Source organism: Lytechinus variegatus, chromosome 1, assembly GCF_018143015.1.
Source record: "Lytechinus variegatus isolate NC3 chromosome 1, Lvar_3.0, whole genome shotgun sequence".
Classification (NCBI taxonomy): domain Eukaryota; kingdom Metazoa; phylum Echinodermata; class Echinoidea; order Temnopleuroida; family Toxopneustidae; genus Lytechinus; species Lytechinus variegatus.
The window spans coordinates 48,545,653-48,610,833 of record NC_054740.1 but is presented as its reverse complement, the minus strand read 5'-3'; the positions used below and the strand labels follow the sequence as shown (position 1 = coordinate 48,610,833).

At 36.1% G+C, this 65,181-nt stretch overlaps 1 protein-coding gene across 1 annotated transcript; it reads left to right on the top strand.

Moving 5' to 3' along the window:
* Positions 1-19,662: 19,662 nt before the first annotated feature.
* On the top strand, positions 19,663-51,243 carry LOC121415490. Its single transcript, XM_041608693.1, has 3 exons — positions 19,663-19,765; positions 45,673-48,065; positions 49,936-51,243. The coding sequence occupies exons 1-3, from the start codon at positions 19,669-19,671 to the stop codon at positions 50,185-50,187; spliced, it is 2,742 nt and encodes a 913-aa protein (XP_041464627.1). The 5' UTR covers positions 19,663-19,668; the 3' UTR covers positions 50,188-51,243.
* Positions 51,244-65,181: the final 13,938 nt, after the last annotated feature.

Sequence of the window (65,181 nt, the reverse complement as noted above, 5' to 3'; positions counted from 1 at the left end):
CTTTTCTGTGTTTGTAAAATGTTGATTAAATCTCATTTTGTGTCATTTATTGAGAAGCTGAAAATATATTATTTTATGAAAACAAGAACATTTTGATCATGACAGAGTAAATTGCCTGCACTTAGTCAACTTTCCCTTGAATCTCATCTGTTCAATACAGGAAGATCATCCATTGAATATTATTTGGCCAATCTTGGCTTGGTAACACCGTCCAGTGTACATGTACTTCCATCACGCAAGCTATAGATGTCTGCTTTAAGTTAACCTATGTGCTGGATGTTGACTACCACACCCAGTGTTTTCCTGCATGGCAAATGCTCCAGCAATTGGTGTATGAATTGCCTCCCGGTGCTTTGAGTGGTGTTGTCCTGCTCAGCTTTTGAACTTTGCTGGGCAACATCAAGAAGGAATTTTAGTCTGAATAGGCAGCATTCAGTACTAAGGAAGCAAGTAACAGAAGTTTTGTATTAAATAGGCGATTTCTCTTGGTTCTCCTTGTTAATGATAAAAGACTTAGACCGTAACGAAAACTGAAATGGACAAATCATATACCATTTGAAAGCTTATAAGCTACTTAACACAGAAGATCAAGTTTTGTTTCACAAAATGAGCATTTGGGGGTGCGGAACACAAATGCTCATAATTTAAAAGCCAGGTGTCATTACTCTGTTTTGCTTCACAAAATGAGCACTCCCAAATTATGGGGGGGATCAGGTTCTGCAGATACATTTAATTATCTGTTCCCATAATAATTTGTCACTTGCTTCCTTTTGACAAAACAGTATTTCATAATTCAAAAGTCAAGAAATATTACTTTTGTTGCTCACATGTCAAGTACGTCTCGTAAAGTAAAAAAAAAATATTAAAAAAGGTTTTGAGAAAGCTGTCACTTCCTTTTTTCAAACCATGACAGAGTATGAATGTGAAAATGACAAAAATTCATCTGGATGGATATCTGGACTAAATTGCAACATATGTGTTGACACACATACAAACAACCTGGTATTGTTTATTTATGTTTTTGCAAATGTTTACATTGTTTATGGATGAAAGTTAAATGGAATATGATAGCTAAATGTGAGAGTTATTGGTTATGTCACATCTGGATCAATGAAGGACTTTGAGATGGGGACTGCCTTTTTACTTTCCAGCTCTTGTTATATTTTTGACTTATATGAAATTTTCTCATGCAAATTGCCAGTGATCCTCTTCAAGTTGTTACAGTCATGAAGCTTTTGATTTATCACTTCTCCCATTAAATTTGGCTGTTTTCAATGAAAAGAGAATACAGCAAAATTTAAGCGTTATGAACAAGGAAAAACGTATCAACGGGGCCTTAATTCATAATTGATAAGGTAAACATATATATATTTAACATAGTTTGAGATCAGTCGAAACTGGTTTATATTACTGCAGATGTTTCACTGAAATATTGTTGCCAAGTTGTCTATGTAGTCAAATATCTATTGAAAATTCATTCAACAATGCAGAGAAGTCAATCATTGTATAGATATTACTATAAAACGGATTAAGTAGCTGAAAAATTGTTTCACTTTTGTAGCCAACTTCAAATGTCATCAAAATTGTTAATACATAGCCTGGGCTATTAGGGTTAACCCTAAATAGACTGGGCTATTTCGACACCTAAGAAGACTGGGGGGGGGGGGCTGTTTCAGCCCCCCCCCCTTATGATCTCGGCCGTCGATCGCGTAATCGCGACGAAAATTGGCACACGCATTACCCATGGCATTACATACAAAACTATAACATCAAATTCTGCAAAAAATCTCATGTCTCATTAATTATGCAAATTTATGCGTAAAATCATAAGTATGCTCTAATTATTAAAATAATGCCCCTGAAATGCTAGTTCTTGTTTCACATACTCTAGATAGGCATCTGATCAAATTTATTTTTAAAAAATTCAACATCACATTTATTTTCTTATGTATTCTATTCTTTTCTAAATTTCTTATGTATTTCCCTGTTTTTTCGACTTTTTGTTTTTTATTGTTTTTTTTCAATGGAAATTGTCAGGGACATTATTTTGACTGTAAAAAAGATAAAATTAATTGATTTTAAGCAGTAAAAGGAAAATAATGATACATTAATGAATTTGGGATAAAATAACCATTTGCATTGGATTTGTACACAAATTCACGTTTTTGAGTAAATTTGGGTCTGCATGCACTTACGAAATGTTGCGTAATTTCGAAACTGCGTACCTGGGGGTCACAATTTTGGTCTCAAAAGTTGCGTAAGACTTGAAAGTAAAAAGTCAGCAAACGACGCGGTCAAAAAATTTTGCACGGCGGATTTATCGCGAAAAATTTCGAGGGGAGGGGCTGATTCAGCACCCCCAGTCTTTTTAGGGTTAATACTTAGATTAGCATTCTTCATCTCATATTTTTGCTCCATGATGTTAAATGTCTTCATGCCATTTTGGGATTTAAAAAAAAATCAGTGATTAATAGTGGATATTTACTTATTATAATGCTAGGCTTGGTGATCAGGAATTGGTTTTCTTCTTGTTTTTATTTTCTATATAAAATGAGAGAAATTATTTGGGGAAAAAATAAAACCATGATATGAGCCCTCTTTCATATAAAATTATATAGACTGATGTTATTTTTTTCAGTATATGAATTGCCTAAGAAAATAAAAATTGATCGTTCAGCAATTGTAACAGTATAGAGCCCTGTATAGTCTAGAAGCAAAATATAGAAAACTTAAGCACGCTGTCAAATTCGTTTTAAGAACATGCAAGTATATTCAGTAGTATATAAAATTGACCAGTAGCACAGGCTGACTGGATTTGTTGAATTAATAGGGCAAAAATAGTTTATATGCAAATACTTTCAGGAAACAGGATCAGAAAGTGTCAATTATTTTATTTAGGGAAAGGAGTGTTGCAGTTTTATTTACTTGTACGGTATTCATTCTACTGACATGTATATTCAGTGTGAAATTGCTAAATATTCCTTTAAAAATTCTGAAAGTACATGTTTGTATACTTTAAAACCATTGAAATTGGTTAAATTGATTTTATTTACGGTTTGATGTATTGCATGAAAATGTATTTTTGATGCATTTGGAAGAACGTATGGAATCGATTTATGAATGGAAATAAATACTGTACATCATAACACACAATTCTTTATGTCTGTATGTATAAATGTATGTGTCAAAGAGTGGCCTGTCTAACACAATTGGTTGTGTAAAATGAAATTTCAACAACTCATGTGTAACTTTTAAGCAACTACTGTGAAAAACACCTACACAACCTGGCTGTGTAAAATTATGGTTACACAATTCATGTGTAGAAAATTTACACAACCTGGCTGTGTAAAATTATGGTTACATAATTCACGTGTAGAAAATTTACACAACTGCTACTTAAAAATGTACACAACCCGGGTTGTGTACAGTTTTACACAACCGTTGCTGGGTTCATATATGACTCAGCGGTTGTGTAAGAATTTACACAGGTTGTGTAAGATTTAACACAGCCAGATTATAGGGAAACCGGCTGAAATATTCTGTTAATACATCGCTGGTGTTTTAATGAATCCAATGGACCCATATTATGTGAACAAATCAAGGAGAATAATAAAGAGAGGAAAAAGAAGAAGGATAGTAGAAGAAAAGGGACGGGGGGAGGATATTATAATGTGTATTATATACTACAAATAATATATTTTCTAAAACTGAATGTAAAAACCAATTGATAACAATATCCGACATGAATCTTATCATATGAAAGCGGTTGCAAAATTGTGAGTACTAAACCAAACATATTAAATAATGATATTGACAATAAAACACTTACAAATACTTGGAATAAGATATTACAAAATGTCCGCTGTTGGGTGATTATCCTAATTTAATCTCGACTATATATTCCTTTCTTGAAACTGTTATTTAACTGTGTCTGTGTCGCTTGAATATTAACTTTATGGCAGAGGTTAAAAAAAAGGCACCGGCCTATACGTAATCATTAACAGATAAATACGCATTTTGCATATTCAGTTTTGTTTGTCATTCTAAAAGTATCTAATTTGATTTTCTGGTTTTCTTCTTTTAATTTCATTGGCTAGTCTATGGATCTGAGTTTGATTATTCAGTTTTGTTTAATAACAAGAATTCTAAGGATGAACAAAATTATTATATCATGTTATATGCCATGGGGCCACGGAACGCGACTTTGAAATTGATGGGTAGTACATAAAATCACAATCATTTATTATATGTAATGTTCATTTTCACTTCAGGGAGGGGTCCGGTTGCGCCCCTTTCTTATCAGTATGTTACAGTGAATTTGCTTGGATGCTTATGTCATTTTAATTACACTCACACCCCCTAAAAAGTGAATAAAAATAACTTAAAGTGAAGGGAATTAAAAAGCAAAAAGTTGGAACAATAAAAAGTCATTCTCGACATTTTTTCAGTGCCATATAGGCCTGCAGGTTTTGGAATTTATTATTTTCCTATGAGAAAAGTTCAACACGTACACCCGATATTAAGTTTTAACATTGATGGTGTAACGGGAGGCTCACCAAGAACAATAATGAGATGCCCTTTATTCTACTTGCCAATAAACTTATAATACCGCATATAGTAATCAAAGATCAAAACACTATAACTTATACAAATTATTGTACATTGAAAATTATATAGTTCATAAAAATCAAAGTAAGTTACATAAGTAGGCCTACATTAACATTACAAAATCGTATCTAACATAAACAAATTGGTCAAGAGATCATGGAATCAAAGGAAGTGAATGAAAGAAATGTGGGAAAAGGACGGTGCAGTTAGAGGTAGGGAAATCTAGAGAAGATGGGATAATTCACTGTCTTTTGAATTAATTGTCAAACTGTCTATTAATGTACGTCGTATGTTTTATTTGTATCTACAGTGGCGTAACGTGGGGTCACGGCATTGGGGGGCACCAGCAAAAAATTCGAGTCATTTAGGGAGCGCGCGAAGTGCGCTTAGTTGCCAGGTATACTGACCTAATAGAGACATTTTAAGGACATGCAGTGCCATTAAACGAATATGAATCTCACTGATTAAATAATGCGAGCGCGAAGCGCGAGCTGAAATTTTTTTATATTCAGACCTAAAAAGGGACATTACAAACAATGCGAGCGCGAAGCGCGAGCTGAAAGTTTTGTATATATTGACCCCAAACAGGGAATATATTTTAGGAATCCGTTAAGAGTATACATATCTCAGCATATTCATGTAATGTTAGTACTATGCACCCTTTGCTGATTTTGCTAGAATTGCATCTAAACACATTTAGCACTTTTTGTAGACATGGTAATCATGATTATCATATGCATCTCAAGTTTCAAGTTTCAAGTTTTCAAGTTTCAAGTTTATTTATTCAAAACCAAAAACATCACATCATAATCAAAATAGATGTACATACAACGTAAATGACTGCATGAATATACATCAATCAGACTATAGCATATAGGAATTGGTTTTAGGACCCCTTTAAAAGCAAAGCTTGTGAGTAGGGCCCTGGAATACTTATGATTATTAACATAAAACATAGGATATACTAATCTACAAGATACAGAGAGAGAGAAAAAAAAATGTATAATAAGGTTAAGATGCTAAAAATAGAATGGAAAAAAAAAATATAACAAACACACATATATACACAAACCCACACACACACACAACCACATCCACCCACAAATATACATGTTAAACATAGATTCTGAGTAGGTCATCAACTTAAATGCAAATACATTAACTTAAACACATATTGAAGGAAAATAATCACAATCTGTCAAGAAAATAAGTTTTGGATAATCTTTTGAACATGAAAAGAGTTTTACTATTTTTTATATCAACAGGTAAATTGTTCCACTCTTTAATACATGATATATGAAAGGAGGTCAGAGTGACATTTGTTCTTGCAAATGGCTGACGAATCAGATCCTTTTGACGTGTATTATAATTATGTATTTTTGAATTCTGAAGAAATAATTTTTTTAAGGTACATTCTTGGGGCATTGATTGTAGTTTGAACATGAACAATGCACAATTAAACGACACAAGTTTACTAAGTGGTAGCATTTTCAGACGAAGAAATAATGGAGTACTTGGATGTCTATAATTAGAATTTGTTATCAGTCGTATTGCCCTTTTCTGCAATATTCTCAATTTATCAAGATAAGACTTGAAAGTGTTTCCCCAGGCGACATTACAATATGTCAAATAAGGTAGAACAATACTATTGTATATTGTTATGAGTATCATTTCAGGTAAAATTGATTTTAACCTATAAATAACGCCTACACTGCGAGACACCTTTGTGCAGACAGCATCTAGATGATTTTTCCAGGATAGGTGCTCATCGATGTATAACCCAAGAAACAAAATATTTGCACTTGGTTCAACATCATGACCACCTATATGAAGACAAGTTATACGCCCTGGTAGCTTTTTACCCTTAGAGCGGAAAATTATGCATTTGGTTTTTTGAATATTCAACAATAGCTTATTACAACAAAACCATGAATATAGCTTCTTGATTTCTTGATTTGCAACCAGTAACAAATTTTCTATTGACTTATCAGAAAGCATCAGACTGGTATCATCGGCAAACAGGGAGTATGAGAATAATGTTGATGAATGTATTATGTCATTTATATATATCAGAAACAACAGGGGACCAAGAACAGAACCCTGAGGTACACCATAGTTAATCGTAGCATGTTTGGATCTAGATCTATCTATCATAACAAATTGTGTTCTATCACACAGATAGCTTCGGAACCATGACAATGCTACACCACGAATTCCATAGTGTTCAAGTTTCTTGAGAAGGATATCATGGTCAATGGTATCAAATGCCTTTGACAGATCTAAAAATATCCCCAGACAATATTTGTTTTCATCAATAGCCTTTATGATATTACTCAATAAGTTAAAAACACCCATTTGTGTGGAGAAGTTTCTACGAAAACCGCACTGCTGAGGAATCAAGATGTTCTTTTTAGATAAAAAGTCATTTAAACGTTTATAAATTATTTTCTCTAGAATCTTTGAAAATATTGGTAACAATGCTATCGGCCTATAATTTACGACATTCTTACGATCAGATTTTTTATACACCGGCACAACTTTAGCTACCTTTAATTTATCTGGAACGACCCCCTGAGATAATGACATATTGATGATTTTACATAAAGGTTCAACAAAAATGTGAATACTCTCCTTTATAATCCGAGGTGAAATATCATCAGAACCACTCGATTTAGAAGGTTTTAAAGATGATACAATATTAATTATCTCAGCTTTTGTAGCAGGGTTTAAAAACAGAGACGCATTATCTTTACATTGTTTCATATAATCACGATGAGATTGTGGTACTTGAGGAATTTCTGTAGATATTTTCTGGGGCAATCCAATGAAATATTTGTTAAAGCTTTCAGCCTTATCCTTGGCCGATGATAAAAGTATACCATTAAAATTCATCTCTTGTGGAATAGAATGCCTATTTGAGCGTCCAAGCAATTCATTAATGTGAGTCCAAGTCTTTCTGATATCACCTTTAACATCATTGAACAAATCATTGTAATAATCTTTCTTGGCTGAGCGAAGAACATTAATCAATACATTCTTATAATCAATATACTTCTTTTTACTTTCAGCTGTAGGTCTCTTGATGTAAGTACTATAAAGCTTATGTTTACGATTTATCGACTTCAGTAAACTATGAGTTACCCAGGGCTTTTTACATTTGTTCCTTGTTGCTGCCTTAACTAGTGGGAAACAAAAGTTGTATAGGCCGAGAAACTTTTGTAGAAAAACTTCGTAAAAATCATTAACGCCTTCCACTGAGGGAAGAGCCTGCCAATTAATTTCAGCTAAGTGTTGTTTGAACCTTGTGATTCTTACATCATTAATAAGCCGTTTCATATCTTTCTCACTTTTCTTAACAGGAGTTACTAAGGAATCCTTTCTTATACAAAATATGGGCATATGATCTGAAATATCTGAGTGAATTACACCAGAGCAAAACTCATTTTGAATGCAATTTGTGAAAATAGTATCTATCAGGGTTGCACTGTTTTCTGTTACACGAGTAGGTTTTGTGATAAGAGAGAACATTCCAAAGGAGTACATGAAATCAACAAAACTTTTAACACATTGATCACTATCATAATTCAATAAATTTATGTTAAAATCACCCATCAAATAGATCTCCTTGTTCTCTCTACTCACAACCTGTAGCTCATGTTCAAAATCCTCAATAAAAGACATACTATCATAGTTTGGTGCCCTATATACACAACCAATAATGACCTTTTTAGAGTGAATTGTTGTTTCAACAAAGACTACTTCATACCCTGTCTTAGAACCAGACAAATCTTCACGTAATTCAAAATCTAAGTCATCTTTTACGTACAAGCATGTCCCACCCCCATTTTTTCCTGCCCTACATTTATGAACACAAGAATAGCCAGGTATCTGAAACAGTCGAATGTCAGTAGCATCTTTAAACCAAGTTTCTGTAACGCCTATTACTGAGAAATCATGTTTCAAGCATGACAGTAAATGTAACAGATCATCATAATTTTTACATAAACTTCTGGCATTCAAATGCATGAGATCAAAATTCCCCTCTTTATTCTGATCAAATACCTCACAATTAATATAATCACAACTTCTTAATATTATGTTTACATCTTCTTCATCAATGGAATCCACTAGTAATTATTAAAGAAAATCGATAACACATTAAATATTTTGTACATATATGAATCTGTTATGATACTACTCAGAGTTGATCTACCATACAAACGTACATGGCTTATACACATATTAAACAGACACCAAAACACAAAAAGCCACTCACACAAATGGTTCATACTTGTAGGTCTATGCCCACACACACACAATTGATAAGATATATGTAGATTTAAAAGAAAGAGAGGTTCACATGTAAGACCCCTCCACCAGAGATTATTTAATAACCATCAACACCCAAAGCAGTTTCTGAGAAGAAGAGAGAGAGAGAGAGAGAGAAAGTGGGTGGGAGGGACTGGGAGAGATTAAACAGAAACAAAGACCTCAGGAATGGTATAGATCCCCAGAGGCACATTACTCCTATCATCACACAGTGACTAATACTCAAAGCAAATAATGTCCCCCTTGTCCAAAAAGTTAAAGGTGCATTATGGTGAAAAAAACTTTGCTCCTCCACTTCCTCTCCAATATCCATTAAAGAAACGGAGCTTGGTGCCCTTAGCGTACAGATCTTGAACTTGACTCTTGTATTTTTTCTTTTCCTCAAGATCAATCTTCGTCAGATCATCTATTAAGTAGAAGCCTTCATTCTTTAGGGCAACTCGCGCCTCCTTCATAACTTGAATTTTATCTTCACGAGAACAAGTTTTTACCACTATATGTCTAGGTTTTGCTCCTTTTCTTCCCACACGCCGAGCACTTTCTACCTTCATTTTTAGTCTGAACTTTGATGAAAGAATTTCTTCCACAATCTTGATGCAATCCTCATCTTTGCCATCCTCCGCTTCACTGAATCCTACAACACGAAAGTTATCTTTCTTCGCTATTCGTTCAGCCAAGTTTGCCTCAACATCTTGGCTAGCAGCCCTCTTTTCTAGTACTTGGTTTGCCTTCTCTAGCCTCTCAAGGCGCTTCTCCAGGTCCAGGTTTTTTCTTTCCAATTCACTTATCCTATGACTCTCGAATTCCAAAGTCTTCTGGACCTCTTTGATGCTATCCAGCATCGACTTGACAGCCTTTTCCATAATTTTCTCGAAATTGTCCGTTGCAGCTTTAAGGTGGACTGTAAGCTGAGGTAAGGCCAGGGGGAGTGGTGGAGCATGGTCAGCTGGGCCAGTAGACTCGGCAGCATCACCTTCCAGCTCATCGTTCAAGATGTTAAATCTTCCTCTGGTCTCAAACACGGATTTATTAACTGATTTATCTCCTTTATTAGACATGTTGTTGAATATTCTTTGTTCCAAGTTAACAAGGGTAGTAAGAAATATATACGAAGAAAGAAATAAACGATGGAGAGATGGTATCTATGGTGATAATGAAGTATCTAGGGAGAGGTCTTTAAACACACTGTCACTTAGTCAGCAGCCATTTACTTCCTCACTAATCAAATACTGCGAGCGCGAGCTGAAAATTTAGAAAATTCAGACCTGAAGAGGGGCATTCTAAGGCTTGTATGCAGGAATTCACTAAGGCCGTATTCTACTAACCAAATGATGCGAGCGCGAAGCGCGAGCTGAAAATTTTTGATATTGAGATCACAAAAATTAAAATTTTAAGGACTGATTTTAGAAATTCATGAAGAGCAGACATCTCACCAATCAATTTATGCGACCGTTAGCACGGACAAGAAATGTTTTATATTAAGACCTTAAGGCAATCATGAAAAAGAAGCAAATGTCACTACATGAAATAATAATAACTCGACCGAAAATTAGAGGAAATATATTTGGTGTACAGCTAGTATATTGATTTGAAAAAGGAAGGTTTTAGTACAACAACATTATATATATCGTTAAACAGTCTATGCGAGCACCAGGAACAACAAGACATAGGCCCTGAGCAAAGCCATAAAGTCATGAAAAAATGCTTCTTATGTAATATAACATAAATATAAAATATTATCACCCGTATCAGACATCTGAGCTGGTCATTTACAAAACCGTATTGCCCTACATTTTCTGAATATCGGGAAGGGTAGGTATATTGTTTGTATTTTCCTCGGTCTCAATGCGCGTATTTACTTTGCATGCAGAGACGAAGCAAAATATACCTTTGTATTTTCCCTGGTCTCACATCCGGGCATTTGTGGATGCATATAAAGAGATACGCTTCATAAGGATCCGCCCACCAACAATGTACGTCATAATAAAGACAACGCTGAATCCGAGCGCTTGCAAGTACGTCATAATGGTTAAGTGCAGAGCCTATACCGATATTAACATGACACAATAGAACTCAATAGAACTCTATTTTGAAAAGAAATATCCCCATAATCATGATTTTTGCTCTAGATATCTGATCTGGATGATAATAAAAATATTGACTGGCTCTTCTTTCGGGGAACATCAAATATATTGCCCTTAAATGACCCATATTGCCCTCGTCTAAAGACTCGGGCCAATATGATTCATTTGCTGGCAATATATTTGATGTTCCCCTCAAGGCCAGTCAATATTATATAAATATAACATTTATAATGAACACAATTTCTTCTGTCCCACTACTCTTCCTGTCTCCCCCTTTTTCTCCGTTTTCCTTTTTTGCCAGCCGATAGTTACGCCACCGTCTATCTATGTATGTGATATTTTCAATATTGTTTAGGCCTATGAATGGACAGGTAAATGCAAATTATTAAGGAGAATTTCATCCCGAGAAATCGGGTAAAAAATGACAAATTAGTATAATCCCCATGTAATCACTCCAATAGTTCACTGAGATGGAATTAGCCATTCAGATTTTTCGATTGTAATGAGTTGTGATCTTTTCTTCAAGATTAAAAGCCCCCTCACACCTGACCGAATGTAGATGAACGAAGGGTGACGAATGGGAAAATGAACGAAATGCACACGAATTCAACGAAAATTTCCGTCAGAATGATCATGCGATCAGTAACTATTGTCTAATTTTATGAACGAAAGGTAAGCGAAGGATAAATATGATATGTAAAGGATGTCGATTTTTCGGTTCACCCCTTTGACAAAATTGCTGCCGAAGGCGAGCAAAGGGTTAATATAACCCAATTAATGATCAGTGAGCAATGGTTTGACATGGCGTGCGATTAGAAACGAGGACGAGGGAATAGAACAGGCTATCTTGTTCGTTGTGTCATCGTGTTGCTTCGTTACGGGTTCTTTCGAGATCGGTCCACTTTGGCAAAAGCGCGAAGAGGGACTATGTGCGACAAAAACACATGAACGATAAACGAACAATTACCAGAGACTAAATTAGAGTTGCGAAATCAAACAGATGACTAACGATTGTTCAATTCGTCGGGAAATTTCAAACATGTTCAAAATTTCCGCGCGAATTTGAATAATCGCAGCTGTTAGTTCAGGAAACGTACGAACCGGAACACGAAGGTTAAATATGATTTACTTGAAAACGATTTGTTAAAAAATGCCTTTCGCCAGCCATCGCAAGGCATATTTAAGCCAATTCGCTTAGGTGTGAGGGGGCCTTAAGGCCGGAGATGGCATCCCTTTTTTCACAGCGTTACAACCAACGAACGTAGAGGGCAGCAACACACAAGTGTGTTGCTCTAAGGAAGGTCAACACGATACGCGCATGCAGCTGAGCTGCGCGCATATTTTATTGTTCATGCCAACGAAATCAAATGCCAATCTAATACAACAACACATTAGTAGCGATCAAGAAACGAATATGAAAGAATATGACTACAACGATATCAAAGATAATTATGTTGAAGACTATACATACATATAAAAACATACTTTGATATTAATACAAAAATAATTTTCAGGAAACAAAAATCATTACCAAATCGGTGATTGTTATCAGCGATTTTACCAGACGGCTGTAGTATATTATTGACACTAGAGTAATCGCTCGCCATAGAGATGTATATTATTGACACTAGAGTAATCGCTCGCTTTGACGCGCGCGTAATGCGGCTGTGATTCCATGTATTGCGCAGCCGCCATCTTAAAAAGGGCAAGAGCGCGGATTTATAACACACGGCTCTATGGGAGAATATCACATATTTCACTTTTTTTACATTATGTTTTAAATTTAATGCTGTATGCAACGTTAAAATCACAAGGCAAAACATTTTTATGTTAAAAATACGATAACCATGCATATTTTATAGAGGAGATGGACTGAACATCCAGAAAACGGGGGGAAAACGACGAGGTCGACTGAGTAGTAGTTATTCAATAGCCATCATATAGCATATACCGTGACAAGGGTGTCATATAAGGTCAACTTAACACTTTAGAGTGTTCATATGTTCTCATTATTTGGTGCTCATTTGACACTCAGTGTTCAAGCAATATACTGTGTTGAAACAACACTTAGAGTGTCATAAACACCAAATACTCAGAAGTGTTGAAACAACACTGTGACAGGTTTTGGATAGAAATATTTTAACAAAAATAATTGTTGAAGTTACACTTCACTGGAGTAACTCAACACTGTCTGTTGTTGGGGTATATATTAAAAAAATACCCTAGTGTTAAGTTACACCGTCAGGCTGCAGGTGTTGAAGAACTTGAAATCGGACACCAAATGGTGTGAATCCGAACCGTGAAACAACACCAAAGCTGGTGTTGGCATTTTCTTTTACACCAATGGGTGATTTGAACTTTCGTTTAAATTTTCGTTTCTGCAGGTGTTCGAGGGTTTCAAATGAACACCAAATGGTGTCAACTTCATAACATTCTCCGACTCGTGTTCAAATCGAACACCGAGACTGCATGGTGTTGATATATTTTAACATCCTAACTGTTGGTAATCTTAACACCAGTGGCGGTGTAACTCCAACACCAGATGGTGTGGTCCTTTATTAATTGGGCTGATGTTAGATTTAACACCCGTGGTGTTAAATATAGATAACGTCGCATAGTCTCCAATATTATATTTAATGGGATTATCAGTGATTCACCGTATGATTTCTACTTAATGGACAATCAATTCTAGTTTGTTATTCCTATTTAATAAACCGGCCGACATCCCCTCCCACTGTTAGTATTTAATCATGCACTCGCCCCGGGGCACTCGCCTCTTAACAATTAAAACTTCTTCGTTCAGTTATGCATTCTGGATGTACAGCCGAAAGCAGCACACGATCCCGGCATGAATTCCTCAAAATTAACTGAAAGGAGGGGAACCTTCAGACCAAGCCCTGATCTACATTAAAGGTAATGCACGTACAGCAACCTATTTTTTGCCACTTTTAAGATGGCGGCCGCCCCGAACATGGATTCACAGCAATTTAATGAAGTCAGCCCTCTAGTGTCAATAATATACATCTCTATAAGCTTCTCCGCACTCTAGCGTAATTTGTACCGTGTTTACACTTAATCGGCTTTTGAATCGGCTCGCGGTTCTGATCCAAATGCCGATTAAGTGTAAACACGGTTTATTATGTGTGATCCTTACTTACGCATGTCCGACATGCTTTGCGCGCAGATGAATTACTCTCACAGGCGCGGATCCAGGAGGGGGCCGAGCCGGCCCCGGCCACCCCCCCCCCTATTTTTTGACAACCTGCAGAAAAAGTGTACTCTTTATCTTAATAGTAACTACGAAAAACAGAAAGAAATGCAAGAAAGAGGTATCATACCCATGATGTGCAATTTACAGCCTCGTAACGACCGGCCCGACCCCGAAAGGAAACAAGAAAAAGATGATGGAAAGAATTGAAAAATAGACTTTATATTAAAAAAATTGCTCGTGCTTCGCGCTCGCATTGCCTGTGTAATGAATCCCATTTAAGAGGATTAAATGACACTTCATATATTCATTTCTGAAATCAATTTGCACACAATATTTTAGCTTGCACATTAAGCTTTCATTATTTTGTTACAAATTTTTATATCAAAATTTTCAGCTCGCGCTGCGCGCTCGCATTGTTAATTTGTGAGATACCTATCTTGTTTGGAAATTCTTGCCAAAATTTGTCAAAATGCTTCTTTATTATGTAAGTATAACAAAAAATTAAGCTCGTGCTTCGCGCTCGTATTTAGTTGTTTAAGACACACAGCTTATTGTTTATTTAAATAAAAACGCGCTTAGACTGTGCAGTTTTCAGGTCGGAATATCAAAAATTTTGAGCTCGCGCTTCGCACTATCATCATTTAATTGGTGATACTTGTATCCTCTTCATTTATCACAAAAAAACAGTCCTAATTGAGTCTCTTTTCAATAAAATTTCGGCTCGCGCTTTGCGCTCGCATTGTTTAGTTGGATACTTACCTTTGTTCATGATTATAAAAAATGCTCAGAATCTTCAGTTCTAAGGACATAAAATTTCAAAGAATTTTAGCTCGCCCTTCGCGTTCGCATTTTACCTTATCTTGTTTATAACAATAAAAACTTTCATATACTTAAGACTTCAGTCTTTAGTTAGGATTACCCCCTAACCCCCCCCCCCTCAAAAAAAATCAGATTAAAGCGGCCAATCGAGAAAAATGTTGATGAAAATACTTTTTCGGCCCTCCCCCCCTTTTGGCGAAAGCTGGATCCGCCCCTGTCTCATGCGCCCAAAGTGAATGGAACGGAAGTCTCGACAATCTTTTGTTGGGTAGATCGACGTACGCCCTTTAAAGGACAAGTCCACCCCAACAAAAACTTGATTTGAATAAAAAGAGAAAAATTCAACAAGCATAACGCTGAACATTTCAACAAAATCGGACGTAAAAAAGGAAAAATATGGCATTTTAAAGTTTCCCTCATTTTCAACAAAATAGTTATATGAACGAGCCAGTTACATCCAAATGAGAGAGTTGATGACATCACTCACTCACTATTTCTTTTGTATTTTATTATATGAAATCTGAAATGTTTTTATTTTCTCGTCATTGCCATGTGAAATGAAGTTTCATTCCTCCCTGAACACATGGAATTCCATTATTCTAACATTTTGTGCTTCAGGCAAGGAGGTCCTAATCGTCAAATTCGTAAAAATTGAAATATTGTATAATTCAAACAATAAAAAACAAAAGAAATAGTGAGTGAGTGACATCATCGACTCTCTCATTTGGATGTAACTGGCTCGTTCATTTAACTATTTTGTTAAAAAATAAGCGAAACTTTGAAATGTCATAACTTTCTTATTTTACATCCGATTTTGATGAAATTTTCAGCACTGTGCTTGTCTGATTTTTCTCTATTGATTAAAATCAACATTTTTTTCTGGGGTGGACTTGACTTATAAGGCACAGATGGACACCCCAAATAGGGGTGCACACTGTATATTCGGGGTGTAGGTGTGCCCTAGGGGTCCTCGTATAGGGACAAGCCTGTGCACCTCTAGGGGTGTAAAATTGAACCCGAATTTCTTAGTGTTTATACACTCTAAAAATACATCAGTCAAGAATAATTAGTTAATAGGGTCAGCTGGGTGCAACTGTTATTCTAGTCATATTTGAAGAGCTCACTTGCCAAAGGGATTAGGTCCCTTTTTCATAAAATTTGATTTTTTTTCTTTTGTCTCAATGTATAGATTTTTAGTAGCTCTATAAGATGATACCTAAGAAAAGTTGAAATTCCTATTAAAAAGTGATCTAAAATGGCAAAGAAAATTCACATTTTTTCAAAAGGGGTTAGGTCCATTTCAGTTTAGGTGCAAAAGGCGTTAGGTCCACACAGAATGTTTTTGGAAAAGAATATTTAAAAAAAAAATATGAAGACAGGAATATTTCTTGTATACTCAATTTTATGTTCTCATAGGGTATCATGAAAATTTAGTTTCGCATAAGAATATTGCAATACACATGATATAGGAGAATAAAAAATGATTTTCTTCGAGTGGACATAACCCATTTTGCAAACAAACTCTTCTGAAGAGCTCATTTTTCAAAAGAGGTTAGGTCCATTGTTCATAGATTTTATTGTTTTCTGTCTCAAACCCTATAAATTTTTAGTCGCTCTGATCAAAATGAAAAAAAAAAAAATTAAATTCATATGAAAACGTGAATAAAAGTGGCAAAGAAAATCCCTTTTAATAAAAATAGATGGATTCATTTCAGTTTACTTGCAAAAGGGGTTAGGTCCACAATGACAATTTTTAAAACAATACATTGAAGATATGTTCACATGATAGGGAAGTAAATCATGACAATTTAGTTTCTCATAAAAATATTGCAGTAAGTGAAAATAAAAAAACATGGTTTTTCTCGGAATGGTCCAAAGTGGACCTAACCCCTTTTGCAACTTAACTCTTCATTTGACAAAATTCTAGTCGTATTTACTAGAACGGATTTATTTCTGACTAAAATATATGTCAGAAATGTGATTATCAGTGATTGCCATATCATCTGCACCCAGCTGACTAATGGTCTAGTCAATTTTACTGATATATTTTAAGAGTGTTCTCTGCATTTTGTCCATATGGCTTCTTGTCTGAATGTTGGTCTATCAACATATCAAAATCGTACATGTAAAGACAGCATCAGGCCTGGAAACTATCAGAATAAATGGCAATGTAAGGTGCAAGTAATGATACTGTTTATGGTATACTTTATGTTTGAAGACGGGCACGCCGGAACACTTTCAGTTTTTTTTTTGGGGGGGGGGGATCCCGAAAGGGGGCACAATAGTTTTGACAGCGTGAGATACCGAAGCGATCGAGCGGGAGAGGGTGTGGGACCCCCCCCCCACGGTAAGGACTTTGTGTAAAAATGGAGTATAAAAGTTGCGTTTTTAAGAGCATTCAAAAATAGATTTCTTGAGAATTAAACAGTCTTGGAGTTCTTTTTCTCCTTCTGTTTCCTCCCTTCTGACCCAGACTGGTGTTTCTTCATGATCAGGGTTGCAGTTCCAGCCTTATTGCAAACGAAATTGTTTCAAACCAATGTCAAAGACCTTAAGATAACAAACATGACCGTCCGCAGTCGGGATCGCCGATCGAGAGGGCAAAATTCACAAAATTCACCAAAAGTGTGCACGAAATCCTTCAATTTTATTCTAGAAAATGCAAAAGCTCCCCCATCACAAACCCCCTCGCTCTTAAGTTTCTTCGAAAATTTAGGTCTTGCCGCCTCACCCACCCCCGGATTTTACATTTTTTTTGCGAACGTCCATGAATAACAAAAGCTGGGATGAACTAGAGAAGAAGTTTTGGAATTTAAATACATAAGTGCTATATCATATGATCTGAAATAGTATCAGGCAAAACGCCTGCCAATCATGCCAATGAAAAGGAATAGAGGAAAATGTAGGGCTGTGAAAATATCTTAAGATTTATTTTATAGTAAAGCAGTACTGTAACGCTTATATTTTTCTTTTATATTCTTTATTTACATTTTTATTCATAATTCATCTCAAATAATATGAGTCGGGTCAAGTAGACACTTTCACAGATGATTTTATTTTTTTTAATGTCTAAACATTATCTCTAATGTGCTTTCGAGTGGGATTCACCATTTTCACAAATTAGAAATTATAATCCTCTACACACGATTATTCTGTGCATAATTTTCTGATAACATGTCTATATTGAGTTGAAATGACCTTGGTATTTTCTTTAGGGCACTAACTTGTTATCATTGTATTAACTTAATTTATATTTAGTTGAAAATTAAATAATTGAAACAAGTTTTCATAATTTAAATCTGTATCTTTATTAAACTATATCTACTCTTTCAGGGATGACTTACTCTGGCAATAAGTATATGAGATAATGACGATCTCGAGATGTTATGGTTTCTGGGCTTGACAGCTATGACATAGATATTATGTTGCTCGAGTAAATAGTGTTCACGCGTCTCAGTGATATCGGGTCCGGTCTGCGCGTTTCTGGGCGACCGCTCGTTTGTTAGCCGACACAGCATCATAGAGTTATAAACATAATCATTGGTGGACCACTATCAATTTGCTATTCGGTTTTAGTCTGAAATGTGTTCATTGAAAGGTTAAACGTTTTTTATCACATTGTAATAAGATGAAAAAGGGGCTTATCAAAGGTATGTTTCACAGAGGAACATTTTCGTCAAAAGACGCGAGGCTTACTATGATAAGTAATTGCCCCGTAAGCGGCGATTTTTTCATTTTAGACAATGGAAATGACAATTTTTAGGCAGAAAAGTGCTTTCATCGTTTACTTTTGTCCTGAAATAATTTATCATTTTTCTACTTTAAGGGGGGCACAGGGGGGGGGGGCAAAATCTCCTTTTGCCCCCCCCCCCTTCCGGCACCCTTGTTTGAAGATATAAAAAATGTCTAGACATCCAAATCGCCCTAAGAATTTGAACTAATTCACCAAATATCAGTAATAAGATATTCTCAGTATCAGTAGTATATTGAACACGCTTACGTTTTTCTCAGCGCAGCGTTTTGTTTTGAATAGCGACAGCCTCGTATTCCTCAAGATAATTATAAGTAACATTCATCAATTTAATTTGTTTTTCGAGAATCATATAATAGGAACACCTGTTCCAAAGGGAAAGTAAAGAAACTGGGAGCTCATCAAGCACGAAAATAGTGGTTTTTAAGAACAACGTATCTGATATGTAGAACAGGCACTTACAAGAAGGCAAGGGGGCACTTGCTCACGCACAGAACGGGCCCTTCTCAGGTGAAATGGGCACAGAACACGTTCGTGGGGGCTTTCTATAAGAATCTTTGGGGGATAACCACGATGTATTTTGTGATGTATTGCTTCATGCACATGTATGTGACATTGAGATTTGATACTAAATTCAATTACAAATTCAGCATTTACAGTCCTGAATCAATCTGATTTACAGGACTCATTTAAAGGGTCAATCATGACAAAGAGTGAGATAGGCCAACCATTCCAGAACAGCATTCTGGGGCCATTCAGGAAACCACCCCAAGTCCACACACTGTGAGAGCCTGACACCTGGTGGCTACTATAGATTTCCTTTAACCATTGTTTTCCCCTTTCTCATGCCTTGTAGATTTTCCACAATGCATCGCTTTGTAATATTTCTGTTTCTCATCGCACCATTGGTGATGGATTTGAGACTAGTTGATGCTGACACTGATGATACAGACGATCATCTAGGTAAGATTTCAAACATTTTTAATAACATTAATGTAAGAAAGTTTTTTTTATTATATAAAGATTAGATGAAATTCAGTTCATACTTCATAGTAAGCTCATGCGCATGGACAGTAAAAGAATAAAGTGCAATAATCAAGGTAGTTTTCAAATTTACTGATACTTATGAGCAGGGCCGCCGCTAAAAAGGGGGGAGTGGGTATGGGGTGCGTGCGACACCCCCACTACTATGGACATCGTCGGGAAATCTGCGCGCCCATCGGGAAAAAAATGAAAGAAAGGAGGAGAGAGGGGAAAAGAAGGGAGGGAAAAAATAAGGAAGGGAAAAAGAAGGGAGAGAAAAAAAGAAAGGAGAGAAAAGAGGACAGAGAAAAAAAAACATGGGCTGTTGGACCGACGCCTGTCGAAAAATGATAACCTGTCGGGTCACCTGTGGCTGTTTCAACGGCTTCATCTACCTACAGTGATTAGAATTTACCGATTTTCAGTCTTAATCGCCTAAAAAGTAAACACGCGCTTTGTACCGACAGTGAATAAAATGGCCCGGTTGTAGGTCTAGATAGCCAACAATTTTCAGCTCGCCCTTCGCGTTCGCATTATTCATTTAGAGAGATCGACGCCTGTCAGAAAAATGAGAAACTGTCGGATCACCGGAATTTTCCAACTGCCTCATGTACAGGCAGTGATTAAAACGTAAGTATCGGGTCACCCAGTGCTGTTCCAAAGGAATCATCTACCAACAGTGATTAGAATTTCTCGATTTTAAATCTAAGTCACCCAAAAATTTTCAGCTTGTGCTTCGCCCTTGCATTATTCATTTAGTGAAATCGACGCCTGTCAGAAAAATGATAAACTGTCGATTCACGCTGCATTTTCCAACTGCCTCATGTACCGACAGTGATAAGAATGTCAACACCCGTCGGGTCATCCAGGGCTGTTCCCAATGGTCAGGGGCCTTAGCAAAATTTTGGGGACAGGATTTACAAAAGCGCCATTTTTTGCATATGGGTCCCTGGTATCAAAAGCATTAATTCTAGATAGGGTGCCCTGAAATCGGTGAAGGGCACCCTATTTTAAAATGCTATTTTATGCAAATTTTATGCAAAAAACTCATAATTCACCATATCTCACTAAAAATAAATTTCTCATGCCCAATTTGTGTGTATTTGGGTTTTCTTTTGCTAAGCATTTAACTGCAGGTCGATTTTTATAAAATTGGTGAGTATCAATCAATTTTTAAGGTTAATTTATGCAAATTATATGCAAATCACATGTAAAAACACATGTATTACCATATATCGACATATAGAATTGTCAAAATCACAATTTTTTTCCAAATGTGTCACTGGTACCAAAAGCATTAATTCTTGATAGGATGCCTCGATATCAATGACTGGAATCCTTTTTCATAGGGCTAATTTATGCAAAATTATGCAACATCACACTATTCACCGTGAATTAATGTATATGTATAGTACAAACCTAAACTTTTCTATAGAAGCCTATTTCTTTTCTTTATTTTCGGGGGGTGGGGGTATTTGGGATTCATTTTGACGGGGCATCAAATCTAGATTGATTTCTGTACAGCTCCTGAATAAGAATCAATTTTCAATTTTAATGCAAATTTATGCAAAATTTATGCAAATATGTGTAAAACTCATCAACTATCCTTTTTTTTGAGGTTTTAAACCGAGGGACAAGCACATAACACTATGCATATGAGACACTGTTACACAATTCATTCATTACATGGTGACTTTCGATGCGACCAGAGGAGAGCATCATGTTTAAAATGCAAATTTATGCAAATTATAAATCCTGTGCATACCCCTTTCACAATTAAAAAAAACCCGAAATGATATGGAAGAGATAAACAGTATTTCATCTTTCTTTTCAAAGCAATTACCGGGTCAGATTTCTTTCCCAAGTAGAGTTTTCCCCTGTCAGAAAGAGGAGGGTATATGGATGGTTCTCATGGCAGAAAAAGCTGTCCATGTCTGCCCCTCTGACAACTATGTACATTTTTTTTAGAACAGGGACACATAAGATTTGAGCAAAGAGACCTGATCCTCCTTCTTTTTCTGTCGTCCCTTGATTGAAGGTGACTTGAATAATTTCAGTGATTTTTCTTTATTGGCTTATGAATTGATCTCTATCTCTAAAACTAAGGTAACACAAAGACCAAATTCTCCAAATCAATTTTGGGCTGAATCAGAGTCGAATCTGTCTGGAATAGGTCCCGAATCAGAGCTATCGACTTCCCAAAATAATTGTCCAAGTGCCTCCCCAAAATTAATTCAACCGAATTCCATCCAAATACATCCTTAATGTGGCTCGAAAAAATGTGTCTTGGCCACATTCTGGAGTATTTCGGAGGATATTCGGCTAGCTGGTTTTAAAATTTCCAAGACAAGCAGAATCTCTCCACGAATGTTTCCGTTGGGAGGGAGAAAAGAATAGTCCCGGATCCTTCCGAAGCGATTCCGGGAGCTCCCCGAATCCGACATGAATAAGTACCGAATCCAGGCCATTTGGGCAGAATTGATACGAATTTGTTCTGGAAAATTTGGTTTTGGTGTAACCCTTTGCTTAAAGCTAGGGTTAGAACGGAATCGAATCAGCTGCGAATCCATCCATATACATGTATTCTGGTGGTTTCACGAATATTCTGTTTTGCCTTCGTAAATGCAAGAAAATTTGGGAACATTCGCTGAAAAATTCAGCTCATTTTAAAATGTTCAAAACCAGCCGAATACCCTCCAGACTATTCCCGAATGTGACCACAACAAATTCCATTCGGGCCCTTTGGGATGTATTCCGATGGAATTCGGTGGGATTTTTGGAGGCATTTTGGGGTATTTTGGGAAGACTCGATTCGTATCAGTCGTAGAGTAATTAAAGGTCCGACTCTTGCCCCCCCCCCCCATATCATACGAATCATTACTCGAATACACAGAAGAATATAGACGAATGAGATGAATTGGCCAGAAAAATGGCATCCAAAAAGCTGCCGAATCGGTAAATTATAGCCCATTTCGAAAGAATCTGGCACATTTTCAGAAAATTCTGTGGCGTACTTTGCAAATTCAGGCATAATCGTTCGATTCGGGTCGTTATTCAGGTCGTCATTTGGCAAAAATCGGAGGATTCTGTCTGAATTCGGTTCGATTCTGGCCGTTCTGGCTGGACTTTTTTGCCACTGTTCTGGTTGGAATACGGCTTTATGCTTTTTGTTATATGGAATACAGCTTCATACATAAATTATTGTTAATTTACACAATATAACACACTTTTGCATGGAAACGGGATTTTCAATAGCATACAATTGAAAATTTGAATTGAGTGATAGATCTACTTCAACAGTTTGGCCCCTTTTCCACTGTTAAACCCACTGGAATGGGACTAATTTACACATATAAAATAATTGCTAATTTACATAAATTAGCATATTTTGCATGAAGACAGGATTTTCAATAGCACGTTTGATAGGGAAATTAAATCTATGGATCTGATAGAGATTTTCTTTAAGTTTGGTTTCTTTTTATTCCTTTTTACTAATTTTTACTATTCATGCATAAATCAACTGCTAATTTACATAAATTAACATATTTTTGCATAAAAACATGATTTCAATATCATGATTGATAAGGAAATTTAAAGCTATTGACCTGAAAGATACTTTCTTTGGTTTGGTATCTCTTTATTTACTTTTATTAATCAATTCCTATTGGCATATGGCTTCATGCATAAATTACTGCTAATTTACATAAATTAGCATATTTTTGCATAAAGTTGCAATTTTCAGCACCAGGTTCTGTGGGAAAAATTAAAGCTATTGACCTGATAGAGACTTTCCTAAAGTTTGGTATCTTTTTATTAACTTTTATTAATTCCCATTGGCATATGGCTTCATGCATAAATTACTGCTAATTTACATAAATTAGCATATTTTTGCATGAAGATGCAATTTTCAACACCATGTCCTGTGGGAAAAATTAAAGCTATTGACCTGATAGAGACTTTCCTAAAGTTTGGTATCTTTTGAAAAAAAAAATATTGATTCCTAATGGCATATGGCTTCATGCATAAAATACTGCTAATTTGCATAAATTAGCATATTTTTGCATGAAGATGCAATTTTCAACACCATGTTCTGTGGGAAAAAATGAAGCTATTGACCTAATAGTGACATAGGGAAAGTTTGGTGCTTTTGTAAACTCTGTCCCCAAAACTTCAAATTTAAAGGGGAATGAAACCTTTGGAACAAATAGGCTTGTGTAGAAACAGAAAAATCAAAGAATAAGAATAAAGAAAGTTTGAGAAAAATCGGACAAATAGTGAGAGAGTTATGAGCATTTGAATATTGCAATCACTAATGCTATGGAGATCCTCACATTGGCAATGCGACAAGGATGTGTGATGTCACTGATGAACAACTTTCCCTTTGGTGGACTATAAAATACCCTCAAAATGTCTCTTTTTTCTTTTTCTTATGATGATACAAACTCTTTATCCATGATGTATTCTTAAAAAATATGTATTACATGCCCTCATGTAGACAGAACACATGATTTATGGATAGATGTGATAAAAGAGGCAATTCTAGTGAAATATATAATAAAGTAATGGGGAGAGTTGTTCACAAGTGACATCACACATCTTTGTCGCATTGCCAATTTGCTATCTCCATAGCATTAGTGATCGCAATATTCAAATGCTCATAACTTTCTCATTATTTGTCTGATTTTTCTCAAACTTTTGTTGATCTGTGTCTTTGATTTTTCTGTTTTCACACAAGCTATCTTGTTCCAATGGTTTCATTCTCCTTTAAGGCCTAAGGCCCCTGACTACAAGGGCTTCATCTACAGACAGTGATTAGTAAATTAAGAGGCTTTTATAGGAGGAGATTATAATTTGTTTAACAAATTTTCGGCATTACTCCTATTTGTTTAAGATCAGTATGCTCGATCTGTAATGAAAATCATAACCAGAATAGCCTGGTGGTTGAGTCGCTGCCCGGAAAGCAGTAGATGGCAGGTTCGAATCCCGCTGGTTCCAATTTTTTCTGACTTATGATTTATGATTTTCATACAGATCGAGCATACTGATCTTATTATTTTCATTACAGATCGAGCAAACTGATCTTAAACAAATAGGAGTAATGCCGAAAATTTGTTAAACAAATTATAATCTCCTCCTATAAAAGCCTCTTAATTTACTATCTATTGTCCACGGCGGACGGCATTTGAATAGTAATGAGTCAGAAAGAAGAGGATCGAGGGTATTTGAATTCCAGTTCATCGTGGCTTAACCGTGAACCAGAATAGCCTGGTGGTTGAGTCGCTGCCCGGAAAGCAGTAGATGGCAGGTTCGAATCCCGGTGGTTCCAATTTTTTCTGACTTATGATTTATGATTTTCATACAGATCGAGCATACTGATCTTATGATTTTCATTACAGATCGAGCATACTGATCTTAAACAAATAGGAGTAATGCCGAAAATTTGTTAAACAAATTATAATCTCCTCCTATAAAAGCCTCTTAATTTACTATCTATTGTCCACGGCGGACGGCATTTGAATAGTAATGAGTCAGAAAGAAGAGGATCGAGGGGGATTTGAATTCCAGTTCATCGTGGCTTAACCGTGAACCAGAATAGCCTGGTGGTTGAGTCGCTGCCCGGAAAGCAGTAGATGGCAGGTTCGAATCCCGGTGGTTCCAATTTTTTCTGACTTATGATTTATGATTTTCATACAGATCGAGCATACTGATCTTATGATTTTCATTACAGATCGAGCATACTGATCTTAAACAAATAGGAGTAATGCCGAAAATTTGTCAGACAGTGATTACATGTCCCGATTTTATAGTATAAAACATCGCCTAAAAAGTCACGCGCGCTTTTACCGACAGGAATTAAAATGACCCGGTTGTAGTTCTAACTCGCCAAAAAAAGGCTCGCACTTCGCATCATTCATTTAGTGAGATCTACATCATCTTCCAAATATTATTACGTATTGGACAGCACTTAAAAGGGTCAGTATGAACATCAGCTTGCGCAATGCGCTCGCAAAATCTATTAAGATTAGTGAAAATGTATCATGACTGCAAAGATTGAATAAACATGTCCTTTTTAAGAACAGTTAATTGAAAATATCAGCTCGCGCTTACATAAATTGTGCTTAGAATGTCCAGTTTTATGGTCAGAAATCAAAATTTTCAGCTAGCACTTTGCGCTCGCATTATTTTTTTTTTAATACACAGCTTGTTCAATAACAGATGCAGAATCTAAGTTTGTTTCAATATAGAAATGTGGAAAATGTTTCGTTTTCAATAATATCCAAAATTTTTAGTTCGCACTCGCTATATTTGAATAGTGAGATATGTATTCCAATAATGAGTCACTGCAATTTCGGTTAATTAATGTCATTTTCTGTGATTTATGAATAAATTTCGCATAAATTAGCATGAATAATTTTCTACTCCAAATTTAAAATTCAGTGGAGAAATTTGGTGAACCTCATGAAGCTCTACCAGATGGAAGCAAAAAAAAATCAAAATCAACTCTCATAGTGCTGCTATTCTCTGGAATCAGCTGGATAGTGGTACCCGTAGTGCAGTCTCGAGGCAATCCTTCGGTACATGGGGAGTGAGAAACTACTGACTTAAAACTAACTACCCCTATCCGGCTGATTCCAGGGACAAGCAATCAAGTAAACACAAAATTTATCAATAATCATATAATCATAGGGAATATATACTTATCTGGATTTGCTTATGCACAGTATATGTTTAGGTGTCATAATAGACGATAAACTTCTTTTGCATGATCTTGTAGAACACATTAGTAAAAAAAAGGATGTGCTGCTCTCACCATACTGAAAAGGGCTAATCCACTCATTGATGTTACCACTGCAAAACTAATCTATAACTGTTTAATCCAACGTCAAATTGACTATTGTTGTGAAGTATGGGGTTTACGATTAATCACACGTACGAATCAAATAATTAAACTCCAGAAACCTGCTGCCAGAATAATACTCAAAGCTAACATCCCCACCCCATGTGATCAGTTATTCAAAAAACTTGAATGGTTCTCCTATCCCAAAGGAGTAATGTATTTCCGATGTATATTTATTTTTAAGAGTTTAAATAATTCATCTTCCGACTTCTTTAATGATAACTTGAAATTATAGTATCCGAAAAACATAACGTAAATACAAGATCTGCCTCCAATCTACAATTCGATGTCCAAAAATGCAATACTGAATACTACAATGCGTATCAAGAAAAAGTTTACACTTTGAAAAAGCCCTGGGCTGGAATTCAAAATCATACAATATGTGGGTATTTTTTTCACACATATTCTTCGGTTTGGGCCTCATCTATCCAATGAAAGTAAAAGTTTTGACAGAATGTTACACTTGAGTGAGCACTGTCCATTTTTGTATAAAGTTCGCAGAAATTCGGTTTTCTCGCTGTGTCAAGGGAACGGGCATATCAAATTTACCCTACGAAACATTTCTCTTACATTTCCCTTGCACTTTTAGTCAACTGAAATAAAACGAATACATTCAAACATTTTGTTACAATTTTGCCACCCCGAAATTTCAACACTTAGTAAGCAAAACGTTTACCCTTTTTGTGGCAGCTGGATCTGAGGACATAACTGAATCTGAACAAAAGTTTATATCAGACATCTCTAGCCTTTTTTCACTTAAGTTTTTATCATTTAAAGTGGGTTTACATTTCTTTTTTCATTTAATACTAGTTTTCTTCACACTTTTCCCCAAGCTTGACAATGGTTAACAAAATTAAAATCAAGCCTAAGCCATTCATGTAAATCACAGCTCAGTGTAATGGAAATATCGTCACGATTGCCTCGGTGTGTGGGGGGGCGGCATGGGGCACAATGCACTCTTCGAAGTGTTTTGAGCAAGGAAACAAGTTAAAAAAGGGTAAAATATATCTTCAAATCAATTTTACTAGCTGAATTATATGTGTTCTTCGTGATTAAGGTCTACTTTCATTCGCATAACTATTTCAAAGTTCTGCGCAAATCAGTTTTCACTAACTTTTCAAAAGTAAGTGGTGCTCACTCTAGCGGAAATATTTTTAGACAGTTATGTCGTCATTTGCTTCAATGGTTCCGTACCACTGTTAAAACGTGGAAAATCACCAGGATATTACCAATGTATAATTTTACAGGATTTTTTTTAAGTGTAAACTTTTTTTTTGATACGCACTGTATAAATGCTCATTCATTATTTCCTTAATATCAATGTTCAATTCCTTGCCCATTCATTTAAAAACCCTATCCACCCTCTCATATATCGTATATAATGTCCAGCAAATGTTCAAATGTCAATGGTTCCTGTGATACGAATGTTTTAATGGCTCGAATTTTGCATGCCTTTCTGTGTTCTAATATGTATGATTTACACAGTGCGTATAAAAAAAAGTTCCGATAGATGAGTACTCCTACTCTGCACTCAATTCGCCGACTCAAGCTAGCATCATCTCATTTATCCAATAATCCAACTACCATGCAGTCTTGGAGGTCTCGAGGCCGGCCCCGAGGCCGGCTTTGCCGGATTTGCCAGTCCTCGGCCTTGGCCTCGTAATGCCGTGACTCGGCCTCGTAGCATGTGGCCTCAGTGACTCGGCTCGAGGCCGGGTTCGAGGCCGGAAGATCTCATACTAATCTGGTGAATTTAATAGTCAGCATTATTCACTATTTTGAAGTATTTTCCAATAATATTTCATGGAAAATGTATATCCTACGATAGACAATAAAGTTGATTTTCCCATGATTTGCCTCAACGCTAAGAGCTGCGCACATCAGTTTTGTGCTGTAAACGGGCAGCGGACTACACAGCGCATTGCACTGTGCAGCTACATGCATTGTGTATACGATTGCATGGGTAACTCGGTCGTATCGTAGGGCGAACTCGGCAGTCTATAAATCACACTTCAGTTGAACTATTTCTTTCTCTCTTTTTTATCTTTTTAAGATGTAATATCCTTGTTTTGGTGATTCTTACATCTTGAAGTTTTCATTTTTTTCATTGATATTTAACACAGTAATATCAAATAATCTTGAATTAAATTGTTTAAATTATTTTTTTTTTCTAGACTTTGCTTCTGGTATTATCCGCCATAATTCACTGGTTTGTTACGCATCATTGACCATTATCTTTAGAAATAGCGCCCTCTATTGAAAAGTCGCAAAATGTAAAATTGCCATATAACTTCCTCGTTTCCATTCATTTTGGTCTAATATTTTCACGGTTTGCTTATGGTAACATCTTTCATAATTCACTGGTTCGTAACGCATCAGTGACCATTACCTTTAAAAATATCGCCCTCTATTGCAAAGTTGGAAAATACTTAATTTATTTTGGTCTCGTATCCTTCTATTCTCCTTCTGTTTTTTGCCCTCTATCAATGCATGTACATCGTTCTAAAACGATTGCAGTTCTATTTTTTCTCTTTAATTGTAATCAATAAAGTATTTGTTGATTTGAATCAATTGTTGATTGGGTGAGTGATTGTTTATATGATTGATTGTATGATGTCAAAGTAATTTTAAAAGGTGTAAAGTAAGCCAACTAAAATATGACATTATTTTCATTTTTGTTTACTTATATGACATTTTAATTTGTTTACTCAAACCTTTTAAAGTAAACAACAAATTAAAATAATGTCATATTTCAATTTGTTGTTTACGTATTAAAATATGACATTATTATTTTTGTTTGTCTAATTGGTTTACTTTAAAGCTTTTAGAGTAAACAAATTAAAATATGACATATAAATTTGGTGACTCTGACCATGGTGACTCGGACTCGGAATGGAACCTTGGTGACTCGGACTGGAACCATGGTGACTCGGATTTTTTTCATTTTTGACAATGGAAATAACAATTTTTAGGCAGAAAAGTGCTTTCAGCGTTTACTTTTGTCCTTAAATAATTTATGATTTTTCTATACCTACAGGGGGGGGGGCAAAATCTCGTTTTGCCCCCCCCCCCAAAAAAAAAAAAAAAATAAATAAAATATTCGGGGGGGGGGGCGGGCAAGTGCCCATAGGGTTAGATATTAAAAATCATCCGCCTAGCTCGCATGCGATGGTAAACAAACAATCACAAACGCAGGGCTAGCTTGCTCGCCTTGCTGATTGTTTACAATCGCACGCGAGCGAGGCGGAAGATATTTTATATCTAATTTTAATTTACTTCATTTTAATTCATGGCTGATCGTCAACAAGACGGAGTGTCAAGTGAGTTAGAACGCTAGCCTGTAAATTGCTTTTGATCACTCATGCGTGGGTGAGGAATAATCTAAATAATATCAGATGAAAGAGGAGATTCTAAGCTTTACACTGGTAGGTCATTTATTTTTTTTCGAGAAAAAAAATTATCGCTTAATCTCGGTTTCGTTTTTTTCTAGGACGCACTGTATTTTGAAACAACATTCGTTGAATGACATGTTATGGTGTTTTATTTTTAATGTAGCCTCCTATACATGTATATTCCTACTGGTATATTTTATAAAAAATAATAGTACATGTAATTCACTGCAGCAACTTTGGCGAGTTGGAGTTGCGAGTCGTACGCGAGCTGCGTGAGCCTTAACTCGCACAACTCAAGTGAAACACGTGGAATTCCATTATTTTAACACTTTGTGCTTCAGGCAAGGAGGTCCCAATCGTCAAATTCGTAAAATTTGAAATATTGTATAATTCAAACAATAAAAAACAAAAGAAATGGTGAGTTAGTGACATCTTCGACTCTCTCATTTGGATATAACTGGATCGTTCATTTAACTATTTTTTTAAAAATTAGCGAAACTTTGAAATGTCATAACTTTCTTATTTTACATCCGATTTTGATGAAAATTTCAGCATGGTGCTTGTCCGATTTTTCTCTATTGATTCAAATCAACATTATTCGGAGGTAGACTTGACCTTTATTAAGTCAGTTGGTCGCGTGCGAGTAACCTCCAGATAATAGGATTAGTATTGGAGGGGATGTCGTTTTAATAAGAGCTTCTGCCGGTAATAAAAAAGGATTTGAATGATGATCATGATAATCCAAACAATGATCATAATAAAAATGGTAAGAAAGAATATAAATGTTAAAGGAGAATGAAACCTTTGGAACCATATAGCTTGTGTGAAAACAGAAAAATCAAAGAAACAGATCAACGAAAGTTTAAGAAAAATCGGACAAATAATGAGAAAGTTATGAGCATTTGGATGTTGCTATCACTAATGCTATGGAGATCTGCAAATTGGCAATGCGACAAAGATATATGATGTCACTTGTGAACAACTCTCCCCATTACTTTAGTATATAATTCATTTTACTGCCTCTTTTTATCACATCTATTGGTAGATCATGTATTTTTCTATTGGAGGGAATGTAATACAGATTTTTAAAGAATACATCATGGATATATAGTTTGTATCACCATGTGAACAAGCAAAAGGAGACATTTTGAGGGTATTTTATAGCCCATCAAAGGGAAAGTTTTTCAAATGTGACATCACTCATCCTTGTCGCATTGCCAATGTGAGGATCTCCATAGCATTTAGTGATTGCAGTATTCAAATGCGCGTAAATTTTTCGTTATTTGTCCGATTTTTCTCAAGCTTTCTTTGTTCTGATTTTTTTTATTTTTATGTTTCGACAAAAGCCTACATGCTCTAAAGGTTTCATTCCCCTTTAATAAAATTATATTGATCGTTACGCCTATTGTTAATCTTTTTCTAAATTTAGATACATATCTATTATTAGGTAGTTTTACTTCAAGTGAAAAATACGAATTTGGCATCGGTTCCTGTGTACGACGAACCGGTGCTGAGTTATTCCATGGAAATGGACTTCAACGGGAACGCCCACTAAAAGAGTCGGCCGATCGACCTGTCAATCATTGTGACGTCATCGAAGGAAGGATTTCCAAGCTGTGCAGCCGGACCCCTATAGTCCAGGATAGGCCCCATAGAAACTTGACCAAACCTTGTTTTTATTTATACAATATTTTTTTATGGTTTCTTGTCAATTCGAGGGTGCTGATTACGAATCTGGATGATGCCACTCGTGTAACCTTGAGCATTTTCTGCAAATCGGCAAAATCCAATATGGCCGCCAAAATATGGAAATTACCCATGAAAATCCTACGATCGTCCGGACATTGGCTATGAAATGCATGAAATCGTATGGCAGGAGTGAAATACTCTCTGAAAAAAAAATTACAAAATATTTATTTTCCTGATATTCAAAATGGCCGCCATAGGCCCTTGTATACTCTGAACAATATGAATAGGAATAACTAATTTTCACAAAAATTAGCACTAAACCACAGAAATTCGCGATGTATGAACGAAGTAATATATGCAAATCATCTCATTACTAACGAGATATATCATTTATTATGTCATATAGGGGGACATTGCTTTATTTTGATATCTAAAATAGGCGCCACTGGCCCAAAGAGTATTATGTACAATGGCAATGGCCGGGGCCAAAAAATGACAAGAGTAAGCACTAAAATGCATATCATTAAGCTAAACGAGTGGAATACTGAGTAAAAACATTATTGTTAATATGTCATTTACATATGTATGTGATAAATGCTGTATTTTGACATTCAAAATGGTCGCCATAGGCCCTATATTTATTATGTACAATGCGAATGGAGAAACTAATTTTCACAAGAGTGAAAAATCATAAAATGCATATGACTGTGATATACGAGTAAAATATTGTCTTAAACATGATTTCTAACTAAATACATCACATATTGGTCGTGGAGGTAGTAAATGCTGTACTTTGAAATCCAAAATGGCTGCCATAGGTCCTAAAAGTCTTCTGTACATTGTAACATGGGACATACAATTTTGACAGAATTTGGCTTTGATTGACTCTAAATATTGTATACAATTGTGAATTGTGATGTTAGGGTGAAATGTTGTCTAAAACCAAGATTTCTAACTAGATATATCATAATGGTGTGTAATCAAGGTGATAAATGCTGCATTTTTAAATTGAAAATGGCCACCATAGGCCCTTATCGTATAATATACAATTTGAATGGAGACAAATAATGTTCACAAAAAGGGTGTATGGCAGCCATTTTGAATGTTGAACTACAGTAATTATCACCAAAATTACATACACTGTTAAAAAACCCGTGATTTTACAGAAAATAAACAAGATTTTGCAGAAAGCAATAACAGAATCATTCTGTAAATTCATAAAACAGGAATTTTTCTGCAATTTAACATAACAGGTCTGTTAAAAAAAGGGGAAAAGGGTGTTTTATTCAAGGAAATTTGTAAGATTCCATACACCAAATACCAAATTCCTGTAAGATTACGCAATTCAATAAGATTACAGATGATCTCGAGACTCTACTGCAGGAACTTCTTTTATTTTAAGGATAAATTTTCTAACAGTGTAATATATGATATATTTTGTTATAAATCATGTTTTCAGACAATATTTCACTCATACATCACCATTTGGCGAAGCAAAGCCAATTCTGTTGAAATAATTTGTTCCCATTCACATTGTGCATAATACCATAAGGGCCTCTAGCGGCCATTTTGTCTTTCCAATACTGACAGTATTCATCACCCAACTGGCAGAATAAATGGTATATCTTAATAGAAATTGTGCTTTCAGACAATATTTTACTCATAGATCACTATTACGTGCATTTATGGTGCTCACTCCTGTGAATATTGGTTTCCCGCTTTGCATTGTACATAAAACTGTTAATGTCTATGGCGGCCATTTTGAAAGTCAAAATACAGTATTTAACACAAACTTCAAACCTGAATGATATATTTCGTTAGAAAATATGTTTTTAGACAGTATCTCATTGATTTATCACATATATATGCATTTTAGTGTTGTCTCGTAATTTCTTTGATCCTCTTTCTCTTGTGCATAATACTTTTAGGGCCTTTGGCAGCTATTTTGAATATCAAAATAAATCATTCATCACATACATGGCATATTAATGATATATTTCGTTAACAATTGTGTTTTTAGTCAGTATTCCACTCGTTTAATCTTAATAATATGCATTTTAGTGATCACTTTTATGAATTTGCTGGCCCCCATTGTCATTGTACGCAATACTGTTTCGGGCAGTGGCGGCTATTTTAGATGTCAAAATACAGAAATGTTCCCATATATGACATAATAAATGATATATCTCGTTAGCAATGATGATTTGCATATATTACTTCGTTCATACATCGCAAATTTTTGGAGTTTAGTGCTCATTTTTGTAAAGATTAGTTTCCTTATTCATATTGTACATAACATAGTATACAAGGGCCTATGGCGGCCATTTTTAATATCAGGAAAATAAATATTTTGTCAAAAATTATTTTTTTTTTCAGAGAGTATTTCACTCCTGCCATACAGTTTCATGCATTTCATAGCCAATGTGTGGACAATTTTAGGATTTTCATGGGTATTTTGCATATTTTGGCGGCCATATTGGATTTTGCCAATTTGCGGAAAATGCTCAAGGTTACACGAGTAGAAAAAAAAGTAGAAAAATGATAGATTATTTAAGGACAAAAGTAAACGATGAAGGCACTTTTCTGCCTGAATATTGTCATTTCCATTGTCAAAAATGAAAAATTTTGGCCCCTGACGGGCCAATTACGTTATCATAGTTCGCCTCGCGTCTTTTGACGAACAGTTCCTCTGTGTAACATACTTTGGATAAGCCCGTTTTCCATCTTATTACAGTGTGATAACGTTTAACCTTTTAATGAATATATTTCAGACTGAAACCGAATGACAAGCTAAGTTGTTTTTAATATCTAAACCTACAAATTATGAAAAAGGTAGATATCTTTTTAGATAAACGATTTGATTTATATATTTCGATCTAAAAAGTGAAAAAAAAATCAAGCACGTTTTGAAATAAAGAGATGGCTGTGTATTATGCAAAGCGCCAGCGATTTTTTTTTTTACTTTTATACCATGACCTGAAAGTTTTCTTTTTTTTCAATTATTCCCCTCCCTTCCATCATTCAACTTTCTTCCCGGTCCTATCTTCTTATTTTTCTCCTCACCGTCCGCCGCCTCGCCCCTTGATCAATTTATGATGACCCCTCCCACGGCAGGAATTTTGTGTAAAAATGGAATATAAAAGTCTCGTTAATAGAGTATTTAAAACAAATTTTTGGGGTAAACATAATTAAAGTTCACTGGGAAGGATTAATCATAACTCATGAAATCTATTCTTTTATATACTGAGTAAATTTGGAATAAAGGGAAAGTGAATTGGCTTAACAAAGATATGATTTTACTGGGTATGGAACATTCTCGTCTAACCGTCTATGCACTAAATTTATCCAGAGGCGATTTTCTATTTTCGTAATGTTTATTAGTTATGAAATTGACAATGGCCATCAATGTCATCACTCTTTGGCAGGCATATAGGGCTAGATGCGAGTTCGAGAATAGTTGGGCCGGTATGCCTTTTTTTCCTAACCAAGTTCTTAACAAAAACTATCTGTTTATATATATTTCGAAATTCGAGGATACAGGTGCATAATTTCGATTTTGAATGTATTTTCCATAATAAAAGAGCACAAATAGTAGGAGGACATTTGATATTATGTCCCCCCCCCCTTCCAAAATGGTACGGGGACGCGTCCCCCCTGGGAATTTCGCCCATGGTGATGGGGGAGCTTTTGCATTTTCTATAATAAAATTCAAGGATTTCGTGCACACTTTTGGTGAATTTTGCCTTCTCGACCGGCGGCCCCCGGCTGCGTACGGTCATGTTTGTCATCTTAAAGTCTTTAAAAGGCCTATAATATATTACATTGGTTTGAAAAAAAAATTGTTTGCAATAAGGCTCGTAATTTGCTGGAACTGCGACCCTGATCATGAAGAAACACCAGTCTGGGTCAGAAGGGAGGAAACAGAAGGAGCAAAAAGAACTCCAAGACTGTTTAATTCTCAAGAAATTTATTTTTGAATGCTCTTAGAAACGCAAATTTTATACTCCATTTTTACACAAAGTCCTTACCGTGGGGGGTCCCACTCGATCGCTTCCCGCTCGATCGCTTCGGTTCGGTATCTCACGCTGTAAAAAATATTGTGCACCCTTCAGGATTTTGCCCCCCCCCCAAAAAAAAAAAAAAAAAAAAAACTGAATGTGTTCCGGCGCGCCTGGATGCTTCGACTGGAAACATCACAGGAGGAGTCGAATGGAGATACCCACATGTTACACAAGAAACATCTAGGCTTACAGTGAGAACAGACTTGCCTCTAGCACCGAAGGCAACACGCAGTGAGCTGGCCAAAGTTGCATACAAGATGAGAAAAGAAAAGAAAAGAAGCTGTCAACTAAAGATAACTATTGTTGGAGCGAAAGTGGTCCTCTTCTACAGAGAAAAGGGAACCCAGAAATGGGAAATACATTAAGAATAGCGGTCCTGCATTCACGATTTTCATTTCGTTTACAAGTACAGAGAACAATATTCAAGTTCATTTATTTTATCGAACACAAAGTGCTGTTGACATTGAAAATAAACACACAACTTTTGATCAGTTGTTTTGATAATGATATTTATTTGCTCTGTATACTGTATTGATGATAATTTTTTGCCACATTGTGGTTTCTCCCTCCAGTAATATACATGGATTTTGTAATCATGCTATATGGTGGGTTTGTTGGCTCCTCTAAGGTTTCATGTCTTTGACATGTTCCTCATAACAAGCTTTCGATCAGTCAGACGTGTCTGAATTTTTTTTTTCACATTTATTAATGTATTTGTTCGTGTACAAGTGTTACACATTTAAAATTTCTTTGTATATTGATTTTATGTACATAGCTTGCCTTTGCCAAAGCTTTTCCTTTTATAGTTCTCTTGCGTCAGCTGAAAGCAAAACAAATTCCAAGTGTTGGAAAACAACTACTGTTAAGGCAGTTTGTCAGTGTACAATTTTGAAATTTACATTAGCCTTTATAGAAACGATACTTAGGAATGGTGTTTGCAACAGTGAAAAGTTATATTTAGGCTTTTATATGTTACAGTTGCGAGCCAAAGCAATGCATCTGACACCTGTCATAAGTACATGTAGGTTGCACGGTTATATGTTTGTTGATTGGTACATGTATATCAAAGTTACAGATATGATACCTTGCTATGGGTTTTGACGAAACGAGCATTAATTTTTGTCTTTGAATGTGAGAGGTCTATGATCAGGGTTTCGGAGTCAACAGGTATTTGGTTGGTTACGAGAAAAAGAAATCGACATTGCTCTCCTCCAAGAAACATATAGTTCAAAAGACGTAGAAAGTAGTTGGTCTTCGGACTGGGGTAGTGAAGTATTTTTTTGTCACGGATCTCCTCATAGCAGTGCATTTGGGGTCATGATACTTTTCAATTCAATACTAGATTATAAAATCATTTCTAAACATGTTTCAGGTAATGGTAGATATTTCATTTTAAGAATTATAATAGACGGCAATGAATTTATAATTTGTAACGTTTATGCACCAACAGCTGATAAGAAACATGAACAAAAATATTATGTACCTTGAATTCTTTTAATGATATTGCGACCACTCCTCTTTTAATTGGAGGCGATTTTAATGTGATTTTTAACGTAAATGTTGACAGACAAGGTGGTCATCCAACAACCTCGCAGGCAGTAATCAGTCAACTTAAACAATTACAGAGTGATTTAGATGTCATTGATATATGGCGTAAGGGTTTAACCACATCACACGTAAATATACCTGGAAACAATTGCGGCCTTTATTCCAAAGTTAATTAGATATCTGGCTTGTCTCCAAGACCCTGCAGGATTATATTAGCAAGGTAAATGTGATACCCGGAGTGGGTTCTGATCATTTGGCTATTATTTTAGAATTTAAGGTACAAGAAGAAACAAGATGTAATGCTATGAATTGGAAATTTAATTTAGATGTCAACACCCTATGCGACGATAAAGTGTTTTGTTCTTAAATGACGAAAAATTTAGATATGTGGATTAAAGATATTTCACAATTTGATGATATGAGAATAGGTTGGGAATTTCTCAAGTACAATATTCGCCTATTTTCGCGTAAATACAGTCTTGAAAAGGCACGGAAAAGGAAAGAAAGGCGAAAAGAGCTGGAAAACAGGCTAAAAAGGTTGCAATTTCTATGGATTCCGAGGGCGGAAGGCATGCTAAGGAATATAAAGAGATTGAAAGTGAATATGAGTCTTATTTAGATTATTTATAACGCAATGCATCATATTAAGGTCTAAAGCAAATTGGATGGAATTTAAGGAGAAAAATACTTAAAGAGAAATTCCAGTAGTTGCAGTTAACACTGATTTCATGAGAAAGTCTGTAAAACAAGGCCTAATTGCCAGTATATCATCGAGGATCTAGATCTGGTACAGTTACATTTACTGGACTTTGTGAAATCTTGAAATCTACGCTGAAAAATGTTCACACCGAAAATCCCCAACACAGATAAGCGCACGTGGGACAATGTATAATTATTGCTTCGGGCGTCGGGCCCGACGCCCTACCCGAATCCCGTGTTTATTTGCTGATTTCTCAGCAATTACACAATTTCTTCCAGAATCCTTTGGCACATGCGTTTTATTTATACAAACAGACACTTTGGTGGTCATTTCATTGGATTCTGTACGAACTCATTTTGATATTGTTACCAAAACTAGCATTTACCTTTAATTTTTTCTTAATTTAGAAAAAGGCCACAAAAATAAATCATCAATTTTTAAGCTGAAGCAAGGCGATTGCATACTTACAGATATGAAAAATATAAATTCCGAACTAAAATAATCTTATAAAGAATTATATAAAAAGCCTAATGTCGACTAGAGGCAAAACTCCTTATTCTTAGGAAAAGAAAATATTCCAAAGTTACCCTCGGAATCCAAGAGTAAATGTGACTTGCCGTTAACGTTAGAAGAATGAAAAAAATCCTTATATCCTTAGATTCGTTATCAAGACCCCCCTCACTGAAGTGGTTGTACATTCACTGAGTAGTTGTAAACCCACTTGAGTGGTTGTACATCCACGTACTCGAATAGATGTACAACCACTTCAGTAAGGGAGTCTCGATAACGATTCTAGCTCTCTGATTGGATAAAACTCTTCAATCATTCACTCTCCAGCGTAAGTGATGGTAAAATACGTACAAATCATTCACTCACTCAGCATGCTTCGAGTGAGTGAATGAATGACTGCTTATGGCATGAACGGCCCGTCATATCCGTATTACTTATGTCAAAAATGAAGTCACCTGGAAACGACGGTTTAACGGTTGAGTTCTATCGCAAGTTCTGGGGTAAAATTTGACAGCTTTTGGTAGATAATCTAAACTACAGTTTTCAGCAAGGTCAACTTTCTAGTTCACAAAGACAATGTTTAATTACACTCATATCAAAGAAAGGGAAAGATAAAATGTTATTCGAAAATTACCGACCAATCACTCTAGTGAATGTTGATTTGAACATTGGTTCGAAAGCTCTTGTAGAAAGATTAAAGAAAGTTCTTCCTGATTTGATTCACCCCGATCAGGTAGCATTTAGAAAGGACAGATTTATTGGAGAAGCTGTCAGGACAGTCAAAGACGCTCTTTTCTTTTCCGACTTGAAAAATATTCCCGGAATATTATTAAGTTTGGATTTCCATTCGATTCACTAGACCATTCATTTTTGTTGAACGTCCTCCAACCATTCAATTTTGGAGAAGGATTTTGTAACTTTATTAAAGTTTTATATACCAAGTTAGAAAGCGCGGTAATGAATCGGGGTGTGTCATCGGGTTATTTTCCCGTTGAAAGAGGTGTTAGGCAGGAAGACCCATTAAGTCCTTATTTATTTGTTTTAGCTATAGAGACATTTGCTATAGATATTCGTGAAAACAGGACAATATATGGTTTATAGCGGACAATTTAGAATTGAAATTCCCGACCTTTCGTTTGAGGACGCGCACGTTTATTTACGACGGTAGTTGATTTTGGAAGGGGCTTTTTGGGCCCGTCATCATGGTCGTAAATTGCGTGACATGAGATTTTTGTTCGTTTCGCATAGTCTGCGACGGAAACATTCAATATGCGATTCGTGAGCAAAATTCTGGTTCCTACTATGGTAACAGCGATAAAAACCACAGTTGACTCCTAGAGCTCGAGAGGCGGCCCGGGGGCCCACTTCCATTGATTAGTGGATACCAGGAGAGACTACGCGTAAAAGGGGACAGAGTGGGCAAGTACGTTACGTATAGGCCTATGTAACGTTATAAGGGTGTCAAAACGATATTTAAAATGCTGAAAAAAAAGGGATATATATATCCAATACTTGTTAAAAGATGTATTTTTATTATCTGGAAAAGAATTGCTTCCCTTGTTTAGGGTACTTTTCGAAACCCCATGGTCGTGCCTGGTATCCACTCATCAATGGAAGGGGTCCCCGGAATTTGAATCTAATCCCCCATTTCTGGGAAAAGTAAAACATAATGCCCGTTACATCGTGTGCTAGAGGCATATCAATTGTGTAGAAGGAGTAAACAAAAGAAACAAAAGAAACCCGTGAGTTCAAACGTATTGCATATGCTGTGTACATATCAACGCATACGAAATGTTCGGCTGATTTGTTTTGAAAAAACACTTTCTTATCTATGTCATAATCTTTTTTAGGTCCTGCATTTCGAATATCTCCAACCATCAGTCGTAATATACATATGGTGCGGGTGTCGCGGGAAAGGATTTTGCACACGAAAAGCAGATCTGTACGGCCTGTAACCCCCTGTAACACAAAGCTTAGCATTGATTGTAGAGCAGTTTTCTACGTTTGATTCTATGGACTATAATGTACAATCAATCTTGAAAATCGAGTTTATAATTAAGCGTTAACTTTTGTGTTAGGGGACCCTAATATTAGCGTCGGTGAGGATTGCCAAAGGTCCCAATTGTCGCTGTACGCGGACGACATAACGGTTTCCTTTCCGACAATATTTCATTCAGACACGTTTTGAATACAATTCAGAATTTCCGAAAGGAATCATCACTCTCTATCAATATTTCCAAAACAAAGGCAATGTGGATAGGAGCCTGTAAAAATAATCAATATTCACTAGAGAATATCCAGTTTGAGAAGTCTTTGACAATTCTTGGGGTAGATATAGCTTTTTCACCCAATATTTTTTCTTTACAATTGCAAAGAACACTTGATAAAATTAGAGTACAGTTGAATTTATGGAAATCTCGTCATTTATCTTTAATAGGCAAAATACAAATTGTCAAAACCTTTTCCTTTTCGCAATTACTTAACATTGACAGTTTGTCAAAAGTCCCAGATTATTATACAAAAGAAGTTAATAAGTTAGTTTTCTGGTTCATCTGGAACAGCCCTGACAGGAACAAAAGGGAGATACTTGTTAAGCAGTATGAAGATGGGGGGGGGGCTAAAAATGATATGCTTAAAATCTCTTCTACAAGTGCAAAAAGTCAAGTGGATACAAAGAGTTTTTACATCCAATTCAAAGGGATGCAAGATTGTCCTGTTGACACTGCTTCAAAATGTAGGTGGTGACTTTATATTCCATTGTAACTATGATCTTAATATTCTAAACCTGACAGTTCATGAATGGTATAAAGATGTCATGATTGATTGGAGCACAGTATTTCAAAAAACATAAAAATATGTGACCAAATAATATGGAATAATAGATGCATATTATAAAAAGGAAAATCTTTTTATAAGCCAGAGATAAAAAAAAACAAAGGGTTTGTTGAAGTGTCACATTTGTTGAATACTTTTTGCTTCTCGACTGTTACAAGTTTATGCCATCAAAATGGAAAGTATTTTTATATCTCAAAACTTTCATCCCATTGTTGACAAAATTTCATTGACTCCAACTTTAATTATTGATGGCATCACTAGGGAAGTAACTGGTGTACCAAAGTATATTTTTACACATTTTTATGAAGGAAAATTACCCATCAATTTCAAATATATATACACGTTTAAAAGACACTCTTAAAACTACATCTACGTACTACCATAGATACAAGACTTTCATTCTGAATATTTTAAAGAGGTGATAAAGCAGAAGGCTGTTTTTGTTATGTTTGTTATTTTTTATGTAGGCCAAGTGCCTGAATTTTTATTTGTTAACAAGCATATATGTTTTCTTTTCTTATACTATTTTGTATGTAAAGGCGCTTCTACACCTTGGCGTTTTAGACAGCGTATGCCCGACGTATGAGGAATTTGGCGAATACGTTGGCGTACGTCGAATACGTTACGGGTAAGTTTTGCATACGTAAAGAGTACGCTAAAACACGCTGGTATAAGTCGTCATACGGCGAGGTCGTCGAAAAATTTTGTGCAAGCACAAATTTTTTCGACGTTTGCCAGCGTATGGCTCATACGTCCCGCATACGCGGGCCATAATTGTAGGCAAGTTACGCGATCGTTGATACAGGTTGACACACGTTACTCGTAAGTTACTCATAAGTCGATGTACGTCGAGATAATGTCCAGCGTACCCTAAAACTTACTTCTAACCTATGAGTAACGTGCTTTTAACGTATGTTTAACTTAACTCCAACGTATATTGACGTCTGAAGACGTATGAGGACGTGCTCCGGACGACCACAAAACTTACTGAACGTGTTTATAAATTACAGCTACCGTATAATGGCATATTGACAACGTTTATAGGCTTTGGTATATAAAGGTGGGGTTCACAGGAGTTTTCTTCGGCATGACGGTGGTGTTGATAGGTGATGTATCGTGCGGTTATGATTTGAATAGTCGAGCGGCAGCCTTTTTATAGGCTACGACACGTATTCGTCAGCGATACGCTGCCGCGCGCTATGCGTAAGTTAGGCTATCGCAGGGCATAAGTTGTGTACGCCAGCAATACGCTAAGCATTCGTTGGACTACGTTACTTATAAGTTAACGAAGCGTTCGATATAAGTTACTAATACGTTATGTATACGTCCAACTCGTTATGAATACGCTAAGTATACGCCCAGAGTTGAAAAAAAAATCAAAGTTGAGCGTATGCCGACGTTTTAGAGAAATTTTGATACGTCGGTCATACGTTGTTTAAAACGCCAAGGTGTGACAGCGCCATTAGACATGATATTTTATATGCCAACGTCATCTGAAATTTTATTTGTGATCCATTATATCATATATGTTTTGTTATGTATATTTTGATGAAAAGGATCAATAAAACATGAATTATAATTTTTTTTTTTAAAAGACAAGGTTACGCCTCTTCTATCCTGGACTACTAGTTATTGTACACGTTCCTCGTGTAGTTGCTGTTTCGACCGAGCTCATCCCTAACGCATTATTTTATATTTTTATGAGGTTTTGATCATGGCTGCAGAATCGTCATCAGCTGCGTCTAATTCTTCAGACTTTAAGGATTCAGGTTCTATTATTCCAGCAATTCAATTAATTTAATCTGAATCCACACGTGCAACCACAATAGGCACTTATTCACGCTCCAAACATCAGCAGCACTCAGCAGCTTCCTTTCCTGACGTCATAATTGTCACGTGATATACGGAACCAAATCGGGCTGAATTTACTTGTGGGCGGGGCGAATTTGGCTGAATTTTCAATATAAAATTGCCTTTGAACCTGATGTGGGATGTTTTTCGGGTAAAATTTTGATGGAATCGTAATTAGTAACCACTAAGCTAACGAATAAATCAGCATCTCTGCTGTATTTCATAGGACCTTTAACAATGTAAATCCCTTTTTCGTGATTACAAAAAAATGTTCGGAATGTTTACTTTTTACATGGGCGTTGTGGCCCACTAGATTATGACCGGTGGATTAGTCTTCTGACTATGAAACAGAGGGTCCCAGTTCGAATCCAAGCCATGGCGTTATTTCCTTCAGCAAGAAATTTATCCACACTGTGCTGCACTCAACTCAGAGAGGTGAATGGGTACCTGGTAGCAAGAAATTTGTTAAATGCCTTCTTTTCGGCGCCTATAGGCAGCCAAGCTATAGCCGGGGTAATAATAATAGCAGGGCCGGCTGGAAGAACAGTTTTCAGAACTGAAGTGGCTTCCCCGGGTAAATAATACCGATATTATCATTATGTCTTATTAGGCCTACATGAAATTTCCAAAAGTTTGAGCTCGTGGTTCGCTCGCAAGATCCCACAAGGATGCCCTTTTAACAGAAATTAGATCCATAATTGACCAAAAAGCGGCTTTTACAATTTCAGATTTTTTTTTCTAAACCACTTGCTCGCTACGCTCGCTCGCAAAAAATAAAACCTAAATATATATCTTTTCAATCAGCAATCAATTATAAAAACTTTGCTCAACTTTATTACTACAAAACACACAACTTTTTTTACACTGATGATAATCTCATGGTGAAAATATCCATTTGCACCAAAATGCCCTTTTTGGCACATAAGTGCACTTTTTTGGGCTTTGCCCCCTCCCAAGGAAAATGCGTTCCGCCGCCCCTTGCTGGATCGTCTTCATGGCTAAATGCAAAAAAGTCCATAACATGTACCTTTTCGATCAGGTCAGAGCTTATATTTAAAATTTATGCTCGCGCTTCTTGCTCGCAGTTGTTATCTAGTTACACAGCCACTAATCACAATTGAACAGCAACGGTGTTCCTCTCCCCCCCCCCCACCACCACACTTGCCCCTCCTCTGCTTTCCCGGTTTTCATTTTTCGGATTAACGAACCTTCGGAATAAAGAACCTTATTTTGTTTTCGGATTAACGAACCGTATTTCGTTTTCGGATGAACGAACCTTATTTCGTTTTCGGATTATCGAACCTTCGGAGCATCGAACCTTATTTCGTTTTCATATTAACGAACCTTCGGAACAACGAACCTTATTTCATTTTCGGATTAACGAACCTTATTTCGTTTCGAAGTAACGATCCTTCGGAAAAATGAAACATTTCGTTTTCGGAATTACGAACCTTCGGCATAAAGAACCTTAGGAATTATGAAGTGTAACCTAGTGTATGCCTATTATCTGTATTACATGCCCTCCTATCGAAAGAATATGCTCTACTGACATGACTGATAGATGTGAAAAAAGAGGCAGTTTAAGTGAAATATATACTAAAGTAATGGGGAGAGTTGCTCACAAGTGACATCACACATCTTTGTCGCATTGCCAATGTGAGGATCTCCATAGCATTAGTGATCTCAATATTCAAATGCTTATAACTTTCTCTTTGTCATAACTGTATTTGTCCAAAGTTTCTCAAACTTTCGTTGATCTGTTTCTTTGATTTTTCTGTTTTTACAGAAGCTATATCTTGTACCAAAGATTTAATTCTCCTTAATGATTACAGATAGTGCTTAGAATGTCTGAAATTTTAGCTCGCTCTTCGCGTTCGCATTATTTAAATAGGGCTTATGAGATTATTACACATTTATGTCGGTTTATAAGAATAAAGCTAAAGAATGACTGTTAGGACATAAGCGTTTTGCAACCTGCCCCCAATTTTTCACGACCAAGTAAAAAAAGTGAAAACAGGAAAAGGGATAAGGGTGAAGTATGATATTATTTTCCAAATGTTATGTCAAAATCACAAACTTGGATTTTCGTAATAAAAATGTCTACATTTCTGCTCGATCGCTTCGCTCGCAATTTATCAATTATACGCGATAAATTGCAAAAATAGCCACCCCTTCCCCTATTGTCGGAAGCTGCATCCGCCCCTGAATAATTATTACCTCTTTACCCCTCTTGCAAGTCAAATTTCTCCTTCGTCAAACAAATTTGATTTCTTTGGTCTCTAAAGTTTCAACTCAGGCAAAGTTTCCTGTAATAAACAAGATAAATTCCTCATAAAATGTCTTCGGGATTCATTACCATGCAGATCCATTGACGTGCACTGAAGAACACCAGTACAACGTGCTCGATCCAACATGTGGACATCGTAGTATTCCTTTCTCATGTGCACATGCCTGGAAAGATCGCCCATGTAAATGCGATTCCCAGTGTGTTCTTTATAATGAGTGTTGCAAGGATGCCGAAGACATGTCAGCTGCCGGAACGTTGGACAACAAAAATATATACCCTTTCTCTATTTATGACTCCATACCTGATAGGATGGCTTGGGAGGATGACTTTTTCCCGTATCTCTCATGTGCTACCGTTTCTGGTATTGATTACACCTATGGAGGCAATATAACCATCCTCTCTCACTACCAGATGATTTCTAAGTGCCCCTCGTATGTCCTTGCCCATAGCGTAATCCGCACCAAGTGTGAGAACCCGCAGGAACCCGACGAAGAATTGTACACACCCGTTACTGTTGAAAGCATCGGTCACTTTAGAAATTTTTATTGTGCATTGTGTCACGACATTTCTACTGGTATCGAGTTTTGGAGTTGGAAATGGTACTGTGATATTGAGGATGTTGCTAGTAGTAGTAGTGGCAGTAGTGATTCGAATGAAAACCGAACCCAATACACAGAAAAAGAACTGATAGAAAACTACTGCTCTAAACAACTCGGGCCGTCAGAAGATATACCAAGTGATATATACGCTCGGCATTGTTACCCTGGAGTAGATGTGACTTCATGTTCTTTAGAACCTACCAAGTGTCCATCATACCTTGCACCTATACTACACAATGGTACCATCTACCAGAATCTACAATGTGCTTATTGCAATGGCATTGACGTATGTGCAGACTATTTGGATTTGTGCAAATCGATCACATTTGATGGCAATCACGTAGTCAGTGGGGCGATTGCATTTGCAGAATTCTTCAACTTTATTAACAGAAACCAGGAATTGGCGTGTGCTGAAAATGAAGCCTTTGACCCACTCTCAAGCAAATGTCAATTGCTCTTTTGCTTCTTAGGATTTGAATACAACACGACAACAAAACAGTGTGAACGTCTACCGGTAGATGAGAAAGGAGGGTTGTGCATTATGTTCTATTCTCTCCAGGATGAAGTGAATATGACATCATTGGACACTGAATACCTTCTGGCAACGGTAAATAATTTCCTCAGTCAATCACCACTGGACTCACTGACGTTCCCTTCCGTTGTATCGGTGCCTGAAATTTCCTGTATCCCCACTGGTGATTCGGAAAATGACTCTCGTCAGTCAATATGTCAAGTGTGCTTTGACACTGAAATGAACTTTACTACACTACCCCAAGCGTCTTTGGAGTTCTATCAGGGTACTGCAGGTATCATAACCAATGCAACGTCCACTTTGTACATGCCTTCACTCGGGAACCTGTCGATGATAGAATTGCTTATTGATGTTCCTGCAAGATGGGACTGTGAGTCCCACAACTCCTGGACATTTTCAGATTATGGCAAACCCACCCTGCTACCATTCCGAATTAACTTTACAAGAGAAAGGGCAGATTATATCATGAGTGTCTCCAGCATCAGTGACGTTTGCACAGGCAACACCACCAGACTTGCTTGCGACACATATGTTAAACTAGATGCGAGTCAGTTTGAGATTGTGAAAAATCAGTCACAAATATTTCTCCATTTCACCAGCAAGGATACAGTCCTGTTAGATGATGAGTTTCAAATAGGTCAAGATGGTTCAGCTGTTTACTGTCGAAAAGTTCCTGCTTATGAAACACGTAATTTACCTCCTGGTCTGGACACCATGAACACCATAGGAAATGCACTGTCTGTTGTTTCAGTACTGATTATCATAACAACCTATACCCTCTTTCCTAAACTTCTCAATTTGGCTGGGAAATCGGTCCTTACCTTATCTGTTGCCCTCTTACTCACATTTTTATTAGTGTTTGTGAGTGGAGTGAGCACGGAGCATGATGGCTTCTGTAAAGCAGTGGCAGCCATTACCCATTTTTTCTGGCTCGCTATCTTCTTCTGGATGAATGCCCTGGCCATAGATCTAAATCGCACATTTGGCACCCGTGTCAAGATTAGAGTTGCCAGTAAATCTCAAAGATTCTACGTTTGGTACTCCCTCTATGCCTGGGGCGTACCAGCTTTGATCGTAGGTGCCTGTCTGGTCATTGACCTTTGTGGCTGTACTAATCTGCGATTCAGCTACGGCAATGATGAGCTTTGCTGGTTGTCCAGTGGCGATGCAAATCTGTATGCCTTTGGTGTGCCTCTGTTAGCACTTCTGTTCCTGAATGCGATCTTGTTCATAGACACGGTGGTTGGAATTAGACTTACCAAGAAGGCCTCAGAGAAAGCACTTAAGAAGCGACCAGCACTTGCTAAAGCCAAAGAAGAGTTATCACTGTACATCAAGGTTAGTATGAACATGATCACAATGTACACAATTCACAATGTCTGCTTATACTTTTACATATACCCTCCTCTCTCAGATGGTATCTCCAATTATTAAAAAGTGATATGGGCCATCAATCACCAGTAGTGATTCAAAGGTTCAAATACTCTGAAGGCTTTATATTTTGAAATGTTATTAGTCCAAAGGTTTATTAAAATGAAGGCTTGTTATACCTTGTCATTAAACGAAATAATCTTTGTTATTTTGAAGGTTCGATAGTCTGTGGATGAAGTGAGGTTTGTATAGTTTTAGTTGTTTTCAGACTAACGACCCTATTTCATTTTCAGACAAACCGTATTAATTTTCAGAGTAAAAGAGTAACCTTAATTCATTGTTAGATTAACATACCTTTGGAATGACAAACCTTGTATTCTATCATTCTTAACGCACCTTCAGAACAAAAAACCTGGCTTATAAAACCACATATGTACACATTTTCATTTTTGAACTTCTGAACATCGTGGTGTATGTAATATTTACCTCTAAGAATAACAAACCTTTGGAATAACAAAAATCATATATCTGAATGCTTTTTATCTTACGAGATCATCCATCAGTTGCGACCTCGTCTGAATTATTTTGTTCATTTGTTTATAATGCTAATTGTGTTTTGCAATTATAGCCACAGGTCTCCTTTTCATCATTCCTTTTGTGTCCCATTTCTATTTCTGTTTCCCCATCCCCCATATGTGCTTGCATGTTTACGTGTAGATTGAAATTTTACTCTGTTCAAAAAGCATAGATTTTATGCCTCAAACAGCACTTTGTAATCATATCGTCTAGAAAAAGCGCTTTTTAGACCCAATGTTCATTCTCATTATCACTATTATTCATCTGTTAACCATAAAAGGACTGGGCTATTTGAGATGTATTGAGGACTGGGGGCATGATCTCATGAAGGCCCCCTTCTGATCTCGGCCGTCGTTCGCACGATCGCGCCGAAGTTCAGTATGCACATTCCTTACCACATAAACTACAACATAGTTTTTTATGTATTATGAATAAAATATGCCCATTTATTAAAAAAAACATTATTTGCACCCAATTTCACTTCAAATTTTATTCTTTTTTTGCAGATCACTTGTTTGAAATCTAATTTAAAGGTTTCCACAAACTGAAGAAAAATCGCGAAAGCCAATTTTTTGCCTTAAGAATGTCTTTGTTTTTGCATCTTTTGTTTTTCATTGTTTTTTTTCAATAGAAATTGTATAAGACCATTTAACAACTAAATTAAACCCTAAATTAATTAAGTAGACCGATTAGAACAAAAGTAATCACCCTACCCTTTTATGAATTTCATCTCCCATAGACTTTGTACACAAGGTATAAAAATGAGCCACGTGACGTCGCGATGCTATACCCGTATGTCGCGAATTTGGTCTCAAAAGTTGCGCGAGACTTCAAAGAAAAAAGTTATACAATTTTGCGGCGCTAACTTTTTGCCTTTTGGAAATATCGCACGAAGATCATGCCCCACCCCCCGTCCTTTTAGGGTTAATCTGTCCTATCTCAGTTGTTGAAAATGACAACTTTTTGTTTGATGCCCCGACAACAATGAGTTACAATTGATCCGATCAATGTCAAGTATATGGAAACCCATCAATGTTATAATTGTTTCTTCAGGAAATTTGCTCAATTTCTTCCGAAAAGAAGCATACTGAATTGTCCAGAAAAACAGTGAATGTATGAATACATATGAATACATCATTTCGAGAAAAATATTTTGAACAATTGTAATTTTATATGTTGACGTTGCTGGCTTTCCATAGTTGCAATTGATCGGATCAATCGAATCTCTTTGTAAGACGGGGCCATGACTTTCTCTCCATAGTTATCTGGTGTGATGGGTTTTACGTGGATCCTGGTTTTCATCTGTGAATACGCCAATGTCCCAGAACTCTGGTATCTCTTCACTGCTGTCAACTCATTACAGGGTGTCTTCATCCTCCTTGCTTTTGGATACAACAAACGAATCATCACATTGTGGAAGGTGAAACTGGGAATGCAGAAGGAGCTCAACTCCAGTACTAGTGATAATAATACAAAGAGCACCAGTACCGGTACTACCCGGGCTGAGAAGTAGGCACAGTGCTAAAGGCCATTGCACACCTAACGATTGGTTAGGGACCCGATTTTGAAATTAAACGTTGCAACATTTGATGCGAATATTAAGACATGGAACATCTTACTGTGCAAGGTTTCATATCATTGTACAACTTTTCCTCAAATCAATTAATATGTCAACATCTTTTTGAGAATAAAAGTTAATTCAACTTTTACTCCATACTAAAGGCTTCTAATTATAAAAAAAATGGTTTTCTTACAGTTGATTTGAATCTCAAAAATTAATCTTGAATTCTTTCATATTACAAGAAAATAAGCAAAATACGGGAATGTTCCAAAATTGAATCGTAGAGCAGTTATAAGGTGTGCGATGGCATTTAGTCAAATGATAGAGAGCTTCAAATTTCTCATCTGATTTGGGGAAATCATTCTTGCTACGCATGCACCAATGTCACAAAAAATCACACCGTAGGAAGTTTGACTGTGTCATAATACCAATATCATATGTTAACGTTTTGATGGAAGAGCAGATCCACAAAATTTTCAACACGATCAAATATATTTCACATTATAACCAGTATCAGTACCACCAACAATTCAGGGTGACGCTATTTACTAACTGCTCTTTCGAACTGCATTGTATCTTTAAACTTAATTCACTATGCATAACGAGGGAAAATAAGGCGAGAGAAGATTCCGCATGACAAGTTGTTTTCAATATTGAAAGAACAAATGATTTTTCAGAGGGAAAAATACAAATTTCAGTCAAAAAGTAAAAAGAGGTGTAAAATAGATAAGCGCTTTACCCACATGCATCTTTAGATATGATAAAGACATAAGAACAATATTGTTAGTCCAGGTATGAATCCTCATTCTTGTCAAAGTCTTTTACATGATGGATGCATAAGAAATGTGTTGTGAAAGTATCACATTCAGTTCGGAATGGGGTAGGTTGAGCCTTGGTAATTCATATGGTAATGTATATAAAACAAATCGAAAGCCATTGATATGCAGGTAGAATGGACCAAACTCACAAAACAGTTGTTTTACTTTGAGAGGATATTAGTTTTTATAGAGAATTAGCATGTGAAAAGACTTTAAATAAAACAAGTGGAGCGCCTCTGGCAGTCTCACCTGCATCATCAATATAGCAATCAGTGCTGACTTTGAAAAATACTATAAAATAATTATTCAAAAAATACACCATTCATAGAATGATACAATACTACGTCCATTGACATTTGACCTTGATCATGTGACATAAAACGTGTCAGTGGTACATGATTACCCCTATATCCACATTTTATACACTATATCTATAAAGCTATGACAATCTAGTAATAACCTCTAACATGGCCAAAGTTCAATGACCTTAAATGACATTTTACTTTGGTCATGTGACCTGAAACTCACATGAGATGTTCAATGATACTTGATGACTCTATGTCTAGGTTTTATGAACAAGACCAATATACTTATGAAGGTAAATTCAACAAATATCCCCAACATGGCCAAAGTCCATTGAATTTTGACCTTAGTCATGTGACCTGAAATTCGCACAGGATGTTCAGTGATACGTGATTACTATTATGTCAATTTTTTATGAACTAGACCAATAAACTGTCAAAGTTATGATGGTAATTCAACAAATACCCCCACCTTGGCCAAAGTTTTAACCTTGGTCATGTGACCTGAAATTCGCACAGGATGTTAAGTGATAGTTGATTACTACAGGTATTATGTCCAATTTTTATGAACTAGACCAATAAACTTTTAAAGTTATGATGGTAATTTAACAAATACCCTCAACTTGGCCAAATTCAATGACCATACATGACCTTTGACTTTGATCATGTGACCTGAAACTCGCACAGGATATTAAGTGATACTTGATTACTCTTATTTCCAAGTTTTATGAAATAGACCAATAAACATTCAAAGTTATGTTAATTCAACAAATACCCCCAAATTGGCCAAATTTCATTAACCTGTAATGACCTTTGACCATGATCATGAACCTGAAACTCGCACGAAATGTTCAGTGATACTTGATTACTCTTTTGTCCAAGTTTCATGAATCAGATCTATAAACTTACAAAGTTAGGATGGTAATTCAACAGATACCCCCAATTTGGCCAAAGTTCATTGACCCTAAACGACCTTTGACCTTTGTCATGAGATTTGAAACTCAGGCAGGATGTTCAGTAATACCTTATTAACTTTTTGTCTAAGTTTCATGAACTATGTCCATTTATTTTCTAAGTTATGATGACATTTCAAAAACTTAACCTTGGGTTAAGATTTTGATGTTGATTCCCCAACATGGTCTAAGTTCATTGACCCTAGTTTCCCTATGACCTTTGACCTTAGTCAAGTGACCATAAACTCGGGCAGGATGTTCAGTAAAACTTCATTAACCTTATGGCCAAGTTTCTTGAACTAGGTCTATATAATTTCTAAGTTATGCTGTCATTTCAAAAACTTAACCTTCGGATGTTGATGCCGCCGCCGTCGGAAAAGCGGCGCACAGTGGGCCAGAATGAGTTGAAAGTGCGCCAAAATTATGTTCCGTGTTAGATTTTTACATTAACATGTCGATTATGGGTAATTTTGGGCGTAGAATCGACTGAACATAATTTAAAGCCGATATGACGTCACCTTGATACCATATTCTGATTGGCTACTTAAAATATCTGTGAAAAGACAAATTACGCGAAGCAAATTGTGTAGTCTATAAACTTTGTGTTATGTGCTACTTTAAAATTGGCCAGAGTGAATGTTGGGTTATACCTAAAAAGTGTTTATGAGATGCCGAAAATATTTTTATTGCATCAGAATTATCATTAATTACATCTATCAAAAAATAAACTTCAAAATCTAAAAAATATTAACCGTGCTTTATCAAGCTGTGTTGACATGTGTAAAACGCAGAATATATAAAACCATGAATGTATCACTGTGAGGATGATTTGGGGCTGAAATTATTCTACAAGTCAGTTTTATCCCTGGAAAAGTTGTGGGTATAGCCCTTATTTGCTTTAGCAACCTTTATTTTCTTTACATTATGCCCGCAATTCATGTCATTTTCATGGAACGGAAGGGGAATCGTACTCGCCGTGCAAAAGCGGACGGCAATGTACCCGCATGCGGTGCGCTACGATGACTGCGCGGTATAAAAATTGACCGTTTTCGAACAGGTTTTTGGGGTGTTGTGGCAAGTAAAATCGGCTCTAACATAAAAACGGGCAAAAACGGGCAGCTAAATTTGGTATCGACTTAAAGCTTAGACATCGGAAAAAATGATGCTTATAGAATTTAGACGGAAATCCACGGAAATCTAAACGATTCTATTGTAAATGCAAAAAACATGGATTTTTCAGCCTATTTCGAGGAAAAATCATCATATAAACCTCTTAAAAGGTGTCTTTTATCTCATTTGAACCCTTTCACATGTAAAAAGAATATATCAGGATTATGTGGGAGCCATTTCAGATTCCTACATGAAAAACCTCCTGAGAAATGGCCTGTTTTTCAACCAGGATGTCATATACGTGACATTTCGCAAAATGTCACATTCTACGATTTGAGGTAGGAAATTAACAACCTTTATGCAAATTCCGGAATGAAATATTTTGCTGAAGTATTTTCCAAAGTATTGTCTTTCAACTGGGCATGATCAAAATTAAAAATCTGAAATTGCCCAAAATGACTTTTGGCGCACTTTTGTTTCGCCCCGGCCCACTGTGCGGCGCCTGTAGTCTCACTCTCCTATGCAGGCGAGACAAAAATTGTTATGCTGGTTCTTGTCCCATAGATTTCGTACGTAGTTTTTGTGGCTCAACTTGCCCCCAAAGGTGGCTCAACTTGCCCCATTTGACTTTTTATTTCCAAAGGTGACAGTGACTATCAGTGTGGGGTAGAATGTTATATACATTATATACATGTAGATAAAAAGAGTTTCACAGGAATCAAAATTTAAAGCAAGGTACTTATATCTACAAGATTATGAATCATAATATATATTATAAGTTATAACATGATAAAGGAAAAAAAGTGGCTCAACTTACCCCGCCTTCCCCTACTTGAATGTAGAAGACAATGAAAGGTTCAAATACTAACGAGAAAAGAAGGTCTGAAATTGAAGTTTGTAGACTACTAAAGCATGAGATATGTACACCGTGCAATCTCTATAAAACTCTATAAAGCTTTGTGGGAAAAATATGTAAAATTTCCACCTGTATATCATCTTTGATTGAACTTTACAATTTCAAATTCTAAGAGTTGGAAGAAAAAGGGTACCTCTTTCAGATAAGCCAAATGATTGTTTTCACTACTTTCAGAAAACATTCCTTGGTGACTCATTGCTGGTTTAGGAATGGCAGATCACAAATAATTTACAAAATGTTTTAGTGTGATCATGTCATATACTTTTTGATAAAGCATTGATATAGTACAGTAGTTTTTTTTAGTACTAACACTGATACTTGAACATAACTGATATTTCATAGAATACAAAGTAAAGTTTAGAAAGTTGTAAATACATGAATTCATATGTATATATAAATCAATGTTGCCTAAATTCAGAATTAAGTGTACAGATAAGAAAGATTTCAAAGATGAAATGATATGTCTATAGGACTTAAAATTGGAAAAAAAAGAATGTACAAAAAACACATTCATGATTTTTTTTAAATAATATTAACTAATAATGCAATTTTAAGAAGTTGCTATATACTTTGCAATTGAATGAAGTAATTTTTGTAGAAAAAGATAGGAGTGCAAACATTACATTGCTGAAAATAAATGTATCAAACAAACAGGATTCTGGATGAAGGAAAAAATAACATACTTGGAAGACTATTCAATCGCTCTCAAATATCTTGTCCAATTTCAGATCCCTTGTTTTCAATAGAATTACACACTAAAGAATACGGAACGAGAGAAATATTTTTTTAGGTCATATTTTCAGATTCAGGTTATTTTTATTTTCGATGTAATTGTACAAATGCATTCATAAGCACAAAGAATAAATACTTGCTTTAAGAAACAATACAATAGAAAATTGCCTTAAAAACGGACATTCTTAACCCTAAAAGGACTTGGGGGCCCACGATCCCCCTCCCCTCCAGCGCTTCGCGCGATATTTCCGAAACGCTAAAATATAGCGCTGCAAAATTTTTTTACTTTTTTCTTTGAAGTCTTGCGCAACTTTTGTGAACAAATTCGTGACATACGGGTATATTATTTCAATGTCACTTTGTCATCATGCCGAAAATGACTCATTTTATACTTTGTGTAAAAAGTCTACGGAAGATGAAAATCATAAAAGGTGATTATTTTTCGTTCTCACTGGTCTTCTAAATTAATTTACGGTTTAATTTAGTTGTAAAATGGTCTTTAAAAATTTCCATTGAAAAAAAAAAATGAAAAAAAACAAGGAAATACATTTAAAAAATTATGAAAACAAAGAAAAACAAGGAAAAAATTGGAAACCTTTATATTAGATTTAAAAGATGACATCTGCAAAAAAGAAGAAAATTTAAAGTGAAATAGGGTGTTAAATATGCATATTATGTTTTTCATGCATAAATTTGCATATTTTATTCATTAAAAAATATTCTCAGATTGCTTTTTTACACTAACTTGTAGTTTATGTGGTAAAGAATGCGCGTGCAAAATTGCGGCGCGACCGCGCAAACGGTAGCCAAGAAGGGGGGGGGGAATCATGGCCCACCCCAATTCCTCAATACATCTCAAATAGCCCAACTCTTTTAGGGTTAAGGTTTTAAACATGCAATCATTTGGGTAAAATCACATAAATTATTAATATTATTATTTATTTTAATTTAATATAAAAAGTACATACACATTACATTAGAATAAACATTTACAGTACATTAACATGCAAAGAAATGCGGGAACGGCATGTGGGTCAGGCATGAGCCCCCACACATGCCGCTCCCAAGACATAAATAAGATATATAAATACTCTTACACAAAATATTGCAGGTTAAAAAAAGGGAATACTGAAAAGGGTGCCAAAGTAATTAATTAGATAGTCTTGAGATGCTTAGAAAAAAATACCACTGCAAAATTGTAGAAATATAACATTGTAAAAAAAATTAACACCTCGATGCTGAACAGTAATGAAAGGGTTATTTTAAATAAACTTGCAATAGATATTGGAAATTCAAATATATTTGAATAACAAAACCCTGTGTCACAAGAAGAGTTTGTAAGAACCCTTTAAGATGCTTTGCTTTAAATAACAGCTGTTACCAAGCCTAATTTGTTTACCGTGACATCCAATCACAACTTGTTTTATTCTAGTGTTATGTTCATTCAAACGATTTTACTCTGATGAATGCATGTCAAAGAGCTTGTGTCCATTTTAAAGGCTATTTTACGATTTTGAAGTAACAAACAATTTTTTTAATAGGATATAGGGCAATTCCACACCAGAACTTCAAAAATATCAAAAATTTTAACATGCTTTTAATAAGTTATAAGTAGTGTAATATTTTACTAAGATACCTAAATTTTATGAAAATTATGAGTTTTAACCAAAATTGAAGTGAGATATAGTTTTCTTTTGGGGGCGATGGAATGTTCAATTTTCAATAATTTGGCTGATTAAATATTCAAGTACAAACACTGCCTGAAACCATTATTGACAAAGCACGAAAAGAATGGAAATATTGCAGGTCAATGGAATAATGTATCATTGATGGTTCCAAATAATATCTGAAACATTTTTATGATCCATAATAGGGGCAGCCCTGATATTTTCCGAACCTATTTTTGGCAATGTCCCGTACGAAACATGAAAATGCAAAAGTTTTTCCTACACTTTTAAATTTGATGGTGCAATCTTACAACTTCAGTTTCTCTATCTTTGAGCCAGGGATGATCGATTTATCCTATAAGGATCTAACTACTGCCCTTCATTTTTCATTTATTGTCCTTGCTATTAAAAGTTGTCCAATACGACACAGTGTGTGTCTTACGGGACATGTCCCATACGGCACACAATATATACTGCATTTCATTGCAGGATTTGGATTTAGAAACTATAAATAGTAGGCCTATTTTAAGTAATTGATTTGATATTAAGTGAACTGAATAGGTATTTTTTTATCGTCACAAAACATGAAATACGTGATTCTAACCATTTTAATTGACTTCATGTAGGCCTATTCTTTTATGAATCCCTTCAGCTAAACTGATGATTTTCATTGGTCAGAGCTGGTTAATGAAAAGAAAACCTTTATAGTTAATAAACCCTTGCATGGGAGATGACTTCCTCTTCCATGCTATTGTGAAATTATCATAAGATGCAAAAAGATATATAAATTTACATATCATTCATATATTTGGACCTCCCTTGATGATCACTAACTTTTTTTTATATGTATTGAAACTCCTTACTTTTCTCAAGTTAAAAAAAAATCTGGAAAATAAGACAAACCATATGGTTTCATGATATGCAGAAAAGTTTTAAAAAATAAAATCTCTTTCTTTAGAAAAAAATATTTTGTGAAACTACAAGAGGCAGAAGATTTTTTTAGCTCTTAAAAATGTTGTGAACCATTGTACATTTCCCACCATGACAAAATGATGGTATATTGCTCCCAATAGTATATACAGTGCGTATCAAAAAAAAAAGTTTACACTTTAAAAAAACCCTGTAAAATTATAAATTTGTAATATCCTGAAGATTTTTCCACATTTTAACATTGGTACAGATCCATTTAAGCAAATGACGACATAACTATCGAAAAATATTGCCGTTTGAGTGAGCACCACTTACTTTTGAAAAATTAGTGAAAAATGATTTGCGCAGAATTTTGAAATAGCTATGCGAATGAAAGTAAACCCTTATTATTAAGAACACGTAGAATTTAGAAAGTAAAATTGATTTTAGGATATCTTTGACCTTTTTTTAACTTCGAAGAGTGCATTGCGCCCCGCCCCACTCCCGCACACACCAATGCCATCAAGACGATATTTGATTTACACTGAGCTGTGATTTACATAAAATGAATTAGGCTTGATTTTTATTTTGTTAATCATTGTCAAGCTTGGGAAAAGTGTGGAGAAACAAGTATTAAATGAAAAATTAAATATCAACCCACTTTGAATAACAAAAACTTAGTGAACAAGTGCTGGAGATGTCTGATATAAACTTTTGTTTAGATTCAGTTATGTCCTCAGATCCAGCTGGCACAAAAAGGGTAAAAGTTGTGCTTACTAAGTGTTGAAATTTAAATTTGAGTGGCAAATTCGTTTAAAAATGCTTGAATATGTCTGTTTTATCTTAATTGACTGAAAGTACAAGGGAAATGTAGGAAAAATGTGTTGCAGGGTAAGTTTGATTTCGCCCTTTCCCCTTGACACTGCGTGAAACGAGCATTTCTGCGCAAACAGATTTCTGCGAGCTTTACAAAAATAGACAGTGCTCACTCAAGTGTAACATTCTGTCAAAACTTTTACTTTCATTGGATAGATGAGACCGAAACCCAAGATTATATGTGAAAAAATTACCCACATGTTGTATATTTGTTAGTTCCCAGAGCTTTTTCAAAGTGTAAACTTTTTTTACGCACTGTATAATGGATATAATGAGGTTACTTACTTATATCGTCCTAAATAGCTACTTAATAATGCTTTGCATTAAAAAGGAAGAATTTAGGGGCAATGCTCCCTTTCTTATTGATAAAAGTTCATTGTTTTATTCAGGTTGTCCAGTACAACACGCAAGTACGACACAGTATATTGTCAATGATATATTGACAGAAATATTCAGCCAATAGTGGTTTCTAATGTTGTTATATATCACTTTATTTGCAAATCTGCACATTAAATGAATACAATATACGCCCAGGACGCTTCTCTATAATGAGAAAATGCAGGGCAAAATAATTTACTATACAGAAAAAAAAAATTGAATGTAATACAACAATTATATGGAGAAAAATACTGCGAAGTGCAACGAGGTTAGCAAAGGGAAGGAAAATGGAGTCCGTCTATGTACTGAAAATACGGAGAGTGGGTTTGGTTTCCCACATATTTAGATTTTTGGAGTAATAGAAAATGAAAGATGACACAATGGCCAATTTTGATATATTCTTTCGGAATGATGTTTTGAGATTGACGGGACTCCCAGTTTCCTTCAGCAGCCGCTTTAGCCTCATTGCATTGTCCGGTGAGATGTGGCATCGACAGCCGATTTCCAAAGGAAGAATACCACTGAATATCCATCTGGTATGAGATTTGTTTGTGTGCATTCTAGTGGTATGGTAGATATTCCTTCCTTTGTCGATCCATCGCCCTTCCTTAAGATATGTGTACATAATAATATCCACAAATGAGTTTATGCCTTCTTGAATAGATTCGGCCAAATACAATAAGATGTCATGGCGCCAAGTATAGCGCCCTGTTACAACCGATAATGTCGCACCAACCGATAATGTCCCGACCATTCGTTGGAGAACGCGGACGCTTATTTACGACGGTAGTTGATTTTTGAAGAGACTTTTTGGGCCCGTCATCATGGTCGTAAAACTCTGTCCTGCAATGCAAATTGTGTGACATGATTTATTTTTTCGTTTCGCATCTGCGACGGAAACATTCAATATGCGTTTCGTGTGCAAAATTCTGGTTGCTACTATGGTAACAGCGATATATCTGATTGAGGACGACTTTTCCAAAGCCACATTTGACTCCTCCTAGAGCTCGAGAGGCCGCCCGGGACCCACTTCCATTGATTAGTGGAAACCAGGAGCGACCATGCGTAAAAGGGGACAAAGTACGTTACGTATAGGCCTATGTAACGTTATAAGGGTGTCAAACGATGTTTGAAAAGTTGAAAAAATGAATATATATCCAATACTTGTAGGGTTTTACAAGCCAAACACTTGTTAAGACATGCTTTTTCATTATCTCGAAAAGAATTGCTTCCCTTGTTTAGGGTACTTTTCGAACCCCTTGGTCGTGCCTGGTATCTACTCATCAATGAAAGTGGTCCCCCAGAATTTGAATCTAATCCCCATTTCTGGGGAAAGTAAAACATATTGACCATTACATCGTGTGCTAGAGACATATCGTTTGTGTAGAAGGAGTAAACAAAAGAAACCCGCGAGTTCAAACGTATTGCATATGCTGTGTACATATCAACGCATGCGAAATGTTCGGCTGGAGAGGTTGATCTGACCCATGAAATCAATTGCCAGTGATCCACCAATAAGCCACATTAAATGCAATATCGATTCGATGGACTGTAATGATCTATATCTAGGCCTTCATTCAATAAGTTTTTCCTCACTCCATATGTACTCGATTTGTTTGAAAATCCACATTCTTATCCATGTCATAATCTATATATTTTAGGTCCTGCATTTCGAATATCTCCAGCCATCAGTCGTAATATACATGCATGTATGGTGCGGGTGTCGCGGGAAAGGATTTTGCACACGAAAAACAGATCTGTAGGGCCTGTAACCCCCCTGTAACACAAAGCTTAGCGTTGATTGCAGAGCAGTTTTCTACGTTTGATTCTATTGACTAGAATGTACAATCAGTGGCGTAACTACGGGGGGGGGGCATGGGGGGCACGTGCCCCCCCCCCCCCCCGATCGGCTGGCCAAAAAAAACGGGGGAAAGGAGAAAAAAGAGGGAAAAAGGGAGGAGAAACGTAGTGGGGGAAGAAGAGATTATTGTTCATTATAATGTTATATTATGTTATATGTTATATTACATAAGAAACATTTTTTTCATTACTTTATGAAACATTATTTGATTCATTGTTCCTGGTGCTCGCATAGACTGTTTAACGAGATATATAATCCTGTTGTACTAAAACCCCCCGTTTTCAAATCAATCTACACAAAATTATTTCCTCGCAATTCGAGTTATTTTTGCTTTATGTAGTGACATATTCTTCTTTTTCATGACTACTTAAAGGACAAGTCCACCCCAACAAAAACTTGATTTGAATAAAAAGAGAAAAATTCAACCAGCAAAAAACTGAAAATTTCATCAAAATCGGATGTAAAATAAGAAAGTTATTGCATTTTAAAGTTTCGCTTATTTTCAGCAAAATAGTTATTTAAACGAGCCAGTTACATCCAAATGAGAGAGTTGATGACATCACTCACTCACTATTTCTTTTGTATTTTATTATATGAAATATGAAATATTTTGATTTTCTCGTCATTGTCATGTAAAATGAAGTTTTATTCCTCCCTAAACACGTGAAATTCCATTATTTTAACATTTTGTGCTTCAGGCAAGGAGGTCCTAATTGTCAAATTCGTAAAAATTGAAATATTGTATAATTCAAACAATAAAAAACAAAAGAAATAGTGAGTGAGTGACTTCATCGACTCTCTCATTTGGATGTAACTGGCTCGTTCATATAACTATTTTGTTAAAAATAAGCGAAACTTTGAAATGTCATAACTTTCTTATTTTACATCCGATTTTGATGAAATGTTCAGCATTCTGCTTGTCTGATTTTTCTCTATTGATTCAAATCAACATTTTTCTGAGGTGGACTTGACCTTTAAAGTGATTGCCCTATTTTTCTGCCCTACATTTCCTGTCTTTGCTAGCGTTCGCATTAGTGGATTTGTGAGATTTCTGCTCTTCATGAACTCCTTAAATCAGTCCTTAAAATGTCAATTTTTCTGATCTGAATATCAAATATTTTCAGCTCGCGCTCGCAGTATTTGATTAGTGAGATGCTTATGATACTCCTGATTACAATGATGACTCCATGTGTTTAGATGTAATTGTAACAAAATCGGCAAGCGCGTGGCACTGGTATTATATGACTTTGGTGAGATATGTATACTCTTAATGGATTCACAAAAAGCATAGTCCTTGAAATATCCATGTTTTGGGTCAATAAATACAAAAATTTCAGCTCACGCTTCGTGCTCGCATTATTTGGTTAGTGAAATACTTACGGTCTTAGGGAATACATACAAACAAGCTTACACTGTGAAAAAATTGGGCAATATTTTACCCAATATTTTGCCCAACGTTGGGCCGATAGTCAACCCTACCAACTACTGGGCAATATTTTACCCAACGTTGTTGGGGCATTAATGTGCCCAACTGTTGGGTAATATTTTGAACTTCATTTTGGGGGACATTAATTTGCCCAACTTTTTAATAAAGTTATTAACCCAACATCTGGGCAAGGCCTACACTCACTTCGTGTACCTGGTCCGTGTCGATCCGGAGACCTTATCCGAAAGTGCTTTGCATGCACAATAACGCTGCATACAAGTGCAAGTGCATATCTCAAGTGAGTGAAGCAAAAACAAAACAGCGTCAGATATATGTCATGTATGTAGGCCTATTCTGACAAATTCCTTACAAATTATGCTTAACGTAAAGTCCAAAATAAAAAAATTAAAAAAACGTTTAAGCAACTCATCTATGAAAGATTCAGCGAGGCTCCCCAGCCCCCAGCTCCTCCATATCTTATCGACCGTGTGTAGCATGCTGCAAGCGCAACTCGTGATCGTAAAGTTTCGCAACATTTACCACTCAGCAGGGCAATTACTAGCCCAACAATTGGACATCTGTATTTTGGCAGCGGCAGAGTAAAAATTTGCCTAAGTATTGGGCACATAATGCCCAACAAAACAATAACCAACGTATATATTACCCAACAAAAAAATGACCAACGTAAATTTACTCTTTTTTTTCACAGTGTAGAATGCCCCTCTTCAGGTCTAAATTTCCTAAGTTTTTATCCCGCGCTTCGCGCTTGCCGTATTTGATTAGTAAAATGCGTATGATAATCATGATTACAATGACTACAAAAGGTGCTTCATGACTGTGTTTAGATGTAATTCTAACAAAATCAGCAAAGGATGGCACTAGCATTAGATAACTGTGGTGAGATATTTATACTCTTAATGGATTCTGAAATATATTCCTTAAAATTTCTCTATTTAGGGTCAATATATAAAAAGAATTAGCTCGCGCTTCGCGCTCGCATTGTTTGTTTAGCGACACGTTACACATTATGATTACAAAAAGTTTGCTTATAATGTCCCTTTTTAACTCTGAATATCAAAAATTTTCAGCTCGCGATTCGCGCTCGCATTATTTTATCAGTGAGATACATATCCGTTTAATGGCACTGCATGTCCTCAAAATATATCTATAAGGTCAGAATACCTGACAACTGAGCGCGCTTCGCGCGCTCCCTAAGTGACTCGAAATTTTTGCTGGTGCCCCCCCCCCCCATGCCGTGACCCACGGTACGCCACTGTGTACAATCAATCTTAAAAATCAAGTGTATGATTAAGCATTAACTTTTGTGTTAGGGGACCCTAATATTAGCGTCCGTGAGGATTGCGAAAGGTCCCAAATGTCGCAGCAACGCATAATGTCGTAGATTGCGACATTCACGACCTTTCGTTTGAGGACGCGTACGCTTATTTACGACGCTAGTTGATTTTGGAAGAGACTTTTGGGCCCGTCGTCATGGTCGTAAAACTCTGTCCTGCAATGCAAACTGTGTGACATGAGATTTTTTTTTTTTCGTTTCGCATTTGGAACGGAAACATTCAATAAATTTGCGTTTCGTGTGCAAAATTCTGGTTGCTACTATGGTAACAGCGATATATCCAATTTAGGACGACTTTCCAAATCCACTTTTGGTTCCTCCCAGAACTCGAGAGGCCGCCCGGGGGGCCCACTTCCATTGAATAGTGGACACCAGGCGCGACCATACGTAGAAAGGGAAAGAGTGGGTAGTACGTTACGTTTAGGCGTATGTAGCTTTATAAGGTGTCAAAAACGATGATTAAAATACTGAAAAACCGGATATATTTCCAATAATTGTAGAGTCTCACAACCCAAATACTTGTTAAGAGATGCATTTTCATAATCTGGAAAAGATTTCCCTTGTTTAGGGTGCTTTTCGAAACCCCATGGTCGCGCCTGGTATCCACTCATCAACGGAAGTGTACCCCCGGGAAATCCCCCATTTCTGCGGAAAGTAAAACATACTGCCCATTACATTGTGTGCTAGAGGCATATCGTTTGTGTCGAAGGAGCAGGCAAATTAAGAAAACCCCGCAAATTTGGATGTTTTTTCAGACGGTTTATGGCCTATTGCATGCTGTGTACATGCCAACGCATGCGAAAATGGTTCCGGCTGGAAAGGTGATCTGACCCATGGAATCAATTGCCAGTGATCCACCAATAATGCACATTAAATGCAATATCGATTCGATGGACTGTAATGATCTATATCTAAGCTTTAATTCGGTAAGTTTTTCCTTACTCAATATTTTGAATACTCGATTTGTTTGAAAAACCACTTTCTCATCCATGTCATAATCTACATTTCGCATGTCTCCAGCCAGCTGGAGTCATATTATTATGCGTTGCGACATGTGACATTATGCGTTGAAATTTGCTACGACATTATGCGTTTCGACGTGTGACGTTATGCGTTAGAAAAACTACGACATTATGCGTTGACTGCGACATTAGGGACCTTTCGCAATCCTCACGGACGCTAATATTAGGGTCCCCTAATACAAAAGTTAACGTTTTGCATTATAGTCAATAGAATCAAACGTAGACAACTGCTCTGCAATCAATGCTAAGCTTTGTGTTACAGGGGGGGGGGGTTACAGGCCCTACAGATCTGCTGTTCGTGTGCAAAATCCTTTTCCGCGACACCCGCACCATACATGCATGTATATTACGACTGATGGCTTGAGATATTCAAAATGCAGGACCTAAAATAGATTATGACATGGATAAGAAAGTGGTTTTTCAAACGAATCGAGTACATATTGAGTGAGGAAAAACTTACTTAGATATAGATCATTTCAGTCCATCGAATCGATATTGCATTTAATGTGGATTATTGGTGGATCACTGGCAATTGATTTCATGGATCAGATCAACCTCTCCAGCCGAACATTTCGCATGCGTTGATATGTACACATCATGCAATAGGTTTGAACTCGTTTCT

Excerpts from the sequence above, each read along its gene's own strand:
- LOC121415490 (XM_041608693.1), top strand. The coding sequence starts at position 19,669 with ATGCATCGCTTTGTAATATTTCTGTTTCTCATCGCACCATTGGTGATG. Across the intron at positions 19,766-45,672 it reads TGATACAGACGATCATCTAG|ATCCATTGACGTGCACTGAA; the intron begins GTAAGATTTCAA and ends ATTACCATGCAG. Across the intron at positions 48,066-49,935 it reads AGTTATCACTGTACATCAAG|TTATCTGGTGTGATGGGTTT; the intron begins GTTAGTATGAAC and ends TTCTCTCCATAG.